Source organism: Pseudoliparis swirei, chromosome 5, assembly GCF_029220125.1.
Source record: "Pseudoliparis swirei isolate HS2019 ecotype Mariana Trench chromosome 5, NWPU_hadal_v1, whole genome shotgun sequence".
NCBI lineage: Eukaryota > Metazoa > Chordata > Actinopteri > Perciformes > Liparidae > Pseudoliparis > Pseudoliparis swirei.
Genome location: NC_079392.1, coordinates 16,662,246 through 16,723,193, shown reverse-complemented (window position 1 = coordinate 16,723,193; position 60,948 = coordinate 16,662,246). Strand labels below are relative to the sequence as shown.

Genomic DNA, 60,948 nt, shown 5'->3' with positions numbered 1-60,948 from the left:
TCTTTATCATAACCATGCTATTGGCACATCCCACATGTCTCAACAGAAAACCCTCAACTCAGAATAAAACCTAATTCTGAATAAACAATATCTAATTAACAATATTGTCATACTCACAATTATATTGGGACATTATATAATGTAAAAGGAGTTAATGATGAACCTTATGCGTACAACTATTTTGCAATTGCTTATCATTGTACCGCCAATCTCAAACACATGCACGTGTTTTAGAGTTCGCCATGAATTCAAAAATCACAAAAATGTGTGAATATTTCATTTAACACATGAAACGTATCTTTCGTTTATATTCTTACATTTACCATCTCTTCTTTTTACACCCAAACAAACTTCAGCCACCACATACCCTCTGTTTGTTCTGTGTTTTACTCCACTAATTAAAAAACAAACACACTATGCATTACAGGTGCCACTTGAATGGCAAATAGGTGTGAAAGGTCAATTGCACGGCACCTGATTGATACATTGTGGATTTCCCCTGCTGGGTCTTGTTGCTAAATACAATCCTATCCAGTTACACTCCCAGTCACTAGGTGGCGGTGAGGGTTTTTTATGTTTGCCAACCAAATAAACGTCTACAAAAAGAAGATCATTTACTTTCCGGTTCCAGGGCGTTTCAGTTGGCGGCTGAAAAGCGCCAAATCAAAAATTCTGAAAGAAGAAATACTAAAAAGTCAAGTCTCCGTGGGAAGGAAGCCGAGGCCTCTCAGAATAACGAGTCAGTTTACTACCCAGGTGAAAGACTTGTTTCGGTTCGATACAACATGGAGGAACTCTTCAGCAAAGCGTTACAAGTGTACGTGAGGTGCAGGGACTGCGAGGAGAGGTGAGACTGGACGTTGACCTGAGAGTACCACCTATTTGAACTAAACCTAACTCACGTGACCTTAAGTTAGTCAGTTCAGCGGCAGACGAGTAAGATCGTGTGGTTTTGTTGGCAACAAAAGATGAATATACAAAGTTAGCGCTTGGTGTACATTAACCAGTCACTTGATTGCGTGATGGTGTAACGCTACATTAACAAGAATAATGACCGACCTTAAGTTGCCACACTTACAAACTGGCCCAACATTCTTCAAATATAATCTATTTGGTGTTTCTGTTTGTATGTGTTTGTAGAGCATGCATTTTTCACATGCACGTTCAAACACAACTGAAAACCGTTGTCAACATAACTGTATATATACATACACGTGCATACATGCATATTTGTATAAATTACAGATTTGCATAAACACATCCATACGAACCCCGGTTCGTATGGATGTGAATGAATGTTGGTGGTGGTCGGAGGGGCCTTAGGCGCTGATTGGCAGCCTCGCTTCCGTCAGTCTGCCCCAGGGCAGCTGTGGCTACTGATGTAGCTTACCACCACCGGTATGACTGTGTGTAATACTTGTGTGTCAAGATACTTCAGTGTGTGTATGTCAACTGGACTCTGGACTCTGTAAGCGACTTCGGGTATTTAGAGAAGCGCTATATAAAATTGAAGGTGATTATTATTATTATTATAAAGCAGTTTATAGGTTTTAACTTCATTTTACAGGAAAGCAAAAATCTGTGTCACCATTGAGCTTCAGTTGACTAACAGTCCAGTACACAAAAGGGTGAGTTGGAGTTCTGCACAACAATATAAAAATTCTTGTGTGTAGTTTTAGTAGTCTGCTCATTGGAAAGACTCTTTGCAGCCTAAACCTATTCCTTCCACTTCATTTCCCAGTCTAACTGTTTAAATGCTAACGGCTTTCTTCATGCTCACTTAACCTCCAGTTGTTTGTGTTTATTTGTCTTAGGATCTTCTAGTGAGACTAACTGATGATACTGATCCGTATTTTCTCTTCAACCTCTCTATATCAGAAGAAGATTTCCAAAGGTAAGTACTAGTAGAGCTCTAAAAATTACAATGCTCAATGTTTGAACTCAGGATGTCATGAACTGATTTCTTCAATCTGTCTGTCTTTTTATATTGTTTGTGTAGCTTGAAAGTCCAACAGAGGCTGCTGATAGACTTTGCATCATTTCCTCAGAAGTTTATTGACCTGCTTAATCTGTGTTATTCTGAGCAAGAGTCAGACAATCCAAGGTATGGAGAACACCGATACACACAACACAATGTTCTACTAAATGTACCTAACTTCACATTGTGTAAGGATTTGTATCAGTCCTAGTAATTCCATTGCATTAATTTAATTTTCCATAAATATTGTGAGGTATAAAGAAAACTTAGTCTATTTAGATAACTCTTAAGTTATCTCTAGTAATGTGTAACTACTCGACATGCATGTGGTTGCTTTTATCAGTTGATTAAGTTGTATCTCTTGGATGGACAAAATATTCGATATGTATACTACAGAGTATACATATCGAATATTTTGTCTGGTAACAAAAAAACAGAATCTACATGATGACATGTTCTACTTTTCCACAGGTTTCTCCTTCACTTGTCCAGCGAATCTCTAGTGCTTGAAGGCCCTGCCAACTTCAGTGTTGTCGAGACAAATGCATTCAAACACCTGAACCACTTGTCTTTAAGGCTTGTTCATGGCTCTGATAAAGAGATTAAAGACTATCTGGCAGTGTGTCTCTCCTCTCTTAAGGTTGGCTCATTTACCAGAATACTGTAGAACTCAAGTGATCAAACTGAGGTTTGTCTAGTTGAAATTTGATTTCTGCTTTTTTGGTGAAGTGGTTGAAAGACTGTTAATAACCGTTTTGCAAAAAGCAATATATATATATACAGTTTCAGTGGAATCCTCCATAATGTTTTTCACGTAACCCAAGCCCTTTTGTCTTCAAGTCATGTTTGTTCATACATGTTTTCTCAATGTTTCAGTCAGAAAAGCAGGTCTTAGAGACGAAGCTTCAGAAGACTGATGAGGATCTGTCCAGGCAGCTGAGTTATGCCCAACAGGTTTGGCTTTTATCTACTCATCCATACATTCACCTAGAAACTAATCAAACTTCAAAAGTTTCACATCCAACGTTCACATCCTATTAAAACTTTTCTAAATATTCAGCAATGTTTTGAAGTTTCATTAAAATGGACATTTTTGAAAAAAACATAAAACGTGCTCAGGACACGAAACGGGGACTTTGTCAATCTGTTAAAACTCCCAGCATGTGTCCTCCCTCTTAAATGAAGCAATGGATAGATGGATGTATGGATGACTACTGGACTCTGCACTCTGTAAAGCGACTTCGGGTGACTTGAGAAGCGCTATATAAAATAAATGATTATTATTATTATCTTTGAGTGTGAGAGGTGCATCCCTGTGAAATTAACACTCCCAGCCTGAAGCCACTTGGCATCACCATGGCAACCTTTGGTTGCAGGGTGCAGCTTAATAGTCCATTCTGACAGAAACAGCTCTGACATTTGAACACTTTAAAATAATTTGTTTGGGCTCGATAACACCAGACGGAACTCTCAAAAACGCGTCGCTAGCAAAATCATTGATTCCCTATGGTACCCCTTTCAGACGCGCCTTGTAAATGCCGCGCGGTGCGTGTTTCTAGCGCTTTTCAGGTGCGCCTAAAAGTTAAAATATTCTCAACTTTAAGCGTCAGACGCAGAGGCGCACTGCTCATCAATGTCGCACTCGGCCAAGGCAGCCAATCGAATCAAGCAAGAGGCGGGCTTTCTTTCCTGTTTTCCCGACGAGACAGCCGTATTTAATTACGAAGAGCTTTATAATTCTATATCGAAACACAACTCCAACTGACTCTTGCTCAGTCGGATTTGCAACTGAAAGCGCTCGTCATCGAGACACAATTCGCGGAGTAGATGGTGGTATTCGCCGTACTCTTTCCTTTTTTCTTTTTTTTTTAATATTGTGACTAATGTAAGATTTTCTATCAATAGAAATGCTATCATTTTTTCCTAATCATGTTTGGTTTCATGCAAATCAACACTATAGATGACTTGAACATAGTAAAAAAAAAAAAACGATTGATTATTATACATATTTTAGTCAATTTTAGACCTAATAGAAATATTCAGATTAATAATAGTAAATACTGTGATATGGCCTGCTGCCAACCGCGATCCCATAAGAGGAAGCAAATCTTGGATGGATGGATAGACAATTATTAGTTTTACAAGTTGTAAATGGGTCACATTGTTGTGTTACCCTATGAAAAATGTATAATTGTGGGTTGTTACTCAGTTAAAAATGAGTGCGACGTGCATGCAGTTAATAGGAACCCCTCTCAATACTTCCTTCTCCTAACTGATAATAATAATTTTGAAGGAGTATCTAATCAGAACGACTGAGTGCTTATTGTTCCTGATGGCAGCTTACTGGCGAACCGCTTTTTCATAACTTCACATTTAACTGCGCTACCTTGGGTCCTCGGCAATACGTGAGGGTCTAACGACAGGATGCCCTATGTACAGATTTTAAGACTAATTTGTGATATTCGGCTAATCAAATTGAAATGAACTGAACAATTAAATAAATATAGAATACAAAAATGCATATTTTTTAAGACTATGGGAATGGAGGGATGTTTGTTAAAGAAAAGACAAAAAACAAAACTTTGATGCCAATTTTATTCCAGATATTGGTTGGAATGTGTGCTCTTTTTGACAGATGCACCTTGTGTGCTGCATCACATGAAGAAAGGAAAAGAAATATGAAGGTGAAGAAAATAGCAAACCTGCTGTATGCAGCACAGTGACCCATAAAGGGCTTCAACTGCTCCCCAAAGTCTAAAACAAGGAACGATAAGAGAGCTCAGACCTCCCAGTCAATGAGTCGATTAGAGTCCACTGTTCCTATCCGATAATTGAGGCATTTTTTGGGTGTAGTTTTTTGGCACAGTCTCGGAAATGTAAGTTGGATGTGCATTTTGTTGTCAAGCGAGACAGCTGTTCTTTTCAACAGTATTTCACTTCGCATTTCCTATGACTATTGCCGTATAAACTAAAGAATGTACAAAACACATTGTGTACATGTAAACAATGTTTTGTGAAAAATGAACTACCTGTGGCTCAGGGTGCGAGTCGTCCACGCATCACAGGGTGGGCTTGTCGAGGTGTCAGTGTCCTTGGACAAGACACTGAACCCAGTGGGCAGCTCCGTCAATCACAGCGTATGAGTGTGACGGAGAGGACACATGTGAAGCACTTTGTCTGTTTCGGTGGAAAAAGGTTATACAAGTATTGTCAATCTATGGGAGTGAACTGCTTTAATTCATAGTGCATATATTTCTCTCACAGACGCTGTCTGAGAAGACAAAAGAGTTGGACAAACTGCGTTCAGAGTGGACAAGTCAGACCAGCTCTCTGTCCAGCCGTCATTGTCAGGAGTTAAAATCTGAGAGGGAGAATGCTGTAGAGGTAAGACTCATATGCACACACCTTGTTTCTAATGCATCAGCATTCGAGGACTTATTATATTGTTATTGACCGATATTCAGTAGAATATGCAATTTGGAGATCAGCACGACGAGTTTTCCATCTGCCAATCCCTGATAATTTTACTAATTTTATTTTGGGAAAAAATGTGTTGAAATTGGCCATGGAAAAATAAACACTTTTCTATGTTGTACTTCTTGTGGAAATGCCACAGACGTCGTAACATGTAGCGCCCTGGTGTCTGGGTTCATAACGTCACCCGTAGGCGCACTCAGCACCGTGAATGTCTCCGACGACGTGAATAACTTCCGCATCCAGCGCCACGAGAGCAGCAGCAGCCAATTAGATTCATCAACAGCGGAGCTCAGCGCTGATTGGCTCTCACAACACAGCGTTCTGTCTCTCCTCTTCCTCCGCTCCGCTCTGGTTTCTCCTGCTCTGCGCTCAACTCAACTTTTTTTTTTCTCCGCGACTTATTGAGTGCCGTAATAATCGCGCGACACAACGAATCAATAATGAAATTCGTTGCCAACTATTTTAATAATCGATTTTATCGATTCGTTGTTGCAGCCCTAGTATATATATGTATGTATGTGTTGTCATGTGCAGACCTTATAGGGTTAATCCTGTCACTGTTTTGATGGGCAAAGAGAACAACCAATTAGAGGTACTGAAGATGACATGTGACAAATGAAGTTTTGCTTCTGATAGCGAGAGTTACACTGAAACAAAGTGATGCCCCACGGTCTTTATTCCTCCGTAATTATATTCCCGGTAACACTGGGTATACAGCCAGGATCGCTGTACATCCTACACATCTGCTAGCAGACTGTCACGCTCGTAGCTAGCGCTAGCTACGAGCCACGAGCTAGCTTAAACATGGTTATAATGGCTAATTTATTATTTGTTGGCCTACTTTTATGAATGCAAGACTTGCAATCAACGTTCCGGTACTAATCTGAGTTACGGCTGCTCGTCATCATCGGTCTCCGCGTGTTCAGGGGGACCGGTGACTGTCTCTCCATCGCACCCAGCCTGACGCTGGTGTGCTCGGCACCGGCCTCACGCAGTCAAACGCGGCGCATGCCTCCGCTTTCAAAGTTAAATATGAGAGGCTATCGTAACCTGCTGACAGGGCGGAGTCACCAGAGAAGTTCAAAACAATATTTTTTTTTAAATTCAATCGGCTCAGGCACCGAAAGCAAGCACCGAAAGCAAGCACCGAAATGTGCGTTGCGTTTCGGTCCGGGCGGTCAGTGTTTCCCCCACCATTCTATCAGGGTGGCGGCCCGCCCCCCTGAAATCTCCGCCCGCCACCCTGTAATTTTCTCCGTCTCGCGCGCCGCAGAGCTCCGATGCGCGCAGACACGTGCGCACACAGGTGAGCACACTCTCACTAGCCGACAGAGCGTGGAATATGTCACATGAAAAACAAACTGCTATATCTGCATTCTTTTGTTTGTCCTCTATCTTGTTCTGATATAACAGCGAGACAGTGATGACGCACGGAGCAACTCAAGAGTTGATTGGCCCGAGTTGCGAAATTATCGGCTCAACGTTGAAATATTTCAACTAGAGGTGAAAAATGCACCCCCCAAATCGCGTCGCCCCAAACGCGCCGCCTTGAAAAATGTTGTGTCTATTGCAACCATGCGCGTCTGTACGTTGACTTTGCATGGGATTCGGTCGCGTGAAAAAATCGCGTCGCTTTCGGTGTCAACACAGCATAAGTCTGAGTCCGGCCACCCTACGGAGGAAACGCTTTTCGGCCGCTTGTATCCACAGCATCCTTCTTTCGGTCACGACCGAGAGTTTGTGACCTTAGGTGAGGGTTAGAACGTAGACCGACCAGTAAATTGAGAGCTTTGCCTTTCGGCTCATTTCCTTCTTCTCCAAGACGGTCCGGTGCAGCGCCTGTTTTACTGCTGCAGCCGCACTGCTCCGCCTGTCGATCTCCCGCTCCATCTTACAAGACCCCGAGATACTTACAAGACCCCGAGATACTTGAACACCTTCGCTTGGGGAGGCACTCTGTCCCTACCTGGAGGGAGGAATCCACCGGTTTCTGGCAGAGCACCCTGGCCTCAGATTTAGAGGTGCTGACTGTCATCCCCGCCGGTTCACACTTGGCTTCAAAACGCCCCAGTGAATGCCGGAGGTCACGGTCGGAGGATGCCAACAGGAGCACATCATCTGCATCGGCAGAGAGGCGATCCCGAGACCCCCAAACCTGACCTGCTCCACCACCTGGCTGAGCCTGAATATCCTGTCCATGAAAATCACAAACGGGACCTGTGATAAAGGGCAGCCTTCTCATACATTGGGTACACATAATTCAAAGTAGCAAAGCCATAACATGTTTTTAAACTGTCCAGATCATGGGCTCCATTAACAGAGGGCTGCTGATGTTTATTTATTTTATATAGCTCAATATCACAAATTTGCCTCAGAGGGCTTTACAATCTGTACACATACGACATCCCCGTTCCAGGAGCTCACATCGGATCATGAAAAACTCCCAAGAAATGGAAGAAAAAAACGTTCACAGAAAGAAAAGAAAAAAGGGAAGAAACCTTCAACAGAGGCGGAACCCTCTCCCCGGATTGACAGAAACAATAAATGTCATGTAATGCATGATGACCTTATTTTATCGTGCTTTTATTGAATCAATTTTAGCTTTTTCTTTGGTCTCATGGTTTGGAGGCCTATCTTTATAGAAGAGAAAGTCTCTGCATCAGATTGTGAAATGGTTTAGCAGGCTGATTGTTGAGTCCCAGCTGAGCCCAGAGTCCCTTTGCACAGGGAGTTTCGACTTCTCCCTTCTAGACAGTTATTTAGTACCACGGTGTAGAACAAAGCGGTATAAAAACAGCAGCCATAATTCAGGTCAACAAATTATAATTTTAACAGTGCACTGATTTGTGGCTTTGTGTACTTTTATCATCATGTCTGTCTTGGTGTCTGTATTTGTAATGTGTCTCGAGATGAATGCCTCACTTTTCACTGCGAACCAAGTCTACCTACAGGTGAAAATAAAGTAACCTAACCTTCTTGTTGCATAACAATAAAAAAACAGTGCAAAAGACCAAATATAATTTAGGTTATTTTAGCTGGTGTTTCTTTCAAGGCAGCTTCCTGGTACCAGCACGTTGGTGCTAGCTAAACAGAGGTAGTTATAAAACCAAGCCAAGGTATGATGTATATATTTGTAAAATTCCATACAGTATGAACATCTGTTTTTCTCAGATGTCCATGTCTGGGTCATCTTTCAATCAGGATTGGTGGTTCGATCCCCGGCTAAACTTGCTCATGTCGATGTGTCCTTGGTCAAGCCACTTGAGCCCAAATGTCTCCCGTAGATGTGTCTACGCTGTATGAATATTCGATACCCCTGATGGGCAGGTGGCACTTTTAGCCCCTCCCATCAGTGGGGGAATGATGACGAGCGCTTTGGTCGGAAGACTAGATAATATCTACACAATTACAGTCCATTCCAGGTCCATATATCAACTACACACACTGCCATTAAGTGCATTTAGCTTAATAGGTGTCCTTCAAAACTACTAAGACTATTATTAATAATGATACAATCTTTTATTTTTCTAATAATTTGAACTGTTTTTATTCAAATGACCACTGGATATAAATATTTTAGTTCTTTATGTGGAACTAACCAAGCTTCTGGGTGAACGACAAAGAGATGCGTTCTGAATCAGGATTTGTAAGAGAGGTGTGTGTGGTGTGTCTTTAGTTGCAGAGCAGACTTCAGCAGCAAATGGACCTGCTCCGTCAGGAGCTGGAGAGTTCTCATAAGAGGAGCAGCCAGCAGCTGCACAGCAGACTAACGGAGCTGGAAGCCTCCTGCAGAGAGCTGACCGAGAGGAAGTACAAAAACGAGTCTCTCATCAGAGACCTGAAAATTAAGCTTGTGGGTGCAGAGGAGGTAAGTGCATGGGGAGGCTGGATGACGGGGGGGTGTTAAACAGTTTATCTTTTAACAGAAATGGTACAAACTGGCCTTTTTTAAATGAGCAGTCATACTGGATTGTGGGGTTCCTGTTCCCTGTTGTACATATTCTGTTATTTTGTCCACCTCTGTTGATAATGCAGATTATTTCATAAAAAAGATTGACGGTGGGACTTTTTTTCTTTTGTTATGTGTGTAGGAGTGCCAGCGGTCCAAGCAGCAGATCCTGTCTTTCAGGAGGGAGAACAGCTCTCTAGACACTGAGATCCATGACAAGGAGCGTTTGGTGAGCCAGCTGCAGATGAGAGTGGCTGTTCTGGAACAGGAGATCAAAGATAAGGAACAGCTCATGCACCGCTCAAAAGAGGTTCTAGAAGCTACTCAGCAGCAGAAGGTAAGAGGGACTTTAGCTGGGTTATTGTTTTGATCACCTGAACAGCCGAAACGACAGCTAAAGATACTCAATATCACAGACACAGTTTGGATTCGAAGGGCAGTTATTTTCTTTTTGAAATCAAAATATGTCATCCACGTGAATCGTGTAGATCCGAAGAGTTTTTGTTTTGGGGTGGGGGGGGGGGTGTCAACTGGCCGGTCAGCGTTTATGAGATTGGAGTAGGACACGTAAACAAATTTGAAGTGGTGATCTTCGCAATAAAACAGCTTTGATGGGACGTGTCGAGACTTGGCCAATCAGCGCTAAGATGCCGACAGCACTTGGGGGGTTAGCTTGAATGTCAGCCCGCTACATCTACTGCTGTAATGCTACACGGTGTATCGATACTAACAAGGTATCCCTACGTAAAAAACGATATGATTTAGCATATTTTTAGTATCGATACATCATTAAAAGGGCGTGCGATCAGAGCGCACGCGCTGCTCCGTGTCAATCTGCTCGCTACTCTAGATTCAATAAATGAATTAAAACAGACTTAGATGACTCAAAGCAGCTGGGCATTCAACATTCAGGAAAACAGTCCACCTCCTCTGGTCCTACCAAAGTCCTGGTCTCTGTCCTGTTGTCCGGCCGTCAAGTGCAGCTTGACCCGGGGTGGAGGATGGTGCCGTGTCTCTGCTCAACAGTCAGCGACCTTTTGTTGCTGGGTTCGCCTCTTATTTTTCTGCTACTGGACATCAGACAGCCAGGAACAGGCTGGGTAGCCTTAGGTCCTAGCTGGCTTATCTTAGCTTCCGTTTCGGCCCCCTCCCTCGGGCAGTTTGGAAGGATGACTGATATGTGGAGTTGTAGAAGTTCAGCTTCCTGTCGTGCTTTGTCAAGACTGCACCGTGTCCTGGTTCCTATTTGTCTCCCCGAAGCAAGTTATTTTAGGATGATCATGTTGCTGTTCTGATGAGTGTGTAAAATTACTCCACATACTGCCGTTAAGGCACGTAAGTGAAAGAAAAAATGGTCAAACTGTAGTTTGTAGTCACTTTAAATAGTTTTCCTAAATGTTTCTTTATTGCCCCTACCTTTAAGCAATTTCTGCTGCTTTGGTGGTGATGTAATGCTCCATCATGAGTATTCTAACGCTGTTCTCTGCGGTTGTTAGATTTGCTTTTACTTCTAAGTCTACGTAATAAAACATTTCTTTGTCAACACATTATGCATGGGAATAGATTGAACTATATCATATTGAATAGTCTCATGTTCAAAAGTTAAACTGTCACAATTTTTGTGTCCAGGATTTTTATGGGGTTCCTCCCTTTACACTATACAATAACTCGAGCGTGTAGTAGCATCAGTGCAGTTGGCAACCATGGCTAATATATATGAACAATTTGCAAGAAACTAACGTTGACCTGTGACAGCAGACATGCAACGTAACAAGAGTGTCTGGAGTAATATACTACATGTTTAAATTCATAAAATTATTAGAATAACCTAAAATTATTATTGTTATTTTTTAATCAATCAAATTTGGCTGTATTTGGTCCAATCATTTTGTTGTTGTTGCAACATACCAATGCCGAATGCGCCGAAGCAACTCCTTTGTTGTATTAGCTGTGTGCTTAGGGTCATTGTCTTGTTGGAAGGTGAACCTTTGGCCCAGTCTGAGGTCCAGGTTACTCTGAAAGAGGTTTTCTTCCAGGATATCTCTGTGCTTGGCTGCATTCATCTTTCCTTCAATTGCAACCAGTCGTCCTGTCCCTGCAGCTGAAACACCCCCATAGCATAATGCTGCCACCACCATGTTTCACTGTTGGGATTGTATTGTGGTGTGTGTGTGTGTGTTTTAACCTCTTAGGTTTTTAATTTTCTAGGAATCAATGGAAGACAATGCTGAAAGTAAAGAACTTCAGATCAAAAACCTTGAGGCAACGGTGAAATCCCTGTCTGAGGAGCTGATAAAGGTTTGTTGTGGTTTAACCCCACAAGTCAAGACATAAAGAGATAACTGTTAAACGTCAGTATCCCTCTTACTGTGTCTATAAGAACTGGCTGTGTGGCCTCTTTTCATAGATTTCTTTTATGCATCATATAAAGAAAGGTTGCTGTTATTTATCTTAACCGCATTGATATAAATGGGATGGAGTCCTTATGTTTCGATACTGCCCATTCCAGTGCCTGACATCCTTCTCCTCCTTTTGAATCCAGGCTAACGGTATCATTAAGAAGTTGCAGGGAGAGGTTCGAGGCCTAGTTGGAAAAATAAAAGTGAAAAACACTGTGACTGTGTCACAGGAGAAGCTCCTCCAAGACACATCAGGAAAACTTGAGAGTGTTGAAAAGGATTTGCAGAGCACTCGGCAGCAGCTCGTAACCAGAGATGAACAGGTACGTCCTCATTTATGTAGGATTCTTCTTCTTCACAGTGCTAATGCTGTTCAATCAGGAGTCGGATCAGAAAAAACAAAAAACCTTTCACCAGGAAAAAAAGGCCGAAACCTTCAAGAGAGCAACAGAGGAAGATCCCACTCCCCGGATGAACAGAAGCAATAGAGGTCATGTGTACAGAATGAACAGCATTACATAAACGCATTCAATGAATATGACGGATTATGAATGTGGGACCACGGGGTGGTGCTAGTGACTTTTTCTTTGCTCCGTCCCGATGCGCGCAAACCGGTGTCGGAGCTCTGCGGCGCACGAGACGGTGGGCAGAGGACTGCTAACGCGACACGTAGAGACAGAAATGACATGCTTCTGCTGTAATGTGGCGCTATAGAGAAAGTGACGGGGGCGGGCCAAATTGTTTTTTTTATGTCATGCGATCTACCATACTACGCCGCGATCGACTGGCAGGTCGCCGCAATCGACCGGTCGATCGCGATCGACCTATTGAGCACCCCTGATCAAATGGCTGGACATGGGTGAACCTGAGCGAGCCCTAACCAATAGCAGAGTTAAAGAGGAAGTCTACTCTTAAATGAGGTGACTGTCTGCCCCACAGACTGAAAGCAGACAATGCCTCCTATTCCCCACTGTTATTTAATTGTTAATTTCATTTTTATTAGCTGAATATCACAAATTAGTCTTACAATCTGTAAAACATACGGCATCGTGTGTCCTTAGACCCTTAAATGAGAAAGTAAGAACACCCTTTTTAAATGGAGGGGGGAAGAAAAGCAGAACATTCAGGCGAGCAACAGAGGTGGATCCCTCTCCCCGGATGGACGGAAGCAATAGATGTCATGTCAGAATGAACAGCAACTACCATTCTTAATGTACAATATTCGTATATCTAAGCATTTGTTTACATTCTGCTTTTCCAACATTAATATTTCAATTTGTATTTGTAAACGATGAAGCCTCGATGACAACCAACGTTAGTCACGCAGTTCCACAAGGTTCTGTGTTTGGACCAATTTTATTTACCTTATACATGCTTCCTTTGAGCAATATTATCAGGAAACATTCCATAAACTTTCATTGTTATGCAGATGTTACATACATAGATATATCTATCAATCAAAGAGACCAACCAACTCAGTAAAATTCAAGCATGTCTTAAAAACATGGATGACCTGCAACTTCTTGATGTTAAACTCAGACAAAACTGAAGTAATTTACTCGGCCCTGAGCACCTCAGAGATCAATTATCTGGTGATGTGGTTTCTGTAGACGGCATTGCTCTAGCATCCAACACCACTGTAAAGAATCTCGGCGTTATCTTTGATCGGGACTTGTCCTTTAACTCCCACGTAAAGCAAATCTCAAGGACTGCATTCTTTCATCTACGTAATATTTCAAAAATCAGGCACATCTTGTCTCAAAAAGATGCTGAAAAATTTGTTCACGCGTTCGTTACTTCGAGACTGGATTACTGCAACTCCTTATTATCAGGCTGCTCTAATAAGTCTCTTAGGTCCCTCCAGTTGATCCAGAATGCTGCAGCTCGTGTTCTCACTAAAACTAAAAAAAGAGATCATGTTACTCCTGTATTAGCTGCTCTGCTCCCTGTAAAATCAAGAATCATTTTTAAAATTCTTCTCCAGACCTACAAAGCCTTGATCAGTGATGCTCCAATATCTTAAGGAGCTTGTAGTACCATATTGCCCCACTAGAGAGCTGCACTCACTAAATGCGGGGCTACTTGTGGTTCCTAGAGTCTTAAAAAGTAGGATGGGAGCCAGAGCCTTTAGTTATCAAGCTCCTCTTTTATGGAACCAGCTTCCACCATCAGTCCGGGAGGCAGACACAGTCACCTCATGTCAGAGTCGACTTAAGACTTTCCTCTTTGACAGAGCTTATAGTTAGGGCTGAATCAGGTTTGCCCTGGTCCAGCCCCTGGATATGCTGCTATAGGATTATAAGCTGCTGGGGGACGTTTTAGGATGCACTGAGCACCTGTATCCTCTTCTCTCTCTACTTATGGATGAATTTTCATCTCTCCATTGCACATTACTAACCCTGCTTTCTCGCCGGAGTCCTTGTGACTTCACGTCTCATAGGGTCCATTGGACCTGGCTGGGTCTGATGCAATGGCCCTGCTGATGCTCTGCCCAGTCCTCTCTACCTCCATCTGCCTGATGGATCATGGAGGACTGGATCGTGGTCCATGCCTACTATCAACTATTCATACACTCTGTCATATTCATTGAATGTGTTTTAACTATAATGTAATAATAATACATTTATTTTATAAGGCGCCTTTCAAGGCACTCAAGGTCGCCGTACAACACATTAAAACAGTTACAGTTAAGACAACCGGAGAGCAGAGGCAGCTAAACGCGCGAGCGTTCACTCCCGGAAGAGACGTGAAAGATGACTGCACAACATGAGGGTAGAGAGGAGAGGAGAAACAGCCCTCAGACTATATATTCCTATAGGAGTACAGTGTGGGAGCAGGAACACACACACCTCAGCACATACATTTCAACATGACTTGCAACCGGAAACAGGAAATGTGTCCTTCTGTACTCATGGCATCTATTGCACCTGTCCATCCGGGGAGAGGGATCCTCCTCTGTTGCTCTCCTGAAGGTTGCTTCCCTTTTGTTCCCCGTGCAAGTGTTGTTTGGGAGTTTTTCCTGATCCAATGTGAGGTTCTGGGACAGGGATGTCGTATGTGTACAGATTGTAAAGCTCTCTGAGGCAAATTTGAAATTTGAGAATGGGCTATACAAAATAAACTGAATTGAATATTATTAGCCACAACATGATGTGTGAATGATCAGTTAAGTTTCATATCTGTGCAACTTTATAAAGTATCAAATTCTAATAATCTGGTTTGTATTGTCCTGTATTTGTGTATTACAGGTTTTAAAACTGAAGGAGCAGTATGAGACAACAATACAGAACCTAAATGAAAGCAGAGAGGTGTTGAAGACGAATGAGAATGGTGAGCATTTTTTTCACTATGGGGAGGGGGGACGACGACGACACATGGATCAGACATGTTGGAATAATTTGTGTGTTTACACACTCCGACTACTACTTAGCTCCGGAGGTCCACGGATGTCCAGCATTCGGTGCCTTATTGGCAATACTTGACCATTTCCATACCTGATGCACACATTTAGCTCAGAGTAATTTATTTAATTGTGATACTTGATTTATCAGGAGAAAGATGTAATAGTTTAAAGATCCATCAAACAAGTGAACTGCAGTGCTTCAAAATGTGGGACATTAGACCTCCCACTGATACAATAAAGTAATGATGATACTTTAAAGATCAAAGGACCCTGTCGCTTATTTAGCACACTCAATATTCTGTGCTTTTGCTCTTTTTCTAGTTATAAATTGGCTGAACAAGCAGCTAAATGAAAAGCAGCTCTCCAGAAAGTCCCAGTCTCCTGAACCTTTGGAAAAGCCTTCCATTATATCCACCACAACAGGACTGAAGGTACTGTGTAGTTCACATGAGCAGTACTGCCACGCTGTCACCTTAAGTCTAGAAATGTACCTTAATGCTGATTCCCTCAGGCAGGGAAAAGTTCAGCATCTCCTGATCAGCAATCAGTGCAGCAAACCATCAGACACACGTGAGTATATTCTTTCTTTCCACAATATACAATACATTCAGTCTATAGAGTACGAGCATCTGACTTGACACTTTCTTATTCAAGCTTTAAAGGAGGTTTGATTTTCAAAGTCAGCTCTGTTTCATCATGTCGGCCAAGTTTGTCGGGGAATTTAGTTAAACTTTTGGGATGCATCTAATTTTCACTGTTCTTATCGTCCTCAGTGGAGACTCTGCAGGTCTAGATTCTAAGTACTTTGAGAGGAGAGATGATAGCATCCCAGTCTATGGTCTGTCATCTAATGTACTTCACAAAGGTAAACCGCTCATCACAATGACATTGTGTCTTCCAGCATTAGCAGTGTAACCCCCCACCGAAATGCTACTTTGAAATTCTTTTGATTGACTTTCTATTGTTCTTGCTAGAGTTCCCTCCACGAACAAAGCCCTCCATAGCTTCTGCTTACTTCTCTGCATGAAGAGGAGGCCTCTGTATTCACGACATCGCACAGAATTGAAATTCAACTCCAGCTGGAAGCGAAACCATCACAGGCTCCTGTACCAATGTGTTGCTGACCTGCTGTTTTAGATGCATGTTTTCAGTAGCTTCTGTTTTAATTTGTGTGCTGATTGTTTACATATCTATCTTCTGATGTGTGGACATAGGAAATGCTGTTGCGCCTTTCTGAATGGTAGATACCAGTGATCATAGAGAATGTAGGCTTTAAATTAAAATGTTTTTTTCCTAAAATATATGAAGTTTGCCATCTTTTCATGCTAATATTGTGTTTTGTTTGCTGTTGCATTTAATAAAAAAGTTTCGATCTTTATTGCTGCTCACAGGAATTATAGGGTATTTAATGCTTTAAAATTCAATTCAATTCAGTTTATTTGTATAGCCCAATTTCACAAATTACAAATTTGTCTCAGTGCTTTACAATCTGTACACAAAGACATCCCTGCCCCAAAACCTCACATCGGACCAGGAAAAACTCCCAAATAACCCTTCAGGGGGAAAAAAAGGGAAGAAACCTTCAGGAGAGCAACAGAGGAGGATCCCTCTCCAGGATGGATAGATTTAGAGTTAAAATGCATTCAATGAATATGACAGTATGAATAGTTCATCGTAGGCATATTCCACGATGGAGACCTCCACGATCCATCAGGCAGATGGCGGTGGGGAGGAGGAGTGGGCGGAGTCTCAACAGGACAGTGGCGTAGTCAGGAGCAGGAATTCCACGACCCAGACCTCGATCCATCAGGCAGATAGGATCTATGCCGTCTCATAGGGTCCGATGACCCCATGAGACGTGAAGTCAAAAGGACTCCGGGGAGAAAGCAGAGTTAGTAACATGTGATTGAGAGATGAAAATTCATCCTTAAGGAGAAAAGAAAAAAAGGAGATAGGTACTCAGTGCATCCTAAAACGTCCCCCGGCAGCTATAAGCCTATAGCAGCATATCAAGGGGCTGGACCAGGTGAACCTGATTCAGCCCTAACTATAAACTCTGTCAAAGAGGAAAGTCTTCAGTCTACTCTTAAACGAGGTGACTGTCTGCCTCCCGGACTGAAATTGGAAGCTGGTTCCATAAAAGAGGAGCTTGATAACTAAAGGCTCTGGCTCCCATTCTACTTTTTAAGACTAGGAACTACAAGTAGTCCCGCATTTAGTGAGCGTAGCTCTCTAGTGGGGCAATATGGTACTACAAGCTCCTTGAGATATGATGGTGCATCACCAATCAAGGCTTTGTAGGTTAAGAGAAGAATTTTAAAAGTGATTCTTGATTTTATTGGGAGCCAGTGCAGAGCAGCTAGTGCAGGAGTGATGTGATCTCTTTTCTTAGTTTTAGTGAGAACACGAGCTGCAGCATTCTGGATCAACTGGAGGGACCTAAGAGATTTATTAGAGCAGCCTGATAATAAGGAGTTGCAGTAATCCAGTCTCAAGTAACGAACGTGAACCAATTTTCTGCATCTTTTGAGACAAGATGTGCCTGATTTTTGAAATATTACGTAGATGAAAGAATGCAGTCCTTGAGATTTGCTTTACGTGGGAGTTAAAGGACAAGTCGATCGAAGATAACGCCAAGATTCTTTACAGTGGTGTTGGATGCTAGGGCAATGCCGTCTACAGAATCCACATCACCAGATAATTGATCTCTGAGGTGCTCAGGGCCGATTAAAATTACTTGGTTTTGTCTGAGTTTAACATCAAGAAGTTGCAGGTCATCCATGTTTTATGTCTTTAAGACATGCTTGAATTTTACCGAGTTGGTTGCTCTCCTCTGGTTTTATCGATAAATATAGTTGAGTATCATCTGCATAACAATGAAAGTTTATGGAGTGTTTCCTGATAATATTGCCCAAAAGAAGCATGTATAAGGTAAATAAAATTGGTCCAAGCACAGAACCTTGTGGAACTCCGTGGTTAACGTTGGTGGTTATCGAGGCGTCATCGTTTACAAATACAAATTGAGATCGATCTGATAAATAGGATTTAAACCAAATTAGTGCCGTGCCTGAAATGCCAATCGACTGCTCCAGTCTCTGTAAGAGGATGTCATGGTCAATGGTGTCGAATGCAGCACTAAGGTCTAACAAGACCAGGACAGAGAGGAGTCCTTTATCTGCTGCCATTAAGAGGTCATTTGTAATTTTCACCAGTGCTGTCTCGGTGCTGTGGTGTTTTCTAAATCCTGATTGAAATTTCTCAAATAAACTATTATGATGTAGAAAGTCGCACAACTGATTTGCGACCACTTTCTCAAGGATCTTGGAGAGGAAGGGAGGTTAGAGATCGGTCTGTAGTTAGCCAACACCTCTGGATCCAGAGTGGGCTTCTTCAGGAGAGGTTTAATAACAGCCACTTTGAAGGAGTGTGGTACGTGGCCTGTTAGCAGAGACACATTGATAATATCTAATAGAGAGCTGCCAATTAAAGGCAAAACGTCTTTAAGCAGCCTCGTCGGGATGGGGTCCAAGAGACAGGTAGACGTGTTAGAAGTAGAAACCGTTGAAGATAATTGGTCACAGTTGATGGGAGAAAAGCCATGCAAATATACACCAGGGCATACAGCGGTTTCCAAGGCCATTCCATTTGAGGACAGATTGGCACTGGTTAAGGGCAAGAGAATATTAATCTTGTCCCTTATAGTTAAAATCTTTTCATTAAAGAAGTTCATAAAGTCATTACCACTGAGGTTTATAGGAATGCTCGGCTCCACAGAGCTGTGACTCTCTGTCAGCCTGGCTACAGTGCTGAAGAGAAACCTGGGGTTGTTCTTATTTTTCTCGATTACTGATGAGTAATAGGCTGCTCCTGCATTACGGAGGGCCTTCTTATAAGTTTTAAGACTATCTCGCCAAACTAAGCGGGATTCTTCCAGATTAGTTGAACGCCATATGCGTTCAAGCTTTCGTGATGTTTGCTTCAGTTTGCGGGTCTGAGGGTTATACCAGGGAGCAAACCTCCTCTTCCTCACTGTCTTCTTCTTCAGCGGGGCTATCGAGTCCAGTGTCATTCTCAGAGAGCCTGTGGCACTGTCAACAAGATGATCAATCTGGGACTGGCTAAAGTTAGACCAGGAGTCCTCTGTTATATTGAGACGTGGTATCAAATCAAATGCAGAAGGAATCGCTTCTTTAAATTTAGCTACAGCACTGTCAGTTAGACATCTGGTGTAGAAACTTTTGACTAACGGAGTACACTCCGGTAGTATAAATTCAAAAGTTATGAGGTTGTGGTCTGACAGAAGAGGATTCTGTGGGAAGACGTTCAAATGCTCAATGTCAACGCCATAAGTAAGAACAAGATCAAGCGTGTGGCCAAAGCTGTGAGTGGGTTTCTGTACTCTGACAAGCCGATCGAGTCCAACAATGAGATGAATGCAGCACTAAGGCAATCATTATCAACATCCACATGAATATTAAAATCTCCTACAATAATATCTTTATCAGTTTTAAGAACCAAACTTGATATAAATTCTGAGAATTCAGATATAAACTCTGAATATGGACCTGGTGGCCGGTACAGAATCACAAATAGAATTGGCTGTAGTGTTTTCCAGGTTGGATGTGAAAGACTAAGAACAAGGCTTTCAAATGAGGTGTAGTGTAATTTTGGTTGAGGATTAATTAATAGGCTCGATTCAAAGATGGCTGCTACTCCACCTCCTCGACCGGTGCCTCGAGGAATGTGAGTATTAATATGACTTGGAGGAGTCGATTCATTTAGGCAGACATATTCTTCATGGCTCAGCCTGGTTTCAGTTAGGCAACATAAATCAATGTGATTATCTGATATTAAATAATTTAGTAACACAGCTTTAGATGACAGAGATCTAATATTTAGGAGACCACATTTAATAGACCTGTTTTGTTGCACTGCTGAAATAATGGTGTTAACTTGTATAAGGTTATTGTGTACGACTCCTCTTCTGCTTACTTTTGATTTATTTAATTGAAGTGGCCGTGGGACAGACACAGTCTCTACTCTAGAGTCATGGGTGGGTAACTGCTCGAATGGAAGAGCAGAGAAGGGTGTTAAACTACAACTCTGCTCCCGGTTCCTGATCTGAACCCTGGGTTGTCATGGATTAAGTCCGGTGATCAACTTGGTCATATTCGCAGAAATGAGAGGCGCTCCGTCCAACGTGGGATGGATGCCGTCTCTCCTCATCAGATCAGGTTTTCCCCAGAAAGTCTTCCAGTTGTCTACGTAGCCCACATTATTCGCTGGGCACCACCTCGACAGCCAGCGGTTGAAAGACGACATTCGGCTATACAATTCGTCTGTCTGCAAATTTGGGAGAGGGCCAGAGAAAATTACGGTGTCCGACAACGTCTTGGCATAAGCACACACCGATTCCACATTAATTTTAGTGACTTCCGACCGGCGGGCTCGGCGTCATTACCACCGGCGTGTATTACAATCTGACTGTATCTCCGCTTGTCCTTAGCCAGCAGTTTCAAATAAGACTCCACGTCGCCCGCTCTGGCCCCCGGGAGGCACACGACTGTGGTCCGCGGCTTCGCTATTTTCACGTTCCTGACTATAGAGCTCCCGATAACCAGGGTGTGTTCCTCAGCGGGTGTGTCGCTGAGCAGGGAAAACTGGTTCGAAACGTGAAGTGGTTGGTGCACAGCGGGCTTCTGTGTAGACTTACTACTCCTGCGAACAGTTACCCAACCACCCGGCTGCACGGTTACCGCCGGGGAACAGCTAGCTGCTGACTGTAGCGCCGCGCTGGCTACGGGAGAGGGCGGGCTAACTAGCATAGCTGTCTGAGCTTCAATGGCGCGGAGCCGTGCATCTAACCCACTTAGACCTGCCTCCAACCTAGCAAATAAACTACACTTGTTGCATGTATCGTTATCATTAAGGGAGGCAGGGGGATAACTATACATGAGACACACTGAGCAAGAGGGAGCGGGAGGGGGAGAAGAAGAAGTCATGCTCGCTGCTGATCTGGCAACCAGAGCTTACCGGAAGAGTGAGATGATGCGTTCTACATTTAATTTATTAAATCTAACTTCAAGTACCCTTTAAATATTAAATGTGTTCATGAACATATTGGTTATCTTCAGTATTTGTCATGTTGGCTATAGAATCATCCAATACCAGAGTTTGGGGCTTCATTTCATCCTTAGCTGGCACACTGCTCACACATCTTTAAACTACACAACATAGAAACACTACATGATGAGGTGGAGTATATACACACAGGTAAATGGAATAGGTACTATTCATTTTGCAATTTCATTGATGACTATCCTAATTAACTCCAATCCAAGCCTGGCCTCTTGGGCCAGTAGTCACCTGAACATCAAAAGATAATTCATAGTCACCAAGTTGCAGCCTTTCATACCAAGGATTTTTAGATGAGGCATATTTTTGGACATCCAATTTCTATTGTCGGCAAGACATGAAACACAAAGCCGTGCTGAAGCTAGACTTGAGCAGCTGGATATCATCTGCGTGGCAATACAGCGCTGTATTATGTGTCCTAGTAGTAACATCTATGGTAAGCAGATGATGATGAGGCATCTGCAAGCATTACAAAAAAGGACCTTAACCAGTACAGCACTGCATTACTGATGCCAACAGTTCTCTAGATGGCTGATCAAGACATTGTGGTCCGCTGTGTCAAAGGCTAGGCTCAAGAATAATTCAAATGGAATACAGGCCTGTGCCCAGAACGTCCTTTGTAACCTTTACCAGGCTAGTTTCAGGCTTTCGTTCTCTTCACTGCACTGACTGAAATTTCTCAGATTTAATTTTTATTCATAAAAGAAATCAATGGAGTGGAAACAATATGTTCTAAAGTCTGATAAAAATGGCATGTTGGAGATGGGTCTAAAATGACTTAATACCAAGGGATCTAATGTGTGCTCCCATTTTTAAGATGATATTGTTTACCTCAGTTTTATAGGTAAAACTAGCATTAATGGTTTAAATGTCTGGACTAACTGCCTGAAATATAGCTTTTAAAACCAAGTGGATGACTGAAACTGTTAGTCGAACAAGAGTGAATCAGTCAACATCTCTGTCCAGATTGTACAGACCGTGAGGCTAATTTGTGATTTGTGGCTATACAAATTGAATTGAATGTCAGGCTCAACAAGTTCAGTATTGAAATGCTCCCAAATTTCCAGGATTTTATTTGAAAAGTAATTTATTAGCAGGGGTCAGATAACCGAATGTCTAGTTATAAAAGAGGATTCTTGGATTGTGAAAAATATGATTTCATTGTTTGCTGATATGTCGTCATGTTTTTAGAGACGCAAGAGACCCTCTGAGTTTGTCCTTTGTTGACTTTTGTTCTACCCTGCTACATTGTGTAAGTTCCTTACAACTTCATTTGAACAAAGGATTCAACTTCCTACATTCAATTCAGTTTATTTTGTATAGCCCAAAGTCACAAATAAAAAAATTGCCTCAGGGCTTCACAATCTGACACGCATGACATCCCTGTCCCAGGACCTCCCATCAGATCAGGAAAAACTTGATAACTGAATGTTCTGGCTCCAATCCTACTTTTTACTCTCAGAACCATGAGTAGCCCCACATTTAGTGAGCAGTGAACAGAGCAGTATCCAGCCCCAGGTTGTTAGCACTAGGATTGTCACGATACCAAAACTTTAATACGATATGTCATAAACATCCCGATAACCGATACTTACAATAAGATACCAGAATTCGATACAATACCACAAATAAGATACTATTCTGGTATGTTTATCTATAATAGTAATACATAAAACATCTGTATGGTTCCCTTTTTACCAGCTTGTTCCTGCCCAGCTATTTCAACACTTAACAAATGCCATTAATATTAGTATTAGCCTACGGCAAGATATTAATTAAAACTATATGCCATCATAGCATTGATTATACATGGATATGTAGGAAAATGTAATATTTTGTAAAAATGAAAAAGAGCACAAAACACACAATAGTACATCCTTATGCATTTGACATTAACTAACAATCACCAATATTGTATTAAAAAAAAAAAATGAACCAAAACATGTTAATATAAATGTAAACAGTGGATGATTTACGGATTAAGCCAATTTAGTTTAAAACGAGGATTGCGCAGATTGTAAACCGATTGTCACTCCGTGAGTTCGTGGGCCAAAAGGAACATTCCCCCTGCTAGAAAATCCAGCATAGACGAGCAAAACTGGTGACCAGCAACACCAGTATGCTGGTTTATGCTGGTCACCAGCATATAATGCTGGTATATTTGACAATGTCAGGTTGATTGGTCAGGTTTTCAAAACAGTATTTCCATTTATTAAATAGGACAGACATATAATAAAGAATATGGTACTCATAAATTAAGGTTTTTTTTGTTTTTTTTGTCCATGATTTTTTCTGTAATGTAACGTACAAAATGTGAGCACCTGGCCTGCAACTCCGTCTCCTCCAGGTTTTTTTTCTGGAGCCACTCCTTGAAGCAGACTGAAAATAAATTTAAGAATTAACATTAATGTTTCATCAGAAAAAAGAAACACTTGATATCAAATAAGCCGGTCCAGGGTATCCGAGAAAGACTATAGCTACTGCTACATTAAGAATGCCATACCTTTCAATGTTTGCAGCTTCTTTGGGGTGAAAGGCTGGCGGGTGGTTTTGGTGGTGGGGCACTCCAGTAAGACTTCATTCTCCCTGAGTTTTCAGTGCCACAGATTGCCACTGCCAATTTCTTCACAAATAAGGAGTCACAGTTGTTCCTGGTAATGCGGACCCTGGTCTTTTCCCTAATAGTGATGTCTCCTTCCAAGGTAATCTGAAAGAAATCCAAAACAGAAACAATCAAAACATTATATTGTAAGAAATCATTGAAAGATAGTTATTATATTAACCCGTGAATACAGTTGCAGAGGTCTTGTTTACTTGTATATACTATATGTTTCCTTGTTTAGGCTTTGGCAATGTATACATATAGTATATTGTAAAAGAATGGCTACACATATTGTACCTTGTCTCCAAAAGGACATACAGATGGTTCCTCTTCAGTCTTACATCCAGTTTCTGAAACTACATAGAGAATAAGGTAAACACAGTTGCAGTTCCTTGCCTAATTTTACCCACTTTCATTAGGAACTATACTTCTACAATTTCACTAAAACCAGTTTAGTACATATGGGCCAACTTAGTTATTTTTTATGACAACCTAATTTTCAAGGTTTTCGATTGATGGATATAAATTCAATTCAGTTTATTTTGTATAGCCCATTCTCACAAATTACAAATTTGCCTTAGATGGCTTTACAATCTGTACACATAGACATCCCTGTCCCTGAATTCACATCGGATCAGGAAAAACTCCCAAACAACCCTTTCACAGGGAAAAAAGGGAAGAAACCTTCAGGAGAGCAACAGAGGAGGATCCCTCTCCCCGGATGGACAGGTGCAATAGATGTAATGTGTACAGAAGGAATCATTACAGAGTAACAACACATTCAATGAATATGACAGAGTGTATGAATAGTTGGTAATAGGCATGGACCACGATCCAGACCTCCGTGATCCATCATGCAGATGGAGGTCGAGAGGAGGAGTGGGTGGGGCATCAGCAGCGCCATGGCATCAGACCCAGCCAGGTCCAATGGACCAATTGGTCCAAGTACAGAACCTTGTGAAGCTGTTGAAGACAATTGGTCAAGGTAATGGGAGAAAAGCCATCCAAATATACACATGGGCATACAGCAGTTTCCAAGGCCACTCCACTTGAGGACAGATTGGCACTGGCTGATGGCAAGAGATTATCAATCTTGCCTCTAATCGTTAGAATCTTTTCATTCAAGAAATCCATGAAGTCATTACTACTGAGGTCTAGAAATACTCGGCTCCACAGAGTTGTGACTCTCTGTCAGTCTGGCTTAAGAGCTAAAGAGAAACCTAGGGTTGTTCTTATTTTTCTATATTACTGATGAGTAATCGGCTGCTCTGGCATTACGGAGGGCCTTCTTATATGTTTTAAGACCAGCTCGCCAGACTAAGCGAGATTCTTCCAGATTAGGAGAACGCCATATGCTTTCAAGCTTTCGTGATATTTGCTTTAGTTTGCGGGTCTGAGGGTTATACCAGGGAGCAAACCTCCTCTGCCTCACCGTCTTCTTCTTCAGAGGGGCTATCATATCCAGTTTCACTCAGTGAGCCTGTGGCACTATCAACAAGATGATCAATCTGGGACGGACTAAAGTTAGACCAGGAGTCCTCTGTTATATTGACACGTGGTACTGAATCAAATGCAGAAGGAATCGCTTCTTTAAATTTAGCTACAGCACTGTCAGTTAGACATCTGGTGTAGAAACTTTTGATTAACGGTGTACACCCCGGTAGTATAAACTCAAAGGTTATGAGGTTGTGGTCTGACAGAAGAGGGTTATGTGGGAAGACCTGGTCTTCAGTCTCCCGAAATTCACCCACACCACTCCGCTCCTTCGATCTCTTCACTGGTTACCGGTGGCTGCCCGCATCCGCTTCAAAACACTGGTTCTGGCGTACCGTGCTCTAAACGGATCGGGGATATCCGGGATATGGTCACACCGTACACCCCGGCACGTTCGCTCCGCTCGGCAACAGCCAACCGACTTGTGACTCCTGCACCTCGAGCTAATCACTCGAAATCCAGACTGTTTGCTGTCCTGGCTCCTCAGTGGTGGAACGAGCTCCCCACTGACATCAGGACAGCAGAAAGTCTCTACATCTTCCGCCTGAGACTGAAAACACATCTTTTCCGACTATATCTGGATTAAAACACAGATTTGCATTTCAGTGGCACTGGGATGGCACTTATTGTGGTGCTTTTGTGGTTCGACTGAGTTGAGGAAGTGTTGCTTCCTGTGTTCTTGTAGTTCTTGGTTTGTACTCTAGGTTGAATGCACTTATTGTAAGTCGCTTTGGATAAAAGCGTCTGCTAAATGACATGTAATGTAATGTAAAAGACCTTCAAATGCTCAATGTCAACACCACATGTAAGAACAAGATCAAGCGTGTGGCCAAAGCTGTGAGTGAGTTTCTGTACTCTCTGACAGCAGCCAATCGAGTCCAACAATGAGATAAATGCAGCACTAAGGAAATCATTATCAACATCCACATGAATATTAAAATCTCCTACAATAATAATGTGACCAGAGAAAACTACGGTGTCCGACATGGTCTTGGCATAAACACACACAGATTCCACATTAACTTTAGTGACCTCCAACCGGCGTAGTCGGGAGTCATTGTCACCGGCGTGTATTATAATCTTACTGTATTTACGCTTATCCTTAGCCAGCAGTTTTAAACTAGATTCAATGTCGCCCACTCTGGCCCCCGGGATGCACTTATGGTCTGAGAGACATTATCCAACAGCGAATCACTATCCCGCAAAGATTAGTCCTTTCATATTCAGATTGACGATGCTTTTCGGTTGGCTAAGCAAAACAACATCAACATGGCGGAGTTAAACGTCACGATGCTGCGACAAAACGTCACACTTCCGGGGCAGCTGACTAAAAAGTTCCTTAACAATAAAAGATAATAACGTATGTTACTTTCCGGATTAAAGTAACGTCACAGGCTTCAACCGGCTTCGACATTTCTGAAATACTAAACTAACATTCATTCTAATGCGACATACATAAAAACATTATTTATTTCCATTTCCATTTGTCATTTGCATACATTTAAAACAGAAAACAGTCTTTTCCTTATGCTTCAAGATACCTTCATAATAATATTCTCCCTAATATTCCCTCTTATAATATCTTTCTGTATGTATTAATTTAAAGCATAAGCCTTCCTCTATGTACATGTGCAGAATCAAAATAAACTATTACAACCTAACAACACCAAAGATGCACATCCAGGCGTTGGGTGAAATATTCAGATTAAGAGACTTTGATAGGACTTTGAATATTGTCTCCCAGTAATTTTTCAGTTGGGGGCAGAACCAGAACATGTGAGTGAGATCTGCTGGTGAGTTGTGACATATATTGCAACTGTCCTTTACATTGCAGTACATTTTTGAACGTTTAAAGTTAGAGTAGTGCAGGCGATGCAGTACATTGAATTGAAGTACATTTAACCATGCACACAAAGAGCTGTTATTGACTCTAATTAGGGCCTGGTTCCAAAATGAGTCTGGTATGTTCATGGCAAGTTCTTTTTCCCAGTCTACTTTGATTTTGACAATGTTAGTCTCAGTAATTAAGTTGATAGTTTGATATATTCGGGATATGAATCCTTTACCTCTGGTGGTGTATTCAGAATGTCCTCATCCATAAAATCTAGAGGTGGATTAGGAACATTGGGGTTGTTAGAATTAGCAAAGTTACGAACTTGAAAGTAGCGAAACAGATGGGAGTGAGGGATATTATATTTCTTAAATATATCTTCAGAGCTTCCAAACACCCCATCAATGTATAATTTTCCAATGTTGAAAATGCCATTTTTAAGCCATAGTGAGAATGCATAGTCTGGTTAGGGGGGAATAGGTGATTATCATGAATAAGGGTTACAGTAGATAGATCTGTGAAGCCAAATTCTGTGCAATACTGCGCCCACATTTTTTATGTTGTAATAACTATCGGGTTGGATGAATATTTTCTTTGGGATAATGGTAGTCTCGAGGTTACCAGTGCTAAAAGAGAAGATGATGGGCAAGATTTAGCTTTATTTATGTACCAGCTAACTTGAGGGAGCTTGATCCAGTATATTATTTTCTGTATATTTGCTACCCAGTATTAATATCTGAAATTGGGAAGAGAAAGTCCACCTTGAGACCGATGTCTTCGTAGCATCACTTTACTTATCAGTGGTTGTTTACTAGTAAAAAAGAGTTTAGGCAAGAACACTGGCATACATTGAAACAGATATAAGAAGCATGGTAAAACAACCATCTTGACAGAATTAACTCTACCTGTTAATAAAGAATAGATGGTTTTCCATCTTTCTAAGTTAGTCTTCATTTTAGTGATTAATGGAGAGAAATTCCTATTATATAAGCTCTCAAATGTACGGGTGATATAGATGCCAAGATATTTAAATTCAGACTCACACTTGTGGGAAGGCAATTGCATTCCTGGAGTCTTTATTGCCAAATTGTTTAAGGGGAAGCCTTTACTTTTGGAGAAATTAAGTGAATATTATTTATTGAAAAATGCTGAGTTTGATCTATTGGTGACGACGGAGGCGCTAGGTGAGAAGTAGAAGAGTTTTACCCATGCCACAAATATACGACCAAAACCAAACTTTTCCAAAATCCTAAAGAGATATGACCATTCCACCCTATCAAATGCAGGGTTTGTGGCAGAGCATACCTCGGGTTAAAGAGTCGTTGAACACATCAAGCAAAAGTGGTGATAGTTTATATGAGAATTCCTCGAAAAATTCAATGGGGAAACCATCTGGCCCAGGTGCTTTGTCTCTTTGTATAGCTTTAAATTATCCCAGTATTTCGCTTGTATTCAATAGTTGGTCTAGTTTCCTTTCTTGTCCGTTGTCAATATTCGGGACTATAAGACACTCAAGGAACTTTTCCATGTCTGTATTATTGGGTGGGCTTTCTGATTGATATAAATTAGAGTTATAATCCCTGAAGGTATCATTAATTTCAGATGGAAATGCTGTCACATCATCATATACGTTTTTAATTTGAGATATTTACTGAGAGGTAGATTTAACTTTAAGTTGACGTGCTAGCAATCTTCCTGCTTTCTTACCATGTTCGTACTGAAATCCATGAACCTGTAATGATTGTTTTTCTAGGTTGCCTGTCGACAGTAGGTCGTACACCTTTTGTAAATGAAATCTTAGTTTTGAAAGTTCAGGGGATGGTGTTGTTGAGTTTTGTAAATCTAGGTCTCTGACTGATTTGATGAGTTGATCTTGTTTCTCTCTACGCAATTTATTTTGCAATGATGAGAATGCTATGATTTCCCCCCTCATGACCGCCTTAAGAGTCTCCCACAGAAGAGAAGGGGATATGCCGTATTTTTGGTTGTTCATAATAAACTCATCAATGACTCTGTTTATCATTTCCAAAAAATGTCTTATCCCTAAACAGAAGAGAGTTAACTCTCCATACAGAACGGGGTTTCTGTAAGAGATTAAATGATATATCTAGAATTACTGGTGCATGGTCAGACTACTATTGCAGATTATTCTGTATTAGCCACTGAGGGAAGGAGGGTTTTATCAATAAATAAAGAATCTATTCGAGAGTAGAAAAAGTCTTGTCGATGGGGTTCCGAAACCTCAATGGATCCACACATCCAACCTGGGCCATAAATGCCGACAAAGTAGTTTTAAAGTATGATTTCATCTGTCCAGACTAGGATTTATTAAGCAGTTTAGATCTCCCCCGAATATTGAATTCCAAGAATTTAGGGTAGAAATACTGGAGATCATTTTCTTTATGGAGCATATACATTAACAAGTATCACTGGCGTGTGAAATAGTGAACCTGAAATTATAATCTAACAGCCATTTGGATCTGAGATGATGTCTGCTGCAGTTAATTGTTCTTTTTTATAAAGAAAGATAGCTATGCCCCCTTGATTTACTTTTACAGTTAGAGTGGAAGATTTGACAAACCCAGGGTTTTCGTAATCTCACTCTGTTGATAAATGCGTCTCTTGTAGGAAAACGATTCTGGCCTTCAGTTTTTTCAAGTGAGCAAATACTCTAGGTCTTTTGCACCATCATATCTTAAGGAGCTTTTAGTACCATATTGCCCCACTAGAGAGCTGCACTCACTAAATGCGGGGCTACTTATGGTTCATAGAGTCTTAAAAAGTAGGATGGGAGCCAGAGCCTTCAGTTATCAAGCTCCTATTTTATGGAACCAGCTACGACTTTCATTCCTGGGGGGGAAGACAGTCACCACATTTAAGAGAAGACTCAAGACTTTCCTCTGTGATAGCGCTCATAGTTAGGGCTGGCTCAGGTTTGCCCAGCTCAAGCCCCTAGATATGCTGCTATAGGCCTAAACTGCTTGGGGACATCTTAGGATACATTGAGATCCTCTCTCCTCTTCTCACCTTCCTTATGCACAAATCCACATCTCTTTAATGCACATTACTAACTCTACTTCTTCACCGGAGTCTTTATGCCTTCTTGCCTAACAGGGTCCATTGGACTTAGCTGGTGCTGGTCCAATGGACTCCTTGCCCCTGCCATTTCCATGTTGATTCCTCTCCTTCTGTTCTGACCTACAGAACAGGATTGTGGTCCATGTCTGCTACTAATTATTCATACATTTGTCATATTCATTAAATGTATTGCAACTCTGTTACGCTGTTCATCTGTACACATGACATCAATTTCTTCTGTCCAACCGGGAAAAGGGACCCTCCTCTGTTTTCTTGAACGTTCTTCCCTTTTTTCTCCATTAAAGGTTTTTTTCCTGATCCAATGTGAGGTCCTGGGTCAAGGGCGTCGTATGTCTATAGAATGTAAAGCCCACTGAGGCATATTTGTAATTTGCGATTCTGGGCTATATAAAATAAACTGAATGGAACTTGTTAAAAACAATGTTTTTTTTCTTCCATACAAGAACACATATGTTGAAACTGTTTGTGGAAAGGATATTGAGTTTCATGGTACCATGGAAACCTATAGTGAATCCATATGTCTGGGTCTAATTGATTGCGCAGTAAGAGCAAATGAAGCATCATGAAGCTTCGGCCCATGAGTGAACCAATTGGATGGAAAGCTTCAATGTTTTGGGAAGCTTCATCTCGCCATCACTACTGCTCACCCCACACTTCACTGACTGGCAAGGAAAATAGACAGTCCACCATTACCACTTAGTTGCCATGAATGATATTAAAAAGTTATAAAAAACATGAATACACCCAGAAATGTTGATTATTGTTTTCTTCAGGTGAAACAGTCTGGTAAGTCAAGACATATTTTGTAATTAGTCTGATCTTGGCATATTGTCAATTAGTAGTGATTGTGGTTTTGGAAAGAAGAATATGCCAACACCACAAATGGACCATGGTACCATATAGAATGTTGATGTGTTTTACCTCCTAAATGACATTGCCAATTTGTCTTTGCATGTATATTTTGTGATTGATTTCTAAGAGGTACATAGCAACAAAGCATCCCTAGCAACACTATTTATTAGGTTTATTGTCCTCACCTAAAACCACTGATTGAGGAACATATACAGCAGCATTCAATATAAACAATGTACCAGGTGTCAGGGTGTAAAAGAATAGGACCAAAAGTGAAGTTATTGCATTTCTTTCCAAAAAAAGGCTGGGAGATCATGACAAACAAAGCAGCAATAGAAACGGATGAACAGACACGGGCAGGAGACAAACGGGGTTTAAGTACACTGGGAAGGTGCAGGTGATTAGACACAGGAGGAGTTAGTCGGGGACAGGAAGGGAACAGAGGACATAATAGACAGGGAACTTCAAAATAAAACAAATCCAAGACTGTGACACCAGGTTTTCTTTTCAAGGGATCAAATAACATATAACCTATACATTATATTTGTAAGAGGAATATCCTAACTATCCAACGTCTATACATTTGTTTTCTCTAAACTAAATGTTTACACCGTAAACCAAGCAAATGCATTTGTTTGTGCCCATTGTGTGGTGGGGAATTTCAGGGTGGTAAAGATGATCTTGTCAAGTTTGAGATCCCCTGCTTTACCACCTCTGGCATCCAGGTAAGGAATATGACCACAAGGGTGCATTTATTATGCCAGTAATTTAATATGAGAGAGAGGCTGAATTGTATTGTACAGAGGTCTCAAAGTTTCTTTGTCATGCTTGCAGGTGTCAGTCTGGTATTTGTGTACAGGTGCAATGAACGATGCAACCACGGTGAGGTCCTATTGTCAAAGTAATGTTAACAGTGCTGGGGCATGAGAATCCAACTGTTCCTGTTCTGATACCTGTAATGAGCCCTGATGGAAAGCAAGACAATCCAGAAACAGTAATGATTAAAGACTGATACTTAGACTCTATCATTAACATTACATCAAGTAAACATAGTTGAGTTATTCCATAAAAAACAGAACATTTCAGATGTGTAGTGCACTAAAAGCAACACAGGGACAATTGTTATCATTTTTAATCTTTTGAGCCCCACACGATTTTTGAGGTTTCTGCTCGAAATGATATACCCAAACTAAAAAGGGTGTAGCTATGCAACTACAAAAGCTATTTGAATAATGTTGGTGTTATAAGGCAACGCATGTGAGCTTTTGTTCAGATGTGTAAATATTAGTTTAAATGTTACTGGTTAAGAGTAAATAAAGATGAAACGTCTATGAAAATAGAAGTTTCAGGTTCGATTAGAGAAAAAAAGCACTTTCAGGATGAATATCTCCTGGATGGATGCACAGCAAATGCCTAAAATCACCCAGATAATAACACAACTTGTGAACAGACTCTCTGCAAAGTATGACTCAGGAAAAATAAAGCAGAACAATAGTTGGAGAGTTTTTAGTAAAGAGAATTTAGTCAAGGTCTCTAAAATGTGCATTTGGGCACATTGGAGCACCATCTGTGCCATTTGACTATTCTCATGTACCAAACTATTTATTTCACTTTCACTTTTGGTGTTCAATACATCCAAATACATCATTCTGTTGCTTTAAAACAGTAAACCAAAGATATAAAAACGATCAAATAAAGTGCACGCGTGCATGCTGCGCGTAAAGCCGGTTTTTGGATCTGTCACAGAGCAGCTGTTGCACGCGCAGATATCTCCGCCAGGGAAGGGCGGATTTTAAAGAACGACATGTCTTTGCAATCCTTAGAACCAATAGAATCGATTGGTACCAAGAAAGACAAGATTGACAGCATTGTGAGCCAATAGGAGACAGAAAGGCGTCGCCATATTTGAAATGTGAAATCAGATTCGCTGAAATTGAACTTCCTGACAGCTGACTATGACCCTTCCTCAAAAGTCCGCCTGTTTTTTAAAAGTTGTCATACACACTCACTGAAGCCATGGCAGCTGGAATGAAGGGGAGAGAAACGTTTTTTCTTCTTCTCAAGAACAAAAGTTGAATTTGCTGGCTGTAAAGCGATTACTATTTCTGTGTCCTTTGGCTCATATCTCCGTGATACTTTGGTGCAGAAGGATTCTGTAAATATATTTAGAATCTGTGTGAATTCCTCTTGTCTTCTAAGATCTTGTTTTTAACCATAGCACGACATGTCGCTAGCTCCGGAAACGTTCTCAGTGGGCCGACACCTGACAAAATTATGATTATATTTTTATTTTCATTTCAGTTGGTGTTTGAGTTGTGTTGAAATTGCTCACTGATACTTGTAGCCCAAGTTGTCTTTAATTTTATGTACAACATCAATATATATGCTCATGTTTATATAACATTATAGACAGTTTATAACACAATATAAAAAATGCACCCAGTTGGGGCTAAATTAAGCACAGGCATAATGGTAGACAATAGAGCAGTTCGGTCAGACAATGGGTGAACACACATAATATTTATTTTACATTTAAATAAGAGGGTTATAATAACCAGTTATGTGATTGATAGAAGAGCCCAACATGATGGGCACCAGCTTCCACACTGTTTTTGACCAGCCCTGCATAGCCGCTGCTGACTCCAGATCTCCCTCTGCTCCAGGCCGTCAAAACAAAACTCCTTTCTCCTGAATCAGAAGACGGTTAATTGATGTTCAATAATTTGCTGGAGAACAGACTCTGGGATACACACCTCAATTTTTTGAGCATTTCTGAGGGAACATTGGCAACATTATGTCGAAGCTGTGATAATGACTAGACCTCATAGTTTCTGTAGTGATGTATGGAGAGTCCGATAATGACTGTCACTCTGCTACACAACTTCCTGAATTTTTCCAATCCAAATGTATTTATAAAGCACTTTTTAAAACAAAAGTTGACCAAACTTTCAAAAATAAATCAAATATAGCAAAGACAGAAAAACGAGTAAAACCACCAACAAATATAATATAACTGAACACTGGTATTACTGGTTTTTGACTCAGCCCTTTTGAATATCAGCCCTCCACAAAATCCTGTAGCTCTAATAAATATTTTTTGTTTTTAAACCAACAATAATTTGGACTTGGACATATCAAAAGGACTTCATATTACTGCATCCTGTGTCATGAATGTTTCCATTTCAGATCACTGTTGCATATTGTTTAATATGTCTGTTATCGAACTGTTATAAAATGTACTGTTGATGAAATTACAGTCGAATTCTTTACCAATACTTTACATAAGGCATCAGCAAGTAGGTATTGTGTGAACAATGATAAACCAACAATAACATTGCAACTATTACAAGTGAAAGAGAATAAAAATGCACACTGAAAAGATTAGTTTTCAGTCTTTCTTCTATAAAATCATGAATCATAATATCAGCAATAGTAAAGTGTTTCTTTTATTGATTAACTCATTAAACCTCATCTTAAACATGTCCATTTAATTATTTAAGAACAAATTTATTGAAATCAGATGTGTAAGGAATGCAAGAAGAGAATCTTTACTTGTCTTTTCAGGCAGGGTCAAAACCGGGTGGTCAGTCCAATAGGGCAACAAATCCAAAAGGAGTCAGGCAAAGCTTTTCGGTCAGGTAAACAGGCAAACAGGGTCAGAACGGGCAGCTCAGAATCAATATTTGGAATACACTGGCGAGCTTGACAATAACACACAAGACAATCTGGCAGAGGACAAGGGCAAGTGAGGGGACCTAAATACTAACACACTAACAAAGGGATGGCTGCAGGTTGGAGGGGGGTGAGAACCAGGTGAAGGGAATGAATGCTGATCAGGTGTAAATGGCCCAGTCTGAAATGACATTAGAGTTAATTAAATCAGCAAACAGAATGAAAACAACTAATATGATTGTGAACTCGTGACAATATGAAAATGAGCCCTCCCTCCAGATCGTCCAGGAATATAACATCACTTTGACCCTATAGACGTTAAAAGAACTCATGTACTTCACCTGCTGCTTAGTACAAAAATTAGATCGGGAGCAACATCGTTTTTAACAGCACTTCAGGTAATACACATCTTGAACTGCTCCTGTATTTCCTGCAGCACTGAAAGTGTCTGTCATTAGACGACTTCTGAAAAATAGCAACCCGTGCCTCTTTAGGACAAATTGTGTTCATATGAAAGATTCTTATAAGAAGTCCATTTAAATATACATAATTACCAAAGTTAATAATATATGGTTAATTCCCTGTAATCTGTCTTTGCTCATTATGTATTTTTTATCGGTCATAATAACACAGAGTCTGACAGATACATGAGGTGTCAGGTAGGTTGCAAACAAACCCCACAGGTTAGTCAAACCTGATTGGAGAGACAACAAAGGTGAAAAATGATAACGCAAACTCTTGATTGTAAATGTCCCCGTCAGACTTAATTGTAGGGATGTCATTGGGTATTCGGATCTCAACAGGTACTTTGGTGAGCACAGTGTTGTTAGAACTGACCTATAGGACAAAACTATGACAAATGGCATCAAGTGGTACCTGAAAATGATCCCTTAATTGAGGCAGTGTGGCTAAACTGTTTACTTACTGCCCTGTTGTTTAGAGGGCTGACATTATTTGGTGAGTAGATTTCGTTCATTCATAGACGGCAAACCGATAGCATTGTCTTGCTGTTGGTTTAGCAAAAGTGTAACAATAAACTTCAGAGAATCGGTTGTTGAGAGTTGAACCAGCCCAGCAGGGGCTCATTGTGAAACCAAAACCCGGAGCAGCGGCCTTTAATTAACCCTATGCATTTTCATCATCACAAAACCCCGGATCCACTTCTAACCCTGCCTGCCACAATAGCCTCACATGCTCAACCTTAACTAATGGCAACTTGAAAAAGACAGACGATAGGGGGGAGGGGCTTCTCAAAATAGAAGCGGATCAATGGAGACATAATCAGAGGGATGCTGCCGTGGGCTTCTGGCGAGGCCTGCTATTATAGAGAGATCACTTATGATGAGGAGCTGTAATGTGTCCTGAGGCAAGAGCCTCCGTCAGTACCACACACACTCGCTCTCACACACACAAGACAATATACCACAGGCTGCTGAGTGTGGGGAGCACTTCTGCAGGCAGTTCTTATTAAAGGGACATAATGTGTGGTGCGCAGGGGGTCTTGAACTTTCTGTGTGGGGCGAGGCTCAGGGGTTTAATGTTATTACTGCTATGGTGAACAAAATGTTTGCAAGTGTGTGCGTTTAATGTCTTCAGGGGCAAAAAAGGAACAATGATGTTTGTGTCTCAATTATACAGTGGTGAAATCAACACTTATCTTCAAGAACACACACCTTCTGGTCTTTACCCGCTACTACCTGGGTGGTAATTGTTACCATGTTGCCAGCAGCTTGTACTCTTTACCATCAGGGAAATAAAGTGTGTTAAAATTCAGAAAGCAAAAGACTCAAAGATTTTAAAGTTGAAATGATCCCCAGTTCTTATGTCGAAGTGTCTTTGGGCAAGATACTGAACCACAAATCACTCCTGAAAAGCTGATGAGATGTTTTATCTGCCATCAGTGTATGAATGGGTGTTTTGAATGGATGAAGCAATAAACAATTGCCCAATAGACTCAAGTTTGGCTTTTTGAAGGTCACCTACTTGTTTTTTTGCGAGGAGAAGTGACATGGGATGTACAATGCAAACCAAAATGTTACAATTAACTGTAAACACACCGGTAAAAAATAAACTTGAAACTATAGATTGAGACATAAACTCAAATAAATTAACTCAAACTTACAATGTTTACTGAGGTAATAAATCAAGTGGTGTCATTTTCTCATTTCTATACAACCAGAGGATATGCCCCATGATGAACATTAGAAAGAATGCAAGCTAAAGGGCACTTTCACATTTGTTTCACTTTTCAGACATGAAAGTTGCCTTCTGGTTCAGACAGAAATGGTACCAAATCTGACAACTTTCAGGCAGATATATACTGTATAATTGTTTAATTAGCCAGAATATCCATAACAAGATATGAAATGCTTTACTATTGGATCTGTTTGAGTCGACATTGCATAGTAAAGCAATACAAACCTTAGGTCATGCATACATATCATGTAATATGCACTTTGACAGCAGCATAAATTGATTGCATACACCAGTGGTTCTCAACCTTTTTTCAGTGACCCTGTGAATTTCTTTTTCCAGCAAAGTAGCCCCTTAACCAGCGCAAATAGTTTTTTGTAAAAAAAAGAGAGAAATAGTAATTCATAGCGCTGTGCCATGGGTCTGATTTTATTCAACTATAGAAACTGAAGATTGCACTGTTGCATTGCAAACTCACCTTTTCAGGCAGGCCTATGCCTAACTTGTTCCCCCTCTTGGTTGCTCTGCTTGCAGACTGTTCTGCTTTTTAACTGTTGTGCTTTTTTAATTGTGTCCATCCTTGAACTGTTTTTAATGTGTTGTACGGTGACCTTGAGTCCCTTGAAAGGCACCTTATAAAATAAATGTATTATTATTATTATTGAAATTAAATGGAATTAATGTGTAATCGTCTCATCCGTTACAAATTTTATGAGGATACTTTCATTTTAGACTAGTGTTGTAACAGTTTAGCTCCACACCTTCCTTGTATTAGTTATTTTCATCCTGTTTCACTAACTATTATGTCATTCCAGAGCCTGCTTCCCATCTCGTCAGTCCAACTCCCTTCACCTGCCTCTGATCAGTCCCTAGTCAATCCCTCATTCCCTTCACCTGGTCCTCATGCCCGTCTCACCTGTTGCCCATTCACTCATTAGTCCCTGTCTACTTAGGTCTCCTCACTTGCACTTGTCCTCTGCCAGATTGTCTTGTGTTTTTTCGACCAAGCCCCGGAGCGGTCTACATATAGTTATATATTTCTGGCTGTTCCGTTCCTGACGTGACTGAGTAAAGATCATTATTTGCATTATCTGTCTCCTGAGTCGTGCTATTGTGTTCACCCTAATCGCCCCGTGACAAGTGTAGATTTTCATTATATTCTTTTAAAAGCTTAATGAAATTGTTTGTTAAACGAACTTCTAACAATTAGTTGATTGACAGAGAATGAATCCGCAACTGTTTTAATCATCCATTCAGAATTTCAGTAATTTGTTCGAGCGGAACTCCCAAAGATTCTGCTTCTACAACATGAAGATTTTTTCAATTGAATATTTGGGGATTTTGGACTCTTTGGTCAGACAAACAAGCAATAAGCCCTATTTCCTCTCAGATTTTCAAAAAACTAAGCTATTAGTTATTAATTTAGACTTATCAACATTGCAATGACATCGGTAATAAAAACGGCTCATTAGTATGCAGCCCGAAGCAAGACTAATATCAGACAGATGACCTGCTCAGTATTGGCACTTATTAAAATTGATTTGAAATGATGTGTCACTGTTTTGTTTGAGAAAATATATTGAACAAATTGAGAAAGCTATAAACTGTTCCATTGAATTGCTATTGAGACACTAGGGGGCAGGGAGGCGACTCCTGTGATCAAGGTGAAAGAGGCCACACGTAAATATGTGAAGGAAAGGGGAGTCGCTGCTCCAAAGCTTTCTGTCTCTGGTCAGGGGGCTCATGCTTCACACACACGCACACACACTACTGTGCAAGTGTAGCTTCATCTGGGGTCCATTGGACCTGGCTGGGTCTGATGCCATGGCCCTGCTGATGCCCCGCCCACTCTTCCTCTCTACCTCCATCTGCCTGAAGGATCATGGAGATCTGGATCGTGGTCCATGCCTACTACCAACTATTCATACCCTCTGTCATACTCATTGAATGTGTTGTAACTCTGTCATGATTCCTTCTGTACACATGAAATCTATTGCATCTGTCCATCCGGGGAGAGGGATCCTCATCTGTTGCTCTCCTGAAGGTTTATTTTCCCTGTGAAAGGTTTTTTTCTATTTTTTGGGAGTTTTTCCTGATCCAATGTGCGGTCCTGGGACAGGGAGTGTTGTATGTGTACAGATTGTAAAGCCCTCTGAAGCAAATTTGTAATTTGTGATATTGGGCTATACAAAATAAACTGAATTGAACATATGTGTGTGTGTATATACAAGTTTATTTATATACAGTGAAAGTATTCAGACCCCTTTAAATCTTTCACTCTTTGTTTCATTGCAGCCAATTGCTAAAATCCAAAAAGTTCATTTTATTTCTCATCAATAAATATGAAAGAAAAACTGAAATACCACAATGGTCATAAGTATTTAGACCCTTTGCTGTGACACTCATATTTAACTTGCATGCTGTCCATTTCTGATCCTCCTTAAGATTGGGCCTACTCCTTCATTTGAGTCCAGCTGTGTTTAAATAAACTGAGTGGACTTGATTAGAAAAGGAACACCCCTGTCTATATAAGACCTTACAACCTGTCTATATAAGACCTTACAGCTCACAGTGCATGTCAGAGCAAATGAGAATCTTGAGGTCGAAGGAACTGCCCAAGGAGCTCAGAGACAGAATTGTGGCAAGGCACAGATCTGGCCAAGGTTCCAAAAGAATTTCTGCAGCACTCAAGGTTCCTAAGAGCACAGTGGCCTCCATCCATCCATCCATTATCAATACCGCTTCATCCTCATTAGGGTCGCGGGGCGCTGGAGCCGATCCCAGCTGACATAGGGCGAAGGCAGGGGACACCCTGGACAGGCCGCCAGTCCATCTCAGGGCTCACATAGAGACAGACAACCACTCACTCTCACATTCACACCTATGGGCAATTTAGAGATCAATTAACCTGACTGCATGTCTTGTTGTGAGGCGACAGTGCTAGCCACTACACCACCGTGCAGCCACAGTGGCCTCCATAATCCTTAAATGGAAGATGTTTGGGACGACCATAACACTTCCTAGACCTGGCCGTCCAGCCAAACTGAGCAACCGTGGCAGAAGAGCCTTGGTGAGAGAGTTAAAGAAGAACCCACAGATCACTGTGGCTGAGCTCCAGAGATGCAGTAGGGAGATGGCAGAAAGTTCCACAAAGTTAACTATCACTGCAGCCCTCCACCAGTCGGGGCTTTATGGCAGAGTGGCCCGATGGAAGCCTCTCCTCAGTGCAAGACATATGAAAGACCGCATAGGGTTTGCCAAAAAACACATGAAGGACTCCCAGACTATGAGAAATAAGATTCTCTGGTCTGATGAGAGCAATATTGAACTTGTTGGCATTAAGAAAACCAAGCACTACTTATCATCTGCCCAATACAATCCCAACAGTGAAATATGGTGGTGGCAGCATCATGCTATGGGGGTGTTTTTCAGCTGAAGGGACAGACTGGTTGCAATTGAAGGAAAAATGAATAGTACAGAGATATCCTGGAAGAAAACCTCTTCCACAGTGGACTGGACCTCAGACTGGGCCGAATGGTTCACTTTCACAACAAGACAATGACCCTAAGCACACAGCTAAAATAACAAAGGAGTGGCTTCGGAACAACTCTGTGACCATTCTTGACTGGCCCAGCCAGAACCCTGGCCTAAACCCAATTGAGCATCTCTGGAGAGACCTTAAATGGCTGTCCACCAACGTTCACCATCCAACCTGATGGAACTGGAGAGGATCTGCGAGGAAGAATGGCAGAGGATCCCCAATCCACGTGTGAAAAATGTTATTGCATCATTCCCAAGAAGACTCATGGCTGTACTAGCTCAAAAGGGTCCTTCTACTCGATACTGATCAAAGGGTCTGAATACTTATGACCATGTGATATTTCATTTTTTATTTTTTAATACATTTTCAAAAATGTCTACATTTCAGTTTTTTTCTGTCAAGATGGGGTGCTGAGTTACATTAATGAGAAATAAAATGAACTTTTTTGATTTTAGCAAATGACTGCAATGAAACGGAGTGACACATTTAAAGGGGTCTGAATACGTTCCGTACCCACTGTAAACACACACACACACAAACATATATATATAGATCCATATCGGCCGATATTCCCATTATCGGTTTTGATCGGCGTTCTCAAAACGCCCGATCAAACGCGGCCGATCAGATGACTTAAAATCTGCGAGAACTACTATCAGAGACGTTTCAATCGCGGCGCACCGCAACGGAGAAAATGCGCCCGGCGAGGCCCAGCCGGCTGAGTGCAGAGGTCCCACGAGGGGATCCGAGCGGCGTCCCTGTCCCCCGAGTTGAATCACAGCTGTCAACTCAGCCGACACTCGGATCTCCGTGGTCAACTCTGCCGACACTTATATTTCTGTGCACCTATAGACTGATGTTGACGGTAAACGCATTTGAACGGGAGCGCACAAGGATTTTGATAAAGTTAGCCATAGGATTTACATGACAACTTCCGGTTTTGCAAAGTTAGCGGAAAGAACCACGTGAAACAACATCCGTTGTTCAAAATAAGATGTCGACAAATCATACACTAACATATAAAAATGAACTGATTTTGTATCTTTATAGATCGTTTCTGAGATTTAGCTTAAATTATGCTAACATTAAAACATTTTTACTGTAGCCTACCAAGGAAGAGTTTATAAAAATAAGTCATCGTTATGTTAAAAAAAGTCCTGTATATAGATTTCCCCAAGAGTTCCAGGAAATGAATGATGCAGATGTGTTCCATACATATCTGAAATCCCCTACACTAGCAATCAAACAATTTTAATGTATTAATTCGGACATTTTTCAAAGTAAAAGTCCTAAATGTTTAAAGAAATCGGTAATTTTTAAAATGTTTGAGGCGCTCTAGATATGTTTTTCCTCAGAGTCCCAGGCAACAACTGATGCAGATGTGTTCAGAACGTCCCTGACTTCCCCTAGCCTGGCAATTTTTCAAATTAAAAGTCCTAAATGTTTAAAGAAATCGGTAATTTCTTTAATGTTTGAGGTGCTTTATATATGTATTTCCTCATAGTCCTAGGCAATAATTCTACACAATAAATAGAACGCTTCAATCGACACCGTGATTAGATACTAATTTCAGTGATCGGTGATCGGCACCAAAAAACCTAATCGGAGCATCTCTAATATATATGTATGTATATATATTTGTTTCTTAAAAACTTTTAATTTATTTAGCATTTTCCATGAACAGATTAGTCCTTGACATCGAGAAATATATATATATATATATATATATATATCTACAACAAAATAAAATCAGCACACATCCAAATCCATCCATATCCACATACACACCCGCCCAACATTCCCACCCATCCCCTCCCACATGTTTATACTTATACATCTACCCTCCAAGAGTAGGACCCAATGAGGAGGGAGGGAAGGACCAAACAATCAAACTAAATACAACCAAATGATAAGCATTACATACAAAATGAAATAACTAAAGAAAAGTAAAAGACATTTATGTGAAAAATAAAAAATAATAAATAAATAAAAAATCAACAGACATTCATTTCATACCCAGATTTTTCATAGACTTTTTTGTTTTGCAGTTGCACTCTGTGTGTACAACCTTAACCCCTCAGTTATAACATCTACATCCAATATCGACTGTAGCTATAATGTCACGCACGCCCATCTTCTTGTAAAGATATCTAATGTCATTTGTAGTTTTGCAGTCATTTATTCCATTGTATGGACCTGGTTTAATCTCTGTCTCCACTGAGTTATGGTTGGTGGTTTTGCATCTTTCCAGTTCAGTTATTGTTTTTCTGGCAATCATTAAAAGTATACGTAGAATATACCTCAGATTGGTGTCCCCTAAATCTCTTGGTATAGACCCCAGCACATATATTAATGGATCTGAGGGTACCTCCACTTCAATGATTCTATCGATTTCTTTTAAAATATTTTTCCAAAAACATTTGACGACTGGGCAGTCCCAAAAGATATGCGTGTGATCTTCTATTTTTCCACATTTTCTTCAGCATAATGGAGCTGAAGGATCCTTCACATATGAAGAGATTACCAGAGGTGTATTAAAATATCTAATTTTTAGTTTCCAATCATTCTTTCCATAATTGGCTATTGATTCCTTCATTACATTTGTTGCACATATCTTCCCATGTTGCATTTTCAATTATAACATTTAATTCCAATTCCCACTTTTCCTTGATGTTCAATGTATTTTGTGTTTTGTCAGCTGTAAGCCTTCTATATATGCGCGAGACGTGGTTTTTAGTTGGAAAGCAGTTTTCTGCTACACTAATAAAATAGTCTCCCATTACATTCGTTTTTTTAAAACTAACTGTCTATCTTTATGGTTTATAATTTAGTGTCTCATTTGAAGGTATCTATACAGGTCCTTTGATGGAAGTGTATATTGTTCTTGAGTACCTTTTGCAGCTGCTCTTTCACGAATCCCGCAGTGTCTTTTCCTTCACTTCCTTCTTTAATTTAAAAGATTCTTACGTTGTTCCGCCTCAGTTTATTCTGGAGGTCGTCACATTTGGCTGTGAGGTCCACGTCGCGGTGGAGCAGGTACCGGTGCGCTCTGCGGTGTTGCATCACTGTATCTTCGGCCGCACTGATTCTTTCTTCTGTCTGTCCGATTCTTTCTTTGTGCTCTTTCACTTTGTCTTTAATGTCATTAACAGCTTGTTCTAGTCATTCAAGAGACAACTTAGTGTTATTATGTCCATCTTGATTTTCTTCACGAAGTTTCTTAAGTTCTTCCAGGACGTCCATTTCCGACTTGACTCCTCTAGCTGCGCTCCAGCTGGCGTTAGCCTGTATTGGAGGCTTTTCCTTCACGGTGTCTTGCCTGTTGTAGTTCTTTTGTCATTCTGTTCTTTACCATTCAACGTATCATTTAGATTTAGTTGTCACATTTCTTGTTTTGTCCGACGGAGCTCAGTTTCTATGCTACGACTCGTATCATGATGTCACCAGAAGTTCCCTCTTGGATTGTCAATGTATATATATTTGTGTGTGTATATACAGGACTGTCTCAGAAAATTAGAATATTGTGATGAAGTTCTTTATTTTCTGTAATGCAATTAAAAAAACAAAAATGTCATGCATTCTGGATTCATTACAAATCAACTGAAATATTGCAAGCCTTTTATTCTGATTTATTGCTGATTATGGCTTACAGCTTAAGAAAACTCAAATATCCTATCTCTAAATATTAGAATATCATGAAAAAGTATACTAGTAGGGTATTAAACAAATCACTTGAATTGTCTAATTAACTCGAAACACCTGCAAGGGTTTCCTGAGCCTTGACAAACACTCAGCTGTTATAAATCTTTTTTTTTACTTGGTCTGAGGAAATATTAAAATTTTATGAGATAGGATTTTAGAGTTTTCTTAAGCTGTAAGCCATAATCAGCAATATAAAAATAAATAAAAGGCTTGCAATATTTCAGTTGATTTGTAATGAATCCAGAATGCATGACATTTTTGTTTTTTTAATTGCATTACAGAAAATAAAGAACTTTATCACAATATTCTAATTTTCTGAGACAGTCCTGTATATGTATATATATATGTGTATATATATGTGTATTTATATATATATATATATGTGTATATATAAGTATGTGTAAAAACTTCTTTACAAATATATACACAAAGAAATGAAGCTGTCTGTTTTCCATGCGTCCTTCGCTTGGAGTGAGGAGAGATGGGCGTATTCAGTAGTTTAAATTAAAGACCTCCCATGAGGTTTTTTTTTCAGTTGAGGGACCTCTCATTAAACAACAAGCTACCAATTACCAGCAGCCTCTGGCCCTACCCATCTATTACCACATCTAGAGGAGATGTGGGGACCTCAGCTGTCTCCCTCGCCTCCCTTTCATGTTCCCTCGCTCCAAAGCCTTGTAGGAAACCAGTGGCAGTATTTGATGGTTACAGGACAGGCAGTTAAAGTCGCGGTTAGAGGGGGGGGGGGGGCAGAGCACTGCAGTCCAGTCCATTCATTGTGTGATTGCTACGCTGCAATTAGAAATGCACTGACAGACTACAGGCTGCTGCTAGACTACTTGGCTATGCTGTGGTACAAAGCAGGTACATCAAGCAACTCAATAGAATTAACTTGTATATATTACAGCCGTCTTTTCCAAATTTTGCCCAGTTCGCTTACGTTTTACTCATGAACGTATGAAACCAGGTCACTTGGGTTGAGTTTATCCAATCTGAATATTTGTTTAATCCCTTTTGAATCAACAGCAACATTTGCTATTGAATTTTAAAAAGCTAATATTTTATTTAAATATATATTTTTGTTCTGGCTGAAATTAAGCTCACCCTAAAACTGAGATGAGCAGTAGGAGACAGAAAAAAAATTGAAGATGTTTCTGACATGATTGGGGCCAACAGTCTTTCTGCGTTCTGTCCTGCCCATCAAGTGCTGCTTGATCCAGAGTTGCCGCGATAGAGCCAGGTCTGTGTGAAGATGTGAACTCAACAGTCACTGGGTTTGTCTGAAGTCTAATGGCATCCATTTGATTCTCCTCTTCTTCTACCCAAATGTTTTGGACATGAGAATGATGTCCCGAGCTAATGGATCGGTACTGGGGCAAATGAAGGCATATTTTAAACCAAATAAAAATGTGTCCTATTCATCCTCTGATGTTAAAAGTGCATGTAAATTACCACTGTCTGTGAAACATGAGATTCTGACAATAGGCTTACACTTGTGCTGTAGAGATTACAGGATTGAGGGCAAGAGGAGGTTTGCTCTGCTTCAATGGGTGCATTGTTGTTGTGATCATAGACGTATCGAGCCTATTAATAAACCCTAAACCTAAATTAAACTACAACTCATTTGAAAGCCTTGTTCTTAGTCTTTCACATCCAACCTGGAAAACATTTGAATAATCATGTGGATGTTGATAATGATTGCTTTAGTGCTGCATTCATCTCACTGTTGGACTTGATTGGCTTCTGTCAGAGAGTACAGAAACCCACTCACAGCTTTGGCCACACCCTTGATCTTGTTCTTACATATGGCATTGACATTAAGCATTTGAAGGTCTTCCCATAGAATCCTCTTCTGTCAGACCACAACCTTATAACTTTTGAGTTTATACTACCGGAGTGTACACCGTTAGTCAAAAGTTTCTACACCAGATATCTAACTGACAGTGCTGTAGCTAAATTTAAAGAAGCGATTCCTTCTGCATTTGATTCAATACCACGTCTCAATATAACAGAGGACTCCTGGTCTAACTTTAGTCCGTCTCAGATTGATCATCTTGTTGATAGTGCCACAGGCTCACTGAGAATGACACTGGACTCGATAGCCCCTCTGAAGAAAAAGACAGTGAGGCAGAGGAGGTTTGCAGAGGAGGTAACCCTCAGACCTGCAAACTAAAGCAAACATCACGAAAGCTTGAAAGCATATGGCGTTCAACTAATCTGGAAGAATCCCGCTTAGTTTGGCGAGATAGTCTTAAAACTTATAAGAAGGCCCTCCGTAATGCCAGAGCAGCCTATTACTCATCAGTAATAGAGAAAACAGAGTCTTGTGGAGCCGAGTATTCCTATAGACCTCAGTGGTAATGACTTTATGAACTTCTTCAGTTGAAAAGATTTTAACTATTAGAGGCAAGATTAATAATCTCTTGCCCTTAACCAGTGCCAATCTGTCCTCAAGTGGAATGGCCTTGGAAACCGCTGTATGCCCTGGTGTATATCTAGATGGCTTTTCTCCCATCAACTGTGACCAATTATCTTCAACGGTTTCTACTTCTAACACGTCTACCTGTCTCTTGGACCCCATCCCAACGAGGCTGCTTAAAGACGTTTTGCCTTTAATTGGCAGTTCTCATATTATCAATGTGTCTCTGCTAACAGGCCACGTACCACATTCCTTCAAAGTAGCTGTCATTAAACCTCTCCGAAAGAAGCCCACTCTGGATCCAGAGGTGTTGGCTAACTACAGACCAATCTCTAACCTCCCCTTCCTCTCCAAGATCCTTGAGAAAGTGGTCGCAAATCAGTTGTGTGACTTTCTACATCATAATAGTTTATTTGAGGAGTTTCAGTCAGGATTTAGAAAACACCACAGCACCGAGACAGCACTGGTGAAAATTACAAATGACCTTAATGGCAGCAGATAAAGGACTCATCTCTGTACTGGTCTTGTTAGACCTTAGTGCTGCATTCGACACCATTGACCATGACATCCTATTACAGAGACTGGAGCAGTCGATTGGCATTTCAGGCACTGCACTAAATTGGTTTAAATCCTATTTATCAGATCGATCTCAGTTTGTATTTGTAAACGATGAAGCCTCGATAACCACCAACGTTAGTCACGGAGTTCCACAAGGTTCCGTGCTTGGAACAATTTTGTTTACCTTATACATGCTTCCTCTGGGCAATATTATAAGGAAACACTCCATAAACTTTCATTGCTATGCAGATGATACTCAACTATATCTATCGATAAAACCAGAGGAGACCAACCAACTCAGTAAAATTCAAGCATGTCTTAACCCTTGTGTTGCCTTCGGGTCATTTTGACCCGAATCAATATTACACCCTCCCCCCGCCTTCGGATTAATTTGACCCCATTCAATGTTTAATGTCGGTGTTCTTTCGGTAGTCAACAAACAAACATAAAGTGCCTCACACTTAAACTTGGAAAACAATATTAATTTTAATAATTTTCTGGAGGTTTTAATTGCTGGCGTCAAATTGAACCCAAAGGGTAAAATATGTTAGTAAATATAAAGGTAACAGGAGGGTGAAACATTGAATCGGGTCAAAATGACCCATAGGCGGGGGGAGGGTGTAATATTGATTCGGGTCAAAATGACCCGAAGGCAACACAAGGGTTAAAGACATAAAAACATGGATGACCTGCAACTTCTTGATGTTAAACTCAGACAAAACCGAAGTAATTTTACTCGGCCCTGAGCACCTCAGAGATCAATTATCTGGTGATGTGGTTTCTGTAGATGGCATTGCTCTAGCATCCAACACCACTGTAAAGAATCTTGGCGTTATCTTTGATCGGGACTTGTCCTTTAACTCCCACGTAAAGCAAATCTCAAGGACTGCATTCTTTCATCTACGTAATATTTCAATGTGTTCTTCTACTCACACTGCCATGTGCAGTGTGAAAGCCCTCATGTTGCATCAGCTCACTACTCATGCAGCACTTTGTTGTTTTGTCTGTATGTTTTAATTTCACTTAGACTGCCCTGTTGTTGTCTATACAGTACATGGTGTTATTGTATTTTAGATCACACTCCCTCAGTGGCCTCCTGTTTTAACCTCGCCTCCTCTGTTCTCTCCCCATGTGTGTTGTTCTTGGTCCCTGTTGCTCTTTCCCACTGTACAGGGAAGCAAGTCAACATGTGTTAACAGGTGCATGTCTTGCAGCTAGTGCCTGAAAGCAAGCCAGTGAACAAAATACTGTAAATACATACCATTCATTATGCTTTATCTCTCTGACACACTTGACTTCTCTCCAGTGGTGAATAGTAACAAAGTAGAAATACGTTACTGTACTTTTGGGATATCTATACATTACTATTTATATTTCTGTTTACTTTTACTTCAATACATTTTGCAAAGAAAACTGATGATTTTACTTTGATATATTTCCCCTGAAACCTTTGATACTCGCTACAAAATCAAATTTTCAGAAAAAAAAGAATCATGAGACCAACATCGGGGAGTAATAGAACACAAACTACAAGCAAGCAGATTTGGCTAATCAGTGGTCCTAGCTTGCAAGTTAAATCATTGGTTAATCACGTTACTGCGCAATTACAAACAAGTGTTCTCAAAGCGCGTTCTTTTGATTCCCAATTATTCAATTAAGTTTATTTTGTAAAGACCAATATCACAAATTACAAATGTGCCTCATTGGGCTTTACAATCTGTACACATACAACATCCCTGTCCCAGGACCTCACATTGGATCAGGAAAAAATCTGTTCACAGGGAAAAAAGGGAAAAGAAAAAAATGCAGTCCTTCAAATTTGCTTCACGTGGGAATTAAAGGACAAGTCCTGATCAAAGATAACGGAGAGATTATTTACGGTGGTGTTGGATACCAGTGCAATGCCATCTACATAAACCACATCACCAGATAATTTATCTCTGAGGTGTTCTGGGCAGGGCAAAATAACTTCAGTTTTGTCTGAGTTTAACATCAGGAAGTTGGAGGTCATCCAAGTTTGTGCATCTTCAAGACATGCTTGAATTTAGCAAGCTGGCTGGTCTCTTCTGTAATTGAGTATCATCTGCATGACAATGAAAGTTGATGCTCTGCCCACTCCTACTCTCTGCCTCAATCTGCCTAATGGATCACGGAGGTCTGGATCGTGGAATATGCCTACTACCAACTATGCCATGGCCCTGTTGATGATCTGCCCACTCCTCCTCTCGACCTCCATCTGCCTGATCGATCATGGAGGTCTGGATCGTGGTCCATGCCTACTACCAACTATTCATACACTGTCATATTCATTACCTTCGCATTGAAAATGCAGAAGGTTACGTTTTGATCGCCGTGTATTTATTTATTTATTTGTATGCGTGTTACTCGCATAACTAAAAAAGTATTAAACCGAATCGCATGAAATTTGGTGGAATGATTGGTTATTATCCGGGGACCATTTGATTAGATTTTGGGATCGATCGGGTCAAAGGTAAAGGTCATGAAAAGGTCAAAATCTTCTTTTTACTTCTTTTTTATCCAATTGGCATGCAACTAATGCCAAAATGTTCATAATTCAATGCCCACTCTTGTGATATGCGAAGGTATGCACTCTACCGAGTGCCCGTTCTTGTTGAATGTGTTTTAACTCTAATGTGTCATTCTGTAGACATGGCATTTTTTGCACCTGTCCATCCTGGAGAGGGATTCCCCTCTGTTGCTCTCTTGAAGGTTTCTTCCCTTTTTTTCCCCGTGGAGGGTTGTTTGGGACTTTTTCCTGATCCGATGTGAAGGTCGTGGACAGGGATGTCTATGTGTACAGATTGTAAAGCCCTCTGAGGCAAATTTGTAATTTGTGAGAATGTGCTATACAAAATAAACTGAATTCAAACTGAAAGTCTAAGGAATGTTTCCTGATAATATTGCCCAAAGGAAGCATATATATATAAAGGTAAATATAATTAGTCAAAGCACAGAACCTTGTGGAACTCCGTGACGTTGGTGGCAATCAAGGCTTCATCATTTACAAATACAAATTGCGATCGATCTGTTAAATAGGATTTAAACCAACTTAGTGTGGTACCTGAAATGCTAATCGACTGAGCCAGTCTCTGTAATAGGATGTCATGGCCAATGGTGTTGAACGCAACACTAAGGTCAAACAAGACCTGTACAGAGATGAGTCCTTTGTCCGATGCAATTGGAAGGTAATTTGTAATTTTCACCAGTGCTGTCTCTGTGTTGTGGTGTTTTCTGAATCCTGACTGAAACTCCTTAAATAAACTATTATGATGTAGAAAGTCATACTAGAGTAAGGGAAGATTACAGATCGGTCTGGAGTTAGCCAACACCTCTGGATCAAGAGTGGGCTTCTTCATGAGAGGTTTAATTACAGCTACTTTAAGTTAAAGGAATGTGGTACACATTGCTAATATCCAACAGAGAGGGGCCAATTAAAGGCAAAACGAATTTAGGCAGCCTTGTCGGGATGGGGTCCAAGAGACATGTAGACAGTTTATCATCTACCAAAAGTTGGTAATTTGCATATCAGGAAAAAATTCTCTATAAGCCCACGCTTTTTACAAACTATGACCGATTGACTTAAAATTTGGTATACATGTCCAGTTGGACCTGCTCTACAAATACATCAACGATGATAAGTCAGCGGCCTTAAAAAGGTGCCTTTTCAGATTTTCTGCCATTTTGAATTTTGTAAAAAACATGTCTTTTCTATTTTCCTAAATGTTGCCTCCGATTCTCACAAGACTTTCTGCCGTTCATTATTGGTTCAATGTCATCAATAGTTATCAAAAGCTTGTTATCTCATTTTTTTAATAAGATATGGACCAATGTGCTTCTAAGTGTTGTGGCTTATAATATGTAAAGAGACATAACTTCCAAATCTCTTGGCCTATCCTCACTTAATTGCAAGCATATGGCCACATGGCATCCCTAAACGATCGATAACATACAGCTGTTTATTTTAACAAAAGAAGAAGATGGGGAACCTTAAATTACTTCTGTTGTAATCTGGCGCTATAGAGAAAATTACAGGGGGGTGGGCCGCCACCCTGTTATAATGGTAGGGGAAACATTATATGACATAGCCTTACAAACTGTCAACACATATATACATGAACACAAAACCATGATTAACACAAAGCCATCAAGTCAGAAATTAACAGTATCCATCAACATGAATCCCCTGACTACTTAAAATTCTAAGCTAACCTCAACATTGATGTCAATGACTCCCAGATTGCAGCCGATTCCGGGGCGGATCCGCCCTCAGGTCGCCAGATCCGCCCTACTGTCACAGTCGGTTTGGTCCGCGATCCGGACCTTCAAACTGCGGTGTTAACGTGGACCCAAGGCGGATGCTCTAAGTTGTAGCCCCTCCTACTTCTGCGCCTCGACTTTTCAAACGGGTATTTTCAAACCTGCAGCTATTTGCGCCAGAAGTAGTTAGGTAAGTGTTGAATTGTGTTGCTACTGTCGAATTATGGCTCGTTTTCGTAAGATTTGCTTTGTAAAGTTTGAGGTAATGTTAGACTTCAACGTAAATAAATTAGTACCGTGAAATACCGGTTTTAAAAGAAGAAATAATATTTAATCACACAGAGTTCGTGATAGTGTAAAAGCTGCTGTTGCTACTGCACGTGTCCCCTCTGCCAGGGCTGGTCCAGCTAACTATCATATGTGGTTCTCAGGGAGATAGCTTCTGGAGCTAGCGCTACATTTTCAGAGGTTAGGTTACTTAAGCTCCAACCCAACGGTGCGCGATGGAAGCTGGGCGAGCTAACCGCTAGCCCGCGAGCTAATAACGAGCGCTAGCACAGACCTGTTTAATTTAATTATGCATGTATTGAGTTCTCAACACTTGCTGCACGGTGGTGTAGTGGCTAGCACTGTCGCCTCACAGTAAGAGGGCCGTGGGTTCAATTCCCGGTCGGGGCGGTCCTTCTGTGTAGAGTTTGCATGTTCTCCCCGTGGCAGCGTGGGTTCCCTCCGGGTTCTCCGGCTTCCTCCCACAGTCCAAAGACATGCAGTCAGGTTAATTGATGTCTAAATTGCCCATAGGTGTGAATGTGAGAGTGAATGGTTGTATGTCTCTATATGTGCCCTCGATGGACTGGCGGCCTGTCCAGGGTGTCCCCTGCCTTCGCCCTATGTCAGTTGGGATCGGCTCCAGCGCCCCCGCGACCCTAATGAGGATAAGCGGTATTGATAATGGATAGATGGATGTATTGAGTTCTCAACACGTAATTTACAATTTACAATGTCATCCTCAGAGTTTTACAGAAGTCACAATACTGTTGATCCAGGATCTCTACAATTCAGGTAAGCACACATTTTTTGGAGGGAAAGTTTTCACAGCAACTTAAAGACACATTTGAGAGGGAATTGTATAACCTGTTTAAGTTTAAAATGACCAGATTTCAACAAATTCTCAATTTATGGTTTTAAGTGTGTAATTAAAACGTTTTTTAAACTCTATTTCAGGAAAATCAAGTTCTTAAATGCACAAACACACTAAAGCTAATGGACAAAAACATCTTGGCTCTTTTAGCTAAAACTCATAGAAGTTTCCAGGTACACAGTTCACCTGTGCAGTTCTCAGTTGGAAGTTCCACCAAGCAACTGGCAGTATTCACTTAAGGCCACTGAGACCTATTCTCCGGGAGAATTGTGGTATTTGGGTTAGAGTTCAGTATTTATGGTTGTATTAGTTGTAGCTCTTGTGTTCTAATGTGAGCAGTTACAATTAAGTTATAGTTTTTATTTGGTGAGATAAGGGCCAGAGACTGACAAAAACTGACAGACTGCATCACCATAATCACTGATCGATGGGAAACTCTTCAATGTGTATAACATGCCTATTATTGCTGTTTAATAAAATGTTTACGGTATACCTCATGTTTTTCCAAACGCTAATTTTCATACTCCTGGTTATAGAGAACTTTAATAGTTGCTAAATTGTTTTCTAGTTGCTAAATTATTTTCAGAAGTTCTTGGAACAAAGTTATATTTCTGTGACCTGATGACACTGTTTCTTTCCTCTGTAATTCAGGATGTTCCACTTGATTAAATTATTGGACAGCAAAACAGTAGCAGTAGTGCTACAAAGCTGGTACGGTGGTGGTGGCTGTGTTTGGCCGAATTATCCGAGGGATGAAAGGGTGGACAAGGCTGTCAGGAGCGCCGAAGAACCTTGACCTGACTGGCAGACACATGACGTCAGAGTAATTAGATCATGCGGTATGCTAATTATATTAATATTCTAAAAATTAGCAGTTTAAACGGATATAAAAAATCATTTATTTGATGTTACATATGGAGGGGGGGAAACAACATTTTAATCACATTGTTCTGTTCATAATTCTGTACTTTTTCATTGTGTATTGACTTAATTTTTTGATAATTACTTGGTGGCAAGGCGGTGGATGTAAAAATATATGTCTTGCGACACATCCGATCTCCAGTCGGAAGAGGAGGCAATTCCTAAAAAGTGAAAGCCAATGCCAGTGTGAATAAATATGTATACATTTTATTCTTGAGAACTCTTTTACCTTAATAAAATAAAGTGTCTGTCATTCAATGTGACAAGTATGACAAATACCATTTTTTTTCCTAACTCCATTTCTAGCCATTTCTATGGGGACTCGGGTGGAGACAGTGATAATGAAAATCCGCCCCCCAAGAAAAACAGAGGTCCAACCACTAGCGGGACAGTTGCCCCTCCTCCACCTATTGCCCCTCCACCTATTCCATCACCAGCAGGACAGCGAACAAGCCAGGGATACACACCAACCTGGCGAGGGGCGAGGTGTGGATCAGACGTCAATGCCTGCTGTGGTGAGCAACAACTCAAACGGCTATGGGATTCAAATTAAACCTTTTTAATCATTTCACTTTTTACAATGTTAACAATGGTAAATTGGATACGAGACACACTGCCACATTGAATCCAAGTGAATATGATTATTACGATTGGATTAATGGAGTTGTATATAACTTAATGTTTCCATATTCTATGTAAAATCTCTTAATCGTTACCTTTTTTAAATGTTATTCTAATGTTTTTTTATAGCTGCTCAAGTTCAAATCCTGGGCATGCTGGAGACGCTTACAAAGCAGGTCCAGCAATTAACTGCCAAAGTTGACAACTTGGTTCGCCCCAGCTTGACACAAATATCTGGTCAAGAAGTAGAGTGGAGAGACCCGTTTCCGTTGACCACAATGGAGGAAGTGGACCTGTTTGAGCAACAGCTCAAAGATCCAGCCAACATTTTAATGAAGAAGAATGTGGTGAGTTTTTTGGTTTTAAGAATCTCACAAAGCTCATTAAAATCTATTGTATGCAATTAACACTAGATAATACCCTGTTTAATTGAAATGCCAGGTTGGGTCTAACCATCCTGATATGGGAGGGACGCAGAGTTTTTAGGACAATACTTTAAATAGCCTGCTTAATATCCAATTACGTTTATGAATTTACTTTTTTCGGGGTTATTAATCAAAGGATATTTGAATGGATGCTAATTACCGGAAGTCATTAGTGGCAAAAAACACCATTCGCTATGAAAATGGAAGTTGTTTTAATCCTGCCAAAAATAATCCTGCATGATACTAGTAAAGTCCTGAGCAAATTTACATGAAGAAAATTTTTTACATTTTGTCATAGTCACACCTACTGGAAAAACATTTGACATTTTTATGCTCTAAAGTTATAAACATACTCTTGTAAAAAATATAATTTAAACAACTGGGTCTGTATCCCTGCGGTTTATACCTATGCTTTGGAAGCAGGAGACCTGTGTTCATGCAGAGCTACCAACTCTCACGGTTTCACCGTGTGACACACGCTTTTGCGTGTTTTCACACGCACTCACGCCACACAACCAATTTCTCACGGCAAAAGAAATTCAGATTTTGGGCCGAGGCGCGTTGGTTTCTTTTCAAACTCTGCGACGATAGATGGCACTAAGGAGCTTATCTGTAAACCTATTCGCTGCATACACATCCTATTTACCCCAAAGAGTCCCGAAGTTAGCAACATAAGAAGATTTTCAAACAGACAACGAGCAGAGACTACGGTATGGTAATGCAGGGCTCTCAAGTGTCACGCATTGTCACGAATTCCCCACCTTCCTAGTTAAAATTCATCCTGCTTACACGTTTAATTAACTCTCCTGTCATTCCAGATCCTGTCATCCTCACCTGATTGTCCCTCATTCCCTGCACCTGGTCCTCACGCCCTTCTCACCTGCAGCGCATCCCCTCATTAGTCCCTCACTATTTAGCTCCCTCACTTCCACTTGTCCTCTGCCAGATTGTCTTGTGTGTAACTGCCAAACCTTCCAGCGTTAGGGTTAGAGTTTATTCCTGACCTGCCTGTTACGACCCTGTTTGCCCGTTAACCCGACTCAAGATTTTGCCTGCCCCTTTTTTGGATTTGTTGCCCTGTTGGACTGACTACCTGGTTTTGACCCTGCCTGAAACATACAGTCAACTGCCTCCTCCTGCATTCCTGTGTTTGTCGTGCTTTTGGGTTCCAGTACCTGTAACCCTTACACGCATTGAGCGTGACAGTCTTAAGTCACGCACTCCCGCCACACATCGTATTTCTCACACTGAAAAAACTCTGGGCTATTTAATGTTTAATGTGCCGCAGCACGCAAACATGAGCTGGCTGCGCTGCCCTCACCGTGGAGGAATCAAGCGCTCCCCTGGAGGTCTGCTGCGAGGAGCCACTTATCAGCCAATCAAAAAGAAGAAATGGGCTACACAATAGCCTATCAGAAAAAATTTATCCTGGATAGATATGTCACTCTTGCCTGTCTTCAAAACTTGAGAGCCCTGTGGTTCAATTAAGTTCTCACTCTCTTAAACTTTAAATCTTGAAATTATTCGTTGTGATTTTGTGTGGTGATGTAAACTCAGCTGTCATAACAAGCAGCAGGAGAGCACCTTGTTAACCTCTTGGTATACTGCATGCTCCAAACATCAGAGCATTGTTTGTTAAGGCTGCCCACACAGCATTAATCTTTTTATTTGCAGGCCTAGGAAAAGGACCCTCTCAAAAAATTTCCAAACCACTTTGAACAAGTAAGATGTATTCTAAAGAATTTAACATAAAGATAGGACATTTGTGCAATAGAATTAGGCATGTTTTTGTAAATGAGAGTAGAGTTATTAAAAAACATTTTAATTCTTTCAGGTAGCAAATATGCCTCGTAAAAGACCTTTGCTAGGCCAGAATGCAGGGTACAATTTCAAATTTCCTGATATTTGAGCCACCAACGTGTGTGGCTGCGTGCGCGGCAACATTTTGGTCACCCCCGACAAAATCTCACTCCAAGGTTTTTTGAAAAGTTGGCAGCTCTGGTTCATGTCCCAGCTGGGACTAATTTCTAACATTTAATTTACACAACGTGGTCTATACTTCCCGTGGAGACCTATGACACATGTTCACATTGTCACAGCGCCACCTCCTGGCTCCACCTGTCTTCTTTGAATCTGCCGCAAACTTGTCATGCTTGATAAAAGTCACGGTTTGAGGATATCGACAAGCTTATTTTCAATCCGTCAAAGCGGCACCTACAGGCAGGCACGTGCACAGACATTTTGGGGAGCAACCCAAAAAAAGGGCACCCATTGCCAAAAAAAAAATTCTGACAGTTGAAGCATTAGCAGCAATATGCTGTCCTCAACCTGCATTTCCTCTGGGCAGGATTAGACAGCTAGTTTACATTTTCTTTATGAATAGAGATGAATTATTACATGGCAACAACAGTACAAGCGTTCTGATTGGATATTGGGTCATCATGCCAGCCACTATCGCCCTCCTCGCCGGTCTGATACGGATCCGCATTGCCATCTGACCTCATTTTCAAAATGAGCGATACTGATAGACAACAGCCAAGAGGAAATTCAGAAGCAGCGAACATGTGTTATTGAAAGTGATGAAGACGAGAAACTATAGTTTGAATCACTTGTGATGTTACTTTACTGAAAATTAAAACTATTTAAGCTGAGCCGTGTTGTCCGCTTTCTACAAGATTGATCGTTGTAAGACTGGAACAGACCAAACAAAGAGATACATAACACATAAAACAATGATGCACAAGGGTAGTATGACACCAAGAGCTAGCATTGTTAGCATAGTCTAGCTGCTATTTTCTGGCTGTGAATTCTCGTGACATTTATAAACATACTTTCAACATACTTTCGAAATTGTCTAAACAGCATTTATACAACACAAAGAAGATGCCTGGTGTATCTCTCTCTCTCTCTTCATTAAACATGTCAGTAAACAGCTGCAAAGCTTTGAAATCACGGATTTCGTGAGTTTGTTTGTTAATTTACGTCGGACCAGTTGTGACGTCATGTTTTCAGCAGCGCTAATGTTGTGGTTGATTCATCACAAAACAACGTCAGGGGACAAACACTGTCATTACCTGTGTGTCTGATGCTGCGTGTCAGAGGAGAAGGAGGTGCACCCACTTGGTGGCGCGAGGAGCACTGCGCGAGCACTGAGTGGAGGAGGAGGAGGGAGGGGGGGGGGGAGGAGGGCTCGTGAGCGCTGCGGAGCACGTCGGGGCGAAATTCTCCCAAGAACTCAAATAAATTAGGGTGACCAGATTTGAGTTTTTGAAAAAGAGGACACTTCGTCTGGGGGGTAGTAGTAGTGTATAGCATGCCGCACAAACAACAATGAATGAGTGGAGGCGGCAAGGTGCTCAGTGTTGCCAGATTGGAAATGGTGAAGTATCGTAGGCTACCAAAGGCTCAAAATGGTCGTATTTGGAGGATAATTATCGTGTATCTGGCAACACTGAGATCGGTCGACCAATGACTGTTCTCTCTACAGTCAGAGCTCGCGCAAGAAGGTGCAACGTAAGGGAGATACCATTTCCAAAACTTGTAAGGGGTAATAACTAGTTTGTGAAAGACCCAGAGAAACACAAATATCCGACGAAGCAAAATCCCGGACGTTTTTGGAATCCCTGCCGTACACATTTTTTAGGTCTCAAAAAGAGGACATGCCCGGGGAAAAGAGGACGTCTGGTCACCCTAAATAAATGCCCCGTCAGATATTAAAACACATTTGGGGGGAATTGACGACAGTCATTTTTATTCTTAAATCCTGATGAATGAAAAAAAAAGCTCCAACAAAAAGGACACTTTTCTCATCCAGGGAAAAAGGGCTGGTGCTTGAGCACCACTAGGGGTTTATCTGTGCACGTGCCTGCCTACAGGCATATGGAAATCAGCGTTAAGTGACAAACGATAATACATCAGACTGGCGGGCCTGCGTTCTCAGCCAAGGGAGCCGGTGTCCAGCCAGTAACCCCGTCCCCGACATGTGCGTAGAAACGAGGACCTGCACATCGCTGCGTTTTTTTACCTATACTAAAGCACCAGTTTCAACTGCACCTCTTATGTCAGTAAATATCAAAGCAAAGTACAGTACTTGATATAAAATATACCTGAAAGTAGATTTTTAAAATTCTTTTTTACAAAAAACTACACAACAAACCTTGTGGACTTTGTTACAGCAACAAGGGTATGTGTAATTCCATACCTCCAGTCTTGCTTCTTGGGGAGAGGGTGGGAATTACACTAACAGGTGGGAAAACGCTGGGATCAAAGAGCTGATGTCTCCTGTTCAATCCCAGTCTCCTGGTGGAAAACACACAGGCTACCAGTGTTTGCAGGTTGTGATACTGCTGTGGAGGGTTGGGCCTTCCTGCCAAGCTACCAGTATCTGCACACACCTGTTACAACTGCACAGGAATGTGTTTGTTTTTACTGTTCGTCAGGCAACTGCCCCCTGAACATACAAGCAGGCTTGGGGAAACAACATTGACACAATGTAGCCTCATACCTGTGAATGCTGGAATAAAATACTTTAAAAAACATACTTGAGAAGATCTTTTATAGAGATATAGAACTAAGATACTGTAGGCTATACACAATTTATAATTATTTATCAATGTTTTTAGGTAATTAGATGGTCAAAAATGTCCCTTTTCCAAATACTATGTGGAATTGATTAGATGATTGCCGTCTTTTTAAAATTCAAAGACAAAAAATGTTTTAAAATGTTTTTTTTAATGATATAGCAAATTACATATTTCGAAATAAACTCTTTTGGTTTTCAAAATGTTCATCCGTCCATTCTGACATGCATGACGTGTGTGTGTTTTCCCACAGCTGGTGAACATTCCCAGACAGCAGGTGGAGTGGGGAGAGAGGGGTAACCGAAAACAAATTTCGACAAACAGGCTTGTTTAATAAAGTCACCACTGCTCTGAGGCTGAGACCCCAACTAGTCTGGTCCTTCCCCATCTCAACACCACACACAAACACACACACAAACACACACACACACACACACGCTCTACCCCATTCTCGCAGTCTGACAGAGAAGATTTTCCCCAGATTTAACAGTGGAGCTGGTCTAGTGCGATCCATTCTGGTCAGTTGCCCTCTTAGTTTCCCTCATTCTCTTTTGATGATTGATATCAGTGCCTCATTTGACACTTTTGATCACGATAGCTTACTGAACCGTCACAGGGGATATTAAAAACTGCAATCAAGTGGTTTAACTCGCAACTGTCCAACTATTCTGTTCTCTTCAAAAATCTGGCGTACCACAGCGGTAATGTTTAATACCCTCCTCTTTTTGATTGTATGCTATATTGTTTGGATAGAGTTGTGATTATACTTTCCCTCACTTACTCCATTCATCCTCTCTCACATTGCGTCCCCTAATACCATAACATCACCAACAGTCAGAACGCCGAAACTGGAATCTCTTTCTAGTCTTTGAAGTACACTGAGACAATATTATTCCTCTAACATGTGCTAATAAGTCCATTCAAGTCAATATGCTCTATGTTCCCACTGGAAACTGACCGCTCTCTCGCTTGAGGACCTCTGGCTGGGTATCCAGAATTAATAAGAGACGAAACACGTTTTTATTGCTTCCATCTCATCTGAACATGGAGTGATAGAGGCCTGTCATACAATTTGTTGTAGTATTTTCTGTGGCAGTGATTCACTTAGAGGAGACTGTGGCTCAGTGGTGAGCAGGGTCGTCCTTCAATCTGAGGATCGGTGGTTTGATCCCCGGCTCCACTAGCCCATGTCTACATTTAAACCCAAAATTGCTCCCGCTACTGCTGATGTGAAGGTGGAACTTTAGCTCCTCCCATCACTGTATGAAAGGGTGTGAATGGTTGAATGATGTCATGTAGTGTTAAAGCGCTTTGAGTGGTTGGAAGACCAGTAAAGAGCAAAACAAGTACAGGTTAATTCTTGAGTGCTTCCGAATAGCCACATTCCGTCAGTAGTAGGTTCCCACGAGCTACAGCATATTTTTGTCACAAAGCTCCCTCGCAAACTCCAGCGGATCATGCCAACGGGACAAAGCCAACAGCATTACGAATCATCTGCTGTCTGCATAGCGAGTGTACCTGTGGTTTAGCCCGTAAAGCTCTCTTGGTGTGTCTGTCATCAAGACCATTATAATTGATACATGTCAGTAGCTTGTTGTGTGCACTCCTACAATGCCATAGCACCATGTCAACAACCACGTGCCTGCAATAGTGGTATTCATGGGAGAAAAGAGCTGGT

The 60,948-nt window shown here is 41.0% G+C and overlaps 1 protein-coding gene across 1 annotated transcript; it reads left to right on the top strand.

Annotated features, from left to right (window-relative positions):
- Positions 1-628: 628 nt before the first annotated feature.
- Positions 629-16,584, top strand: sass6 (SAS-6 centriolar assembly protein). The gene is made up of 16 exons (XM_056414824.1): positions 629-847; positions 1,568-1,628; positions 1,815-1,894; positions 2,000-2,104; positions 2,450-2,618; positions 2,855-2,932; positions 5,243-5,362; positions 9,132-9,323; positions 9,547-9,741; positions 11,613-11,702; positions 11,947-12,126; positions 15,052-15,133; positions 15,528-15,637; positions 15,718-15,776; positions 15,980-16,071; positions 16,181-16,584. The coding sequence occupies exons 1-16, from the start codon at positions 786-788 to the stop codon at positions 16,231-16,233; spliced, it is 1,728 nt and encodes a 575-aa protein (XP_056270799.1). The 5' UTR covers positions 629-785; the 3' UTR covers positions 16,234-16,584.
- Positions 16,585-60,948: the final 44,364 nt, after the last annotated feature.

Coding starts and splice junctions, on each gene's coding strand:
- sass6 (XM_056414824.1), top strand. CDS start 786: ATGGAGGAACTCTTCAGCAAAGCGTTACAAGTGTACGTGAGGTGCAGG. Junction 1,895..1,999: donor TCAGAAGAAGATTTCCAAAG/GTAAGTACTAGT, acceptor TTGTTTGTGTAG/CTTGAAAGTCCAACAGAGGC. Junction 9,324..9,546: donor AGCTTGTGGGTGCAGAGGAG/GTAAGTGCATGG, acceptor TTATGTGTGTAG/GAGTGCCAGCGGTCCAAGCA.